Below are 72,089 nucleotides of genomic sequence, written 5' to 3'. Positions count from 1 at the left end.
TTTCAAAATCTTTATATGACTGAAATATTACTTTGCCTTCAACTATGGATTTAGCCATGATTGGTTGTGTCCCCCACCCTCAAATTTAAATGTTAAAGTACTAATACCCAGTACCTTAGAATATGACCTCATTTGCGAACAGGGTCATTACAGATGCAATAATTTAAGTTAAAATTAGGTCATACTGGAGTAGGTTTGGCCCCTAATTCTATCCAACTGATGTTCTTATTTAAAAAAAAAAAAAATGCCCTGTGAGGAAACGCATGTCCACCGGGAGGGCACCATGTAATCCAGGCAGGAGGCATGGAACAGACACTTTCCACAGCCCTCAGAAGGCAGTGACACTGCTGATGATCTCAGGCTTACAGCCTCCAGAACTGTGAGGAAATAAATCTCTGTTGCTTAGCCACCCAGTCTGTGATGCTTCGTTACTACAGCCCTAGCAAACTGATGCAGTTATCTTGGTTGCAGATGATTTTATAAGCATGATTACACCTATCATCCATCATCTATACGGTAATCAAGGAATCTGATACCATTGTAATTCCTGTTTCTTTTAGGTAACCTCTTGTGATATTTCTTTCCCCTTTGAAATATATTAGTATTATATCTTTACATTTCTAAACATTCATCTTCATTTACTAAAAGAATTGTGCCTTTATGAGGTATGGATCTATGACATTAAAAGACAATTTTCTTTGATTTAAAATCCCTTGATTATCCTTTTCTTCTTTCTCTTAATGTAACTTCTTTTTTTGGCAACCGGTTTTCTAGATGGATCTTTTATGTATACTTTTCTTTATTGCATATTTTAATCATTGTTTCCCTTCTTCCTAATATTATGAGATATTTCTTCGAATTTATTTCCCCATGCTTACACTGGTTTTTTAAAAATATGTGTGGCCACTTATGAAACACTCCAGAATTTAAAAACCTTTTCTCCTATCTGAGTTCCTGAGTTCTGAACCAAATGGAGGGATGTTTTAAAATGTCAAACAAATGAAGACAAAGGACTTTAACTTTATTATCGATAAGCTGATGACTGAGAATCTTGTTTAAGTGTTTTCTACAATGAAATTCCTAACAGATCCACTGAATTAGGTAGGCCTACTAGCCCCATCATAGTCTGAGAAGAGGCATCTAAACATATAGTATATTCCTATAAGATATAGCAGGAAGTATAATTTGTGCTCTTTCTAGGCTGTTGGTTTCCACACACACACAAAAGGCACAAATTAACTGCACTCATTTTTTTAATTTCTCTAAATATATATTTTACCTTATTCTTATGTATCATAAAATGACATGGAAATAGCTTTACCCCTGCCAAGACTTTTCTTTATGCTTTGTTAGAAAAGACCAAATATAGCTTTCAGCCTGGGAATAATTCACCCCATTACTAAAGTAACACTCTTCCACGTACACAGCCAGACGTTCTGTTTCTCTACCCTCTCTGTTAAGAGTAAGAACTCTTTTCAGGGTGCATGGGTGGTTCATTGGGCCAAGGGTCTGACTCTTGATCTCAGCTCAGGTCTTGATCTCAGGGTCATGAGTTCAAGCCCCGTGCTGGGCTCCACACTGAGCTTGGAGCCTACTTAAAAAATAAGAAGAAGAAGAACTCTTCTCAGTCACATATAAGACCTGAGAATTGTTCCATCTGCTCCCCTCTGGTGGCTATTTCCTTGGCCTCAGTAGTTTCTTCACATACATATACTGACCAGTACACAACTGAAAGCTTCTGAGGAATGTCCTGAGGTCATGTGTGTCAGTCTCCATGCACCTCTCTCCTCTCTGGTGTTCTATGTAATTTAGGGAGATGATCAGACTCTTTGGGTTCTCTGCCTTTATCCATGACTTGATAAATTTCCAGAGAGTTAAGCCAGGGAAATCTTTGGGCTCTTCTCATTAGCCCCCCACCACTATTTTTAGAGATCATTGTCATTGGTTTCTTTTACCCAGTTTCTTAGAACAATTGTTCTATAAACTTACCACTTTGTTTTTAGTTATCTAAGGTGAGAGACTAAATCTGATAGCTGTTATTTCATCATGGCAATAAACAGAAATAAAATGTTTGCTTTGTATTTAATATTTGAATGCTTAATTTTTTTTGTCCCAAGTTATAATCTGATTATGTGGGTGAACACACTCCAAAACCATCAATATTCTGGATTAATATCATCCTCTTGATCTCAGTGGTGTGAATGCACACCTGCTTCAGTTTTTCCACTTACTACATGTTGACTTCAAGTGAGCAATCATGACTTATGTGCTTATCTCAACACTGGCAGGTGATTATGATTCTAATAGCTCTATAAGGGGGGACACTAAGATAAATGGCAAAGGATGAGGTTAAGAAGTCGGTTATAGGGGCGCCTGGGTGGCGCAGTCGGTTAAGCGGCCGACTTCAGCCAGGTCACGATCTCGCGGTCCGTGAGTTCGAGCCCCGCGTCAGGCTCTGGGCTGATGGCTCGGAGCCTGGAGCCTGTTTCCGACTCTGTGTCTCCCTCTCTCTCTGCCCCTCCCCCGTTCATGCTCTGTCTCTCTCTGTCCCAAAAATAAATAAAAAACGTTGGAAAAAAAAAAAACTAAAAAAATAAAAAAAATAAAAATAAAAAAAAAGAAGTCGGTTATAGTGATGATATTCAGCAGGGCGAAGATTGGGTCTGGCAGGGTCTTTCAAATTTCAGGTACAATATAGGACAAGTCTACTTTGTTGAAACAAGTTTTTCCACAAAATTCTGGCCCTGGGCAGGTGAATAACCAATCACAGACTAGCAAAGATAACCTGGTTTAGGTCTTTGGATTATTAAGAGATATCAATTGTATTATTATTTTCAAATACAATAAAATGTGTCATTAGTAAGGTTACATTGCTATATTAAACACCTCATAAGGTATTATTCACAATGATCTTCATAAAATGCAGGGAGATGAAAGAGCAATGACAAATTTCAAATTTACAAAGAAGAAGCATAGAAATGAAAGAGATTTAAGGAATTTACCTAAGTTACATATGCAGGAAGTTGCACAGTTAAGAATCTGATGGAGAAAGTTTTCCTCCAAATCAATGCCTGGTGTTTCTAAAGCCTCCTACTTTGTCTAAACATGTGGAAAACTGCAGGATGAATCTCCTTGGTCCTGACTCTGTAGACGATGGGATTAAGTACTGGTGGGAGAAGCAGGTAAATGTCAGCCATGACGATATGCACGATGGGACGCAAGTGTTTCCCAAAGCGATGGACCATGCATACCCCTGTTAGAGGTACAAAGAAGATAAGAACCACACATACCTGGGACAAACAAGTGTTGAGCGCCTTTAGTCGCTCTTCAAAGATGCAATGCCCAGAACAGCATGGAGAATTAGGACGTAGGAAAGGAGTGTGAAAACTGAGTCTGCACCCAGTGTGATAATGACCACACACAATCCATAGATGTTGTTGACACTGGCATCAGAGCAGGATAATTTCAGAATATCCTGATGCAGACAAAAGGGGTGGCTGAGCACATTAGCCTGGCAATAATGATAGCGCCGTAGCAATATGGATGTAGGCATCATGACTCCTGCACTTCACAGCAAGCAGCCCAAGCCAGTCTTGCCAATGACATCACTGGTGAGGACGCTTGAGTAGTGCAATGGACGATATACAGCAATGAATCTGTCAAAGGCCATGGCCAACAGCACTGAAGACTTCAAGAACGTGAAGGTGTGGATGAAAAAGAGCTAAGCAAGGCGAGCTCCTACTTTGATTTCCTGGGCTTCCCACCATTACACAGCCAGTATTGCGGGGAGTGTAGAGATGGACATGCCCAGGTCAGTTACTGCCAAGATGGACAGCAGATAATACATGGGCTTGTGGAGTGAAGACTCATTCCAGACAACAGAGAGGATGGTCATGTTGCCTATAAATGCCATCAGGTATGCAAGACAAAATGGAATTGAGAGCGAAGCATGAACAGACTTCAGCCCATGGAAACCTCCTAAGAGAAGGATGGGTTCCATAGCATCACTGTTATTCCAGACCACCATGGTGGCCTTCAGAAACCTTTTGGGTGTGAGAGATGCTGACAAAGTCGCAGACTATTCAGATTGGTGAACAAATTCTACCATATTCATATAAAATCAATCTTTAGTGTTTTTCAAATGACTTACACAAATGTGAGTATGAAGAAAGACATCCCAGGCATCTGAATCATCAGTTCGGGAACAGTTTATAAAATATGAAATTTGGTCACAACTGTATACTGGGACATGTGAGCACTGCTAGGATGCTATCAGGTTTATACCACAGCCTTGAAAAAATTCAATGTACATGCAAACTAGAGAAATGTAAACCTTTAGATAAATTGTGTAATTAATACAACAGAATCTAAGTGAAAATAAAGAAGCTGTATTGCTCTCCTTCAAATTAGCCTGCAGATCATTTCTCAATCTTATTTTTATTTTTCAGGGTTACCCTTATACCTTTAATCTCATTGTTTTTCATATATTTTTTTCTAAAAATTAACATATATGTTCTATGAAAGTGAAACACAATGAAGAAGAGAGAGGTCATTAATTTTAACATTTGATAACCTTTAATTCATTGAAATTTTGTAAAACATGGAAGCTCCAGTTGCGAGAGAAGCCAGGACTGATTTATTAAATCATCATGAAGAAAGAAAATCTGAGAATAGGTCACAAATGACCCTCTGAAATCTAATTAAACACACATTTTCACTCATTAAAACCTAATAGTAAAGGACAAAATATTAGTGGCATATTTTACTAATAATAAGAATAATGATTTATTATACTTTTATTTCTTTAGCATTCCTTACTTCACAATGTTTTTCAGTTTTAAAAAAGGTGCTCATATTTATGAACACATTTCTCAGATAAAGCAAATGATTTATCTATTAGTTCTTTTATCTACATATCAAACAATTTCAAATTTCTAATCATTTATTCCTTTTTCCAGGAACCTGACTAGTCCTGCCTATGTGGTCCCAAAGCACACAATGGACCTTCTTATACATGTGTCTCTTTGATATTAACAATTGTAGAATTAAATGTAAGTCAGAATTTTTTGCCTTTCAATTTTATTTATCTTTCCCATTATTTGATGATGATAATTTTTAGGCTTTTCTATTTGTCATCCATCTGACTTAGACAAATATATAACAATCCCAAAATGAATTATTGAACTCCCAGATAAATTTGAATTGTGCATACTAGAATATAAATTCTTTGGTATTCCAAGACTTTACCCAATTGGAACAGATAATCAGAGAGGATATGATGCTTTATATTCATTATTTTTGACCTCTATATTATTTACCAGTGTATTTTTATTTTTTTATGTAGTTGTTGATCTAATTGTGTAAATGCTATTATATTCTTTTGTCATTTTATATAATGTACTATCTCTATATTCTTTAATAATCTTCTAGGCCACTATTTTTAGCACCTAACATTGCGTGCATATCTTCATATGATTTTTTATCATATTTTAAGGTTTTCCACAGCATGGATTTTCAGAAAGGGGTACACTGAATCAAAAAATATAACATTTAATATATACTGATGTATATTGCCCAATACAAATTTAAAAACAATATTTAAAATTAGACTATCATTTCTTGAATAATATTGCACTGGTCCCTCTGTTAAATATATACTTTATCTTATTTAGTTACTGTAGTAACCATATAAAAACAAAGTAAAACACAGAAGTGTCTACTTATTTGTTCAAGGTCACATAACTGATAAGTAGAATAGCCAGGAATTCACGTGTCTGTCTTTTTTTTTTTTAATATGAAACTTATTGTCACGTTGGTTTCCATACAACACCCAGTGCTCATCCCAGCAGGTGCCCTCCTCAATACCCATCACCCACTTTCCCCTCCCACGCACTCCCCATCAACCCTCAGTTTCTTCTCAGTTTTTAAGAGTCTCTAATGGTTTGCCTCCCTCCCTCTCTAACTTTTTTTTTCCTTCCCCTCCCCCATGGGTTTCTGTTAAGTTTCTCAGGATCCACATAAGAGTGAAACCATATGGTATCTGTCATTCTCTCCATGACTTAGTTCACTTAGCATAACACTCTCCAGTTCCATCCATGTTGCTACATAAGGCCATATTTCATTCTTTCTCATTGCCAAGTAGTATTCCATTGTGTATATAAACCACAACTTCTTTATCCATTCATCAGTTGATGGACATTTAGGCTCTTTCCATAATTTGGCTATTGTTGAAAGTGCTGCTATAAACATTGAGGTACAAGTGCCCCTATGCATCAGCACTCCTGTATCCCTTGGGTAAATTCCTAGCAGTGCTATTGCTGGATCATAGGGCAGATCTATTTTTAATCTTTTGAGGAACCTCCACACTGTTTTCCAGAGCAGCTGCACCAGTTTGCATTCCCACCAACAGTGTAAGAAGGTTCCCGTTTCTCCACATCCTTGCCAGCATCTATAATCTCTTGATTTGTTCATTTTAGCCACTCTGGCGTGAGGTGATATCTAGTGTGGTTTTGATTTATATTTCCCTGATGAGGGATGACATTGAGCGTCTTTTCATGTGCATGTTGGCCATCTGGATGTCTTCTTTAGAGAAGTGTCTATTCATCTGTTCTGCCCATTTCTTCACTGGATTATTTGTTTTTCAGGTGTGGAGTTTGGTGAGCTCTTTATAGATTTTGCATACTAGCCCTTTGTCCGATATGTCATTTGCAAATATCTTTTCCCATTCTGTTGGTTGCCTTTTAGTTTTGTTGATTGTTTCCTTTGCTGTGCAGAAGTTTTTATCTTGATGAGGTCCCAATAGTTCATTTTTCCTTAAATTCCCTTGTCTTTGGGGATGGGTCAAGTAAGAAATTGCTGTGGCTGAGGTCAGAGAGGTTTTTTCCTGCTTTCTCCTCTAGGGTTTTGATGGTTTCCTGTCTCACATTCAGGTACTTTATCCATTTTGAGTTTATTTTTGTGAATGGTGTAAGAAGGTCTAGTTTCATTCTTCTGCATGTTGCTGTCCAGTTCTCCCAGCACCATTTGTTAAAGAGACCGTCTTTTTTCCATTGGATATTCTTTCCTGCTTTGTCAAAGATTAGCTAGCCATACTTTTGTGCGTCCAATTCTGGAGTTTCTATTCTATTCCATTGGTCTATGCATCTGTTTTTGTGCCAATACCATGCTGTCTTGCTGATTACAGCTTTGTAGTAGAGGCTAAAGTCTGGGATTGTGATGCCTCCCACTTTGGTCTTCTTCTTCAATAGTGCTTTGGTTATTCGGGTTCTTTTGTGGTTCCATAAAAATTTTAGGATTGCTTCTTCTAGCTTCAAGAAGAATGCTGGTGCAATTTTGATTGGGATTGCATTAAATGTGTAGATTGCTTTGGGTAGTATTGACATTTTGACAATATTTTTTCTTCCAATCCATGAGCACGGATTTTTTTTTTCCATTTCTTTGTATCTTCCTCAGTTTTCTTCATAAGCTTTCTATAGTTTTCAGCATACAGATCTTTTACATCTTTGGTTAGGTTTATTCCTAGGTATTTTATGCTTCTTGGTGCAATTGTGAATGGGAACAGTTTCTTTATTTGTCTTTCTGTTGCTTCATTATTAGTGTATAAGAATGCAACTGATTTCTGTACATTAATTTTGTATCCTGCGACTTTGCTGAATTCATGTATCAGCTCTAGCAGACTTTTGGTGGAGTTTATTGGGCCTTCCATGTATAGTATCATGTCATCTGCAAAAAGTGAAAGCTTGACTTCATCTTTGCCAATTTTGATGCCTTTGATTTCCTTTTGTTGTCTGATTGCTGATGCTAGAACTTCCAAATATATAAAACAATCACAAACATAAGCAACCTTATTGATACGAATGTGGTAATCGCAGGGGACTTTAGTACCCCACTTACAACAATGGATAGATATTCTAGACACAGAATCAATAAAGAAACAAGGGCCCTGAATGATACATTGCATCAGATGGACTTGACAGATATATTTAGAACTCTGCATCCCAAAGCAACAGAATATACTTTTTTCTCGAGTGCACATGGAACATTCTCCAAGATAGATCACATACTGGGTCACAAAACAGACCTTCATAAGTATAAAAGAATTGAGATCATACCATGTACACTTTCAGACCACAATGCTATGAAGCTTGAAATCAACCACAGGAAAAAGTCTGGAAAACCTCCAGAAGCATGGAGGTTAAAGAACACCCTACTAAAGAATGAATGGGTCTCTATTTGCTGTCTACAAGAGACTCATTTTAGACCTGAGGACACCTTCAGATTAAGAGTGAGGGGATGGAGAACTATTTATCATGCCACTGGAAGTCAAAAGAAAGCTGGAGTAGCCATACTTATATCAGACAAACTAGACTTTAAATTAAAGACTGTAATAAGAGATGAAGAAGGGCATTATATAATAATCACAGAGTCTATCCATAAGGAAGAGCTAACAATTATAAATGTCTATGCACCGAATACAGGAGCCCCCAAATATATAAAACAATTACTCACAAACATAAGCAACCTTATTGATAAGAATGTGGTAATTGCAAGGGACTTTAACACCCACTTACAGAAATGGATAGATCATCTAGACACATGGTCAATAAAGTAACAAGGGCCCTGAATGATACATTGGATCAGATGGACTTGACAGATATATTCAGAACTCTGCATCCCAAAGCAACAAAATATACTTTCTTCTCAAGTGCACATGGAACATTCTCCAAGATAGATCACATACTAGGTCACAAAACAGCCCTTCATAAGTATACAAGAATTGAAATCATACCATGCATACTTTCAGACCACAATGCTATGAAGCTTGAAATCAACCACAGGAAAAAGTCTGGAAAACCTCCAAAAGCATGGAGGTTAAAGAACACCCTACTAAAGAATGAGTGGGTCAACCAGGCAATTAGAGAAGAAATTAAAAAATATATGGAAACAAATGAAAATGAAAATACAACAATCCAAACGCTTTGGGATGCAGCGAAGGCAGTCCTGAGAGGAAAATACATTGCAATCCAGGCCTATCTCAAGAAACAAGAAAAATCCCAAACACAAAATCTAACAGCACACCTAAAGGAAATAGAAGCAGAACAGCAAAGACACCCTAAACCCAGCAGAAGAAGAGAAATAATAAAGATCAAAGCAGAAATAAACAATATAGAATCTATAAAAACTGTAGAGCAGATCAACGAAACCAAGAGTTGGTTTTTTGAAAAAATAAACAAAATTGATAAACCTCTAGCCATACTTCTCAAAAAGAAAAGGGAGATGACCCAAATAGATAAAATCATGAATGAAAATGGAATTATTACAACCAATCCCTCAGAAACACAAGCAATTATCAGAGAATACTATGAAAAATTATATGCCAACAAACTGGACAACCTGGAAGAAATGGACAAATTCCTAAACACCCACACACTTCCAAAACTCAAACAGGAAGAAATAGAAAATTTGAACATACCCATAACCAACGAAGAAATTGCATCAGTTATCAAAATCTCTCAACAAATAAGAGTCCAAGACCAGATATTACTAAATATTTATAATAGTGATCACAGTATAATCCTGGCTAGAGAGGAATGTTAATTACCAGTATCCTACCTTTCCATGACTAACTCTCTTCTTTGTGTCCCTATCAACTTTTAATTTCCTGAATGCTATGCTGTTTCTAGTATTTTGCTTTTATCTGTAATAAAAATGCTCATCTTTTTCTCATTGGTCTTTGTCCAAATCCTAAATTTGGTATCATGTCCTTTAGAATCCTTTACTGGAACACTTCTCCACCTTCCACCCAAGATAGAATATGTTTTTCTTTGTGACCTTTGGCACATTAATTATATAAATATTTATTTGACATTTATTTCACATCTGTTCCTCCTACTTGACTGATCTCTTTGTGGCCAGGGTATATTTTATGTATATCTTGATGTTCCCTGATGCTTTCACCCATTTGATCCTCAATAAATATTTGCTGGATAAGTATAAATGATCTTTCTTAGCTAGAGGCTAAAGGAATGAAGGACTAAAATGAAATATATTAGGATAACTGCTACATGTGGGTGATTGCCTCAAGCTGGCAATGATACCTCAAACCTTCGCTTACTATCCAATCCATATGAGTGAGGGAATCCCAGAGAGTCCATGTTAGTTATAAGTGGAAACATTTAAGTAAGAGAGACACATTTTGATATAATTGGTGCCTGGCTATCACTCTGTGTGAGGATGAAAGCAATATTATTGAAGATAACTTGTTGATATTATTTAAAGAAACTTAATATTCGAAGGTGTTAAAAGGTACATTGCAAATAAACATAAATTTAACACACATGATTTGCTTTTATACCAATTCCTGATCACTAGGGAATTGATACTATCCCATAAAGTGATATACAGGCCAGTTGTTTATTATACTGCTTTGTTTGCCTTGTTCTCTTCTTGTCCTCTCTTGCTCTCACATATGTTGCAAAAGTCTCGTGGATATCTTTTGTATATGATCAGTATCAACTATTGTTGCCTCTCTTTTCTAAACATGCTTCACCTCTCATTCTTGCTTTCATGCTCTTCTCCATTCCTCTCTTTTTCTTGCACATATTGTGTGCGTGTGTGTGTGTGTGTGTGTGTGTGTGTGTCTCCACATCTGTCTCCGGTACGCTTTTCTTACCTCTAGCCTCACAATCCATAAACTGCTGCACATGCCTGATGCATTTCTGAGCTGCTACTTCTGTGACCACTTTTGTTGAGCTTTTGAATATATTCCCCTGGGTTTAATTCCATCTTTGTAGATTGAATTCCTTGCTTAGTTTAGCTTCCGTCTCTATGTCACCTATTAACAATTAAGTGATAAATATATCACAGAAAAATTTAGTTTTGAAGTAAATGGATGTAGAATAATAGTCTAACTAGTGGAGAATACAGAGCAAGTTCTAAATGCAGTTATCACACTAGAAGAAAATAAAAACCTTACAAGCAGTTGATTAAATGGTTATTACATTCATGTTTGGGAGACACTCACCACCAATATCAAGGAGGCCACATTTGTGTGCAGGTGTTAGAACATGTCTTTGTGCCAGCTGCCAGATTTGTCTTTCTGTAATGTTAGTCATTCTATTTCTCTTAAGAAAATCAGAATAACCCCCACTTCCCAAGTCAAATACCTTGGCTGAAATGCAAAGCTTTGCCTTCTCTCCTATTAGGTATATACACTTCCATTCTCTTGGACTGCCCCACCCCGACTCAGGTCCCCTATTGCTACAGCTTAGTTGATTAGCCCCTAAACACACATATACTCCTTGCTTCCATGTTATTGCTTCAGAAGATAATCTGAATTATTGCAAACAATAATTTCTTTAAAGGATGCATATTTTTATGTAATAGTATAACATTTTTATTTTACATAGAGGAACCTAGGATAGAATTTGACATTTACAAGGAATTTTTTTTTAACATTTATTTATTTTTGAGACAGAGACAGAGCATGAATGGGGGAGGGGCAGAGAGAGAGGGAGACACAGAATCGGAAGCAGGCTCCAGGCTCTGAGCCATCAGCCCAGAGACCGACGCGGGGCTCGAACTCACGGAGTGCGAGATCGTGACCTGAGCTGAAGTCGGACGCTCAACCGACTGAGCCACCCAGGCGCCCCGAATTTGACATTTTCAATATTACAAAACTTGAGCAACACTCGTTTTTTTCTCCTGCTTGGAATACCAGTTGTTGTTTGTTGTTGTTGTTTGTTTTAACCCTGCCTACCTAGTAAACACAAATTAATCCAAACTTTAGGTCCAGGCCTAACTCACTAATGAGGATAATAGTAACTCGGGGCATAGTATGCTTTTGATGATAATATTTCTGCTTTTCATCCTTTCTGTCGCTTATGGTATCCTATATAATCATATATCATTTTAATACACACTGAAACTCAGTGAATGAATGAAAGATCATATCATTAACTTGGAGGCCTCTATCTTAAAATTAAGTTATTAAATGGAATTTGTTAAAAAAAAATCATCCACACATGATTTATGAAAATCCGTGAACTCATAGATAAGACAGTTTTCCCTTCCTAATATAGGATGGTGTGATCCAATCAGGGCAGGGCCTGAATAGAACAGAAAGGGGGAGGAAAGAATGATTCAATCCTTCCTGCCTGATTTTTTGAGTTAGGATATCAATTGATTTTTTTTCCTGCCTTTAGCACCCTGGTGCTCAGGTCTTCAGACTCAGGCTGAATTACACCAACTTTCTAGGACCTCCAGCTTGTAAAAGGCAGATTGGGGGACTTACCAGCCTCCATATATAATCCTCAGTCCCCAGTACATATCCTATTGCTTCTGTTTCTCTGGACAACTCTGACCTATACAATGGTATTGCCAAGGTCTTAAGTGTATCTTGAGATTTAAGCAGGTATTATTCAATAGTAAAATATTAACAGTTTATCAAGGAAACATCTTATCCATCTTAATGTTCTTCACTGATGATATATAATAGGAACAATAGGGTTTTCAGGTACTTACCAAGGTGTGCCATTAGGGTATACCTCAGGCACTATATATATGACAAGAATGAAGTCAGTCCAATCCCCCAATCCCAGTCTCAGGTACACGGGATTATTATGACTTTCTGATACTAGTCTTTCCTCCCTGATGCTTTGTTAGTGGACTTTGGGAATGATTACACCGGAGGCTATACCCAGAAGGACTACAAAGCCCAGTCGAATACTTTAATGAATCCTTAAGTGTTAAGTGAGACATACTCAACTGAATTCCCATAATGCAAATGATTTAGTCATTTTGAGGGGCCTTAAAAAAAGAATAGGAGAGTGTCCCAGTCCCATTATGCTGAATTGCTTCCTTACCTACAGTTTCAGAGCATTCTGGTTTTGGCTCTTTCCCAGCTGTTGTCACATTGTATTATTCTATGTCATTATGTTAGTGATACTACGTTTGAGCTATTGGGTTTTTTAATTCTTAAAGGAACAGATTATTATTTTTTAAAGACAAGGGGCCCCTGTGTGGCTCAGTTGGTTGAGCGTCCAAATTTGGCTTAGGTCATGATCTCATGGTTTGTGGGTTCAAGCCCCACGTTGGGCTTCATGCTGATAGTGTGAAGCCTGCTTCAGATTCTGTGTCTCCCTCTGTCTGCCCCTCCCCTGCTTGCACTCTGTCTCTGTCTCTCTCTCCCTCAAAAATAAATATAAACATTAAAATAAACACTTTAAATAAATAAATAAATAAATAAATAAGTAAATAATAAGGGGATAGTATTTACTTTTAAAATACTATGTTGATATTGAAATAAATAATACTGACATGTTTAATACAAAAATGAATGTTGGCCTCTCTTTTCCCCTTCACCGATAACCAAGGATAATCTCCATTGACCATTTGAAATATTTGATTCCATGAATCTCTCTCTTAACATACACACAGACACATACACTACACACACACACACACGTTTTGTTTGAATTAGTTTTTTTAGAATTGAAATAATTCTATATGCACTGTTATTCAGCTGTCTTTTGCAACAAATCAAATATAAAATGTGTATCACTGCATATGCATCCACATTATTCCCTTTGGTTGCATGATGTACATTCCATAAACAGATTTTGCTTTTATTTTAATAAAATCCCTCCTCTACTGAGGTTTAGGTGGTGCAGGTAGTGATTCACATTGTGCAGAAATGGGAGTATCCTGAGGTTAGAACATGTACAGAATCATTGGCAGTGGTAAATTAGGGCTGGTTAGGAGACTGACAGGAAAAGATTGAAAGACCAGAGTCCAGGAGATCTGGGGTGGTAGAATTATACCGGTATGTATCTTGAAGATCTTTGCATCACATGTTAGTGCCCACCAGAGAGTATCCACCACGGAAATGCAGCCAACCTTATAGAAAAGCACGACCAGTTATCAGTCATCCTCTGTTTTCAGCCACCACAGTGCTTGAACAATGGGTACCAGAGAGTATCCACCACGGAAATGCAGCCAACCTTATAGAAAAGCACGACCAGTTATCAGTCATCCTCTGTTTTCAGCCACCACAGTGCTTGAACAATGGGTACATGAACTTGGAGGCCATAGAGGATGCATGGGTTTGACAAAGGTCGAACACTATGGAATCCCACATAGCTAAGACTGATCTAGCTACTGCCACCGCTAAATGTCAGACTTCCTAGCAATAGAGGCTAATGTTGAGGATTGGATATGGCATCATTTCTCATGGTTACCAACCAACCACTTCATGACAAGTTGACCACATTTGTCTTTTGAATCCTGCAATAGGGGCCAGTTTGATCTTTACAATTTTTGTCTTCTAGTTTCTGGCTTGTCTATTTTCTGACACTATGTCTGAGGCACAGAATATTTTAATGTCATTAAATCTAACTTACCAATTGCTTCTTCTTAGATAATGGTTTAGCATTATAGTCAAATGTAGGCTAAAAGTCCGTGCTTCAAGATTGTAATTTGAATTTACACACACACACACAAACACGAACACCAGTAAAGGTAATTTTGTAATTATAAAAGACAGTTTAAATGTATATTTTATCTCTTTTCTCCTCTTAACAGTCTTAAAAAGCAATTTTATAAAGTAACATGCATGCAATCCACTACTGGCCTTATAACATATAGAAATACAATGTGTGTATAATATATTTGAGAGTACAGCACAAAGGAGGTAGGCAGATGCAATGCTGTATTCTTAGAAATGTTGGGGCCCCTGCGTGACTCAGTTGGTTAAGCTTCCGACTTCGGCTCAGGTCATGATCTCACAGCTTGTGAGTTCGAGCCCCGTGTTGGGCTCTGTGCTGAAAGCTCAGAGCCTGAAACCTGCTTTGGATTCTGTGTCTCCTTGTCTCTGCCCTCCACTACTCTGCCTCTCTCTCAAAAATAAACAAACATTAAAAAAATTTTTTTAATAAAAAAGAAATGTGGACAGATGCAGGGTGCCTGCACTTTGGCTCAGGTCATGATCTCATGGTTCATGAGTTCCAGCCCCAAATGGGCTCACTGCTATCAGTGCAGAGCCCATTTCTGATCTTCTGTCCCCCCCTCTTTCAGCCCCTCCTCCGCTTGTGCTTTCTCTCTCTCTCTCTGAAAAATAAATAATTAAAAAAACATGAAAGAATTGTTGACAGATGGTAAATTAATAATTAAAACAATAAATTTTGGCATTGTGACATTAATGGATGTATTGTATATAACAATACCACAAATAAAGGGGAAATGGAAGACAGCTATATTGGAGTAATAGCTTAAATAGTCCTATATATCACTGAAATTAAGCTAGTGTACATGTGAAGCTGATTTTGGCAAGATGATTTTGGTAAGCCCTATTATAATCACTGAGGAAAACCATCATAAATATATAGTGAAAAAGTCATTAAAGAAATTAAAATGCTATGTAGGGCAATATTAATTTAAAGCAAAAGAAAGTAGCAAAAGAACCAACAGAGAAATTTAAAAATAAAACATGAGATCTGAAAACAAAAAATTAAATGGCAGATGTAAATCCACCTTACCATTCTCAATATTACCATTGAATGTAATGGAAAATGGATTGAGCATTCCAATCAAAAAGCAGTTTGTCAGACTAGATAATAAAACATGAGCCAACCATGTGCTTTCTGTAGGGGACATATACAAATGGATTGAAAGTAAAAGAATGGAAAACAAAATATGCAAATAGCAACTACAACAAAGCTGGCTATACTACATGAGAAAAAAATAGACTTTGAAACCAAAACAAAAAACAAAAAACCAAACCAAATAGTATATAGTACAGTAGACTATACTATATACTATAGTATAGTAAAAAAGATACTATATTATAAGTAAAGAGGTCCATTTTATAATGATAAAAGGGATCAATCCACCAGGAAAGTCTAACAATGATAGGCATATACATACATAATAACAGATCAGCAACATATATGAAGCAAAAATTGGCAGAAATGAAGGGAGGAATAAACAGAAGCTTAAGATTTTAATACCCCACTTTCTCACTATCAATGATGAACAGAACAACCAACTGGACAGAAGATCCAACAAGGAGATGGAAGAATATACGTATATATAAATATATATAAATATAATATAGTATATTAATATCAATTATTAATATATTAACTAAATAATTAATAGTTAATTTTAATAAATAAATTTATTAATTAATAAATGTTAATATATTAATAATATAAAGATGTATTAATATAATATAATTTATATATTATATATTATTATAATATATAATATATTATATATAATATATAAAATATATAATATATAATATATAATATAATTTTTATATATAAAATATTATATATATTTATATATATTCATACATTCAAAATGATAGAAATAACACAATGTTCTGTGACCACACAAAAATATGTAATATATATATATATATATATATATATATATATATGAATGTATTTTCATAATAACCAGAAGGTGGCAACAAACTAAATGTTCATCAACTGTCTGAATGGTAAACAAAAAATGTATGCTATACATTGTAGTGAGTTTGAGGATCTGGGGAGTGACTAAGGAAAAGCCTTGACTATGAGATGGCAGTGACACAGTGAGGTTTCTCAGGCAGAACTTGGACAGGTTGTTGGTAGAGGAAGTCCCACACAGCAGGAGATCTTCCAGGGGTGGTTGTCAGGGCCACCACCCCAAGGAGAAAAGGGCAAAGTAACTCCTGGGTTACAGGGCAATTGGAGAGAGGACACGTATTTCTTGATAATATTTTCAGCGACATGGAAGGTAGTGTCTGAACCAGAAGTAGTTCAAAGTCTTTTATAGCCCTAGACTGTCTTATCTACAGCTAGCAGAAATCAAATACAATTTTGTGAAATATGCAAATAAAGAAGTCTCTATATGGTTATAATTGTATTTATTTGGGATGTATTTAAAACATTTGGATGTGTAAATATTTCTTTTATCTGGTGCCAGTGGGCTTGAGCTCAAAGTCCTACATGCTGTGTGCAAGGGCTATCCTTTACCCATTTATATAACAACATAAAATGAAATATCATTCAACCATAAAAAGTACTGAAGTTCCGATATATGTTACATCATTATGCTAAGTGAAAGAAATCAACCACAAAATACCACATACTACATTATTACATTTATAGGCAAGTGCAGAATATGGAACTCTACTGAGCCAGAAAGTACATTAGTAGTAACTCCATGGAGGATATGGGATGGAAGTGATAGCTGCAGAGTATGAAATTTCTTTTTGAGATGAGAAAAATTGACTGCTTTGATGGTTACATATACCTTTAAGTATATTTTAAAATTTATAAAAGTACACATTGAACTGTGTACTTTAAATGGATGAATTGTATGGTATGTGACATATCTTAGAAAGTTGTTAATATTAAAAGATATACTTAGCAAATTATACATTTATGGAATAGAGAAAGATATACCATGCTAACACTAATCAAAAGAAAGCTAGAGAAGCTAAATTAATTTCATAAAAGACATACTTTAAAATGAGAAAAATTATCAAGGATAAATAAAACGCATTATATTTTGATAAAGTGATTTCCAAAAGACATAACAAATCTTAATGTCTATGCACCTAACAACAGAGAATCAAAATACTCAGGATAAAAATGATAGAATGACAAGGAGAAATAGACAAATCCACTATGATATTTTGAGACTTTAATAGCTCTCTTTCAGTAACTGACGGATCAAAAGCCATCTTGAAACCTAAATTTTCTTCAGAAATGGAGGACCTTCCCAAAATATAATAAACAACTTCATTAGATTGTTGATTTGATGACTCTTAGTTTCACATTTATTGCTAGTTATTAAAAGATAAGTTATGTACTTCTGCTAAGAATAGCTTAACCTGGGTTTAGTGACCATATTCCCTAGTATGTCAACATACATACAAAACAAAACCATGCCTTTATTCTCTATGCTGAAAATACAGGATTTGCACATATATTTTTCTAAACAACAAGCATTTATTTCTCAGTTCTGAAGGCTGTTAGTCCAAGATAAAGGTGCCTACAGATTTGGTGTCTGGTGAAAGCCCACATCCTGGTTCATACATGGCCCTCCTTTCACTGTGCCCTCACACGGCTGAAGGGGCAATGGAGCTCTGTAGCCCTTTTATAAGACCACTAATCCCACTTATGGGGGCTCCACCTTCATGACCTAATCACCTCCCAAAGGCCTTAACTTTTTTTTTTTTTTTTTGTAATTCCAGTGTAGTTAACATACAGTGTTATGTAGTTTCAGGTGTTCAACAGAGCTTACTATTATTGAGGTTTATATCTACTATCTTAAAAGCAAAATGTTACTAGTAATATTTAAATTCAAAATTCTACATTAATATGAAATGCATTCATAAATATAAGAGGACTGGGAAGGAAGTTATATTTTAGAGTCTCTTTCACCTAAAATTTCCGTTGCTTGAATTTCTTGAGGATTCTATCCCGAATCTGCTTGGTCTTGACACTGTAGACAATGGGGTTCATGAGGGGTGGGACCAGCAAGTAGACATTGGCCATGAGCACATGGACAATTGGGGACACATTCTGCCCATAGCGATGGATCATAGATAGCCCAATCATTGGTGTATAGAAAGTGAGCACAGCACAGATGTGGGAGATGCAGGTGTTGAGGGCTTTCACCCTCTCCGTCTTGGAGGCTATATTCAATACTGTGCCAAGGATGAGGATATAGGAGAGGAGAAGGAGCACTGAATCAAGTCCCATGGAGCAGATGACCACCATGAGGCCATAGATGCTGCTGACCCGACGGCTGGATACAGTTGTCTTTATAAGGTCCTGATGCAGGCAGAATGGGTAAGAGAGAATATTGACAGAACGATATTGAAGCCTCTTTAGGAGAAAGGAAGCTGGAAAGACCAGAGCCAAGGCCCTTCCAGCAATTGCCAACCCAATCCCAGTGATCACACCATTGGTTAGAATGGCCACATAGCGCAGGGGCTCTCGGATTGCTACAAAGCGGTCAAAGGCCATGGCCAACAGCACAGCTGACTCAATAATTGAGAAAACATGAATGAAGTACATCTGGACCAGACAGGCATTAAAAGAGATCTCCCGGGCATGGAACCAGAAAATGCTGAACATCGTAGGCAAGGTTGTAGTAGATAGGCCCAGGTCAGTAAGTGCCAGCATTGATAGAAAGTAGTACATTGGTTGGTGGAGGGAAGGCTCAGTTCTGATGATAAGTAAGATCGTGATGTTTCCTGCAATTGAGGTGGCATACACCAAGAAGATGGGGATGGAAATCAAGCTGTATCTGCTTTCAAGGCCTGAGAGGCCTGTCAGGAGAAAGCGAGGGTACAGGGCAGAGCTATTGAAGACAGACATTGTGGTGATGGAGGTGTCTTCAGTCTAAGTGGGAAGATGAGAACCTGGAACAATTCGGGTACAGTCAATATTGCAAGAAACAGCAATGCTCTGACGCATGCTGCACTCTATGGACTCTTTCCAATCATTCCTTTGGTCACTGTGTATAATTACTACCTGTATTTATTATTTTGCCAGTTAATTTATTCTTTCATCACTGTATATTTATTGAGAACATAGTTTATAAAAGGAAAATTGACAGTGCTATAATATAGAGAAATATATAAAAACTGTGTTCAAATACTTATAACCTAGAAAATAAAGCTAAAATTAAAGAAGTAATTTAATATAAGGCCTAAAAAAACACAGTAAAAGGAAAGAAACCTGACCCAAATATGTCAGGGAAGATTTATTGAAGGTGATTCTTGAATTAGGTCTCAAATGACAAATATGAGCTGGATGGGAACAAAGGGCTGTATTGGGCATTCTGTGCTGATTGACTCCCAGACAAGTGCAGGAAGATATTACAAGTCTGAGTGCAAATGAATATAATTCAGCAAAACTAGGATAGGGTGGCTCTTCAGATGGTATTGAGGTGCAGACTGAATAGAAATAGGCCAGAATTGTATTGAGGCGGGCACCTTTTGGGATGAGCACTGGGTGTTGTATGGAAACCAATTTGACAGTAAATTTCATATATTGAAAAAAAAAGAGCTTGAAAAAAAAAATAGACCAGAATTTCTGAATGAACTTATGTATAAATATAAAGAACTCCCTCTTCATCTTAGAAGATGCAAGATAGTCATTTTAATAAAAAGTAAACAATATATTGTAAACAGACCTATATTATATTGCTGTCAAACAAGAACCAATGTAAAGAATGGACTAAAGTTTGGCAAAAGAGAAGGCATGAAAATCATTTTGAAGGCTATTGTAGTATTTTTTTAAGTGGATGAAAGTAAAATGTGGGATAATAAAGGATAAATGGATATAAATGTTGTATATAGAGAAAAAAATACTGGTTCATGATCATATGGTAGGAATGAGTTATTTGGTAGATTTTGGTTTCATCTATTGAAACAAACAAAAAGCAAAAATTCAGAAGGACCTCAGGAATAGTTTGTGAAACTAGCAGGTAAGAATAATTCAGTTTTGTTAGGATAAATCTGAAGCATGTGTGTCCAGGGGCTAGTGGTATATTGGGTTCCACAGAGAGTTGTCAAAAGGGAAATTATTCCTAGAAAATTTGGAAGGATAGCTAATGGAGCAAGGAGACAGAGAAAACATTTATTAAAAAAAAATAAAACTAGCAATAACCAAAAAAGAACACATGGCATATTATAAGAAGAGTGAAAGAGCTTTAGTGCTCAGGGCTCAGGTACCCAGCAGATGGAATGTGCTGTAGGGAACATAAGAGGCAGAGTTTATCAGGAACTGGAGAAGATGAGGTATTCTACTAGGAACCCTAAAGACTGATTACTTAGCAACATGATGGCCACCCAATTCCAGTTACTTTAGGCACTAAACATCAAAAATACTTTTTTCACATAGCATATCTGATGTCAAACTTCCTCCAAAATTCACGTGGCCCCCAACATATCTTGTTCCACTAATACAATTACAGTTCATAGTTTTCTCTGACAGACTTAATAAAAGTAAGTAATTCCCTAACCACCCACAGTGATCACAGGAGCTTTTCCACTCTGAAACCATCTTCCTTCCATTTTCAGAAAGATAACAATGAAGAGCAGAACTGCTTTACATATCCTCATCTTGTGATTTATATATTATTCTATTTATAACATATTAGGTGACTAGTCTTAATATACTTCCCTCATTGTCCTAGCTCATCATGTTACAGTCTTCTCCTGGTCTCCTTTAACATCACTTAAACAATAATTGTCATCACCCTGGCATTTGTGCACACTTATTTTATTCTTCCTTTATACCTTCCGTTAAATCTTTCAATATCCTCAGAGACTTCATCCTGCCCAAGTATGCCAAGTCCTCCCTCTTAGATCACTTTCTCCTACTGCCTCATTTTAAAGACTCCTTTCACTTCAGATATTCATAATCCATCTTCCATAAATGGGTCTATTGGATGTAGGTACAGGCACCCTGCTCTCAAGTAGCTACTCCTCTAGAGTCAGAAGAAGACTGATGACAGCTATCATTCACTACCTCTATCACTTTGGACACATTACTAAACTTCTTTGAGCACGAAACAAAACAAAAAACTAGGAACTGTATTGCCTTACTTCAGAAAGTACTCAAGAAAATGTATCTAAAATGCTTGGCACAGAATCTGAGACCTTTGAGCTTAAGTGAAGAAAAAGTGTTAAGACCTTTGGGAGATACTTTGGGCTAAGTGAAGCAAAATGTTAAGGGAGGTGCTGAAGTAGTGACAATCTTAAGCATATCAGCCAAATATAACAGTGACCCAAAGGCAGGTGTGACCAAGGGTACCCAAGTTACCACTTATAAAGATATTACTCCTCAGGGTTTCTCTTGAGAATTATTTTGCCTAATTCATTTTTTTAGCTCATAATATTGTTAATTGTGTAAGATATATGTGAGAATAAGATAGAAGAGATACACAAACCACCATGAGCATTATCATCATCATTTTAACATAATTTTTAGTTAATATCAGTTTTTCAGAGAACAGAGATTTCAGTACATGGGTTCCCATTATGTGCATTCTCTACACCTACAGATGAGTTTACAGTCCCAGGGCTCTTCTGAGCAGCCTTGAGGATGATACTCTGGCTCATTTTGGGGAAATGATACTCTGTACCTCTGACCTATCCTAAAACTGTGAATTCACACATACAATGGCCAGTCTTACCTCTTGACTTGCTCTCCTACTTCCTGGATTCTTCAAATACATTAGGTACTAGTCTCCTGCCCATTTCTCTCACTTCAGAAGCCTTATCTTCAAGTGTAAACAGCCATTCACCCCGTTACAGATTTGCTGGGCTCCAGTCTGCCAGACCTGCGGACTTGTTGCAGGTAGACCAAGCCACTGAATATGGACATAAGAGAAGAATAAAAAACACAATGGATCTGAAGGGAGATAGTTCTTCAAGGAAGCATAGATGTCTGGGGTGAGGCATCCATTTCTCCTTCAGCAACTCCAGACCCAAGACAACAGGTTTGCTTTCAGCATCTTTGACTCTGTCCAACGAAGCGCTTTATTAGCACTACACTTCTGGGCTTTGACTACTCCAAGCTGCACTCCCTTTCTTCACTAGCCATCCTCTCAGGGCCAATTTCTTTTCTTAATGCAACCTTCAGGGAGGATAAATGTCACTGGAGCTTTTGTTCCTGCTCGGAGAAGGGAGATGATTGTGCCAAATTCCCAAACTGGGAGTCCAGATATGGCAGCAATTGAGCAGTGTCCCTGGGATAATCTGATGGGGAAAAACAATGGACTTGGTCAGAATAATGTACTTAAAAAAGCCTGTGCTTTGAATAACCAGAGACAGCAGTTACTAGTTGTTGAATGGTGGGAAAATCACAGTAGTGCTCCCACTTTGAAACCCACTTTGTTGAGCCGCTGTGAGGAGTGCGAAAACTTGTGTGTAGAGTGTAAATTTATTATAAACAATAAAGAGCTATGAGATTCATATATGGCAGTCCATAATACTTAACGCTTTTACCAGCAATCTGATAGAAGGGTAGACATCCTACTCTCTTCATCCAGCAAAATGTCCTATTTACTCTGGCCCACAAATCTGCCTCTGAACAATCCTGAGCTATTATACTAAATGGTAAAGACAAAAGTGTGGTAGAATACAAAAAGAGCTACACACCTATGTCCTCACTATCTAGCAAAGAAATGAAGGTCCTATTGTAAAAGGAGTTTTATCTGTTCATTCCAAAATTACACGAGCAGTAGACATGAGAGTAGAGGATGGGTTTGCCCAATTTCCACTGCTGTTCACCTTCACTACTAGGAAAGTCACCTCAGTTACGCAGGTGCCATCACCTGAGACCGATTTGGTTTTTCTTTTGATCATAACTCATAATGTATCTACCAACATTTCTCTATTCACAGAGTAAACTACCTCTCAGAATACATCATTTTGTTCCCACTATCTTCAATGTCAGATCAATTCAAGTAATTTCCAATAAAATCTCAATGGAGGGCAACATGACTTCATGCTGGTTTTTAGGGATGCCGTAGCTGCCTCCAAATATATTCTTTATACCGCCCCATGAAATTCCACTTTTCCAAAATCTGATTTTTTGGTATCTTCCTGCTCTAAAATGTTAGTGCCTATATAAGATTTTCCTAAAATGTACAATAAACCTCTATATGAATAGAATTAATGATCAAACAAATAAATAAAGTAAGCCTCAGTCAATTACGCTTGGGGCAAACGGCACATAGTAAAATGTTGGTTACCAGGGGCTGGGAGAGGAGGAGGGTGTGGATAGGATAGATAATATTTAAGGATACAAACCTGTTATTAGAGTAAATAGGATCTATAGGTCTTAATGCACAGTAGAGTGAATATAGACAACAATATTATATCACAATCATCAAACTTGCTGAAAAGACTAGATCTTAATTATTTAAACTACACAAAAGGGATCATAATTATGTGATGTGATAGGGATACTATCACTACAATGAAAGTCATATTACAATATATTAATCATTAATATATTGTAATATGTAATCAACGTGTTACAGAAAATGTCATGTCAAATATAATTATACCATGTTATATATCATATATATACCTATATACATATATAATTAAGTTTATTTATTTATTTTAAGAGAACGAGAATGGGAGGGGCAGAGAGAGGGGGAGAGATAGAGAATCCTCAGCAGGCTCTGCACTGTCTGCGCAGAACCCAACACGGGGTTCGAACTCACGAACTGTGAGATCATGACCTGAGCCTAAAGCAAGGTTTGGATGCTTAATAGACTGAGCCACCCAGGCACCCCCCTTTTTTTATGTTAAATATATTTTTTTAAAAAAAGCAAACAGCCTAAGGAACCCTGTACATTGTAATACCATTGCATGTAAACATTTATATTGTATGCCAATATTTCAGAGAAATCCAGCACTGACAAAACCTATTTAACATAGTTTAACCCAGCCTTCTCCAGACACATTTTATCCAGACAGCACTTATTAAGATCTGAAATTTGTATTCTGCAGAATTCAGTTTGAGAATGGAAGTTGAGAGAATCATTGATTTAAGGGAGTAATTCTCACCAAGAAGGAATTTTTTCCTAACAGGGAATATTTGACAATGTCTGGGGGATTTTTTAGGGGTCAAAACTGTGGAAATGTTAATGATATCTAGCTTGTAGATGCTAGGGGATGCTTCAAAACATCCTTCGATGAGCAGGACAGGCTTTAAAAACAAAGAATGTCCAATGTCAATAGTGCCAACATTGAAAACCCCTGTTTTAAGCAGGAGGCAGGTAGAAGAAAAGAGGGGCAACAAAACTAAACTAAAAATCAATTCTGTGTGTAAGTCTCAAGGTGATATAAAGGCAAAGAGCACAGGCTCCAGAACCATGACCGGAAAGGTCATGGATTGGAGATCCAGAGGTCCTTATCTTTGAATCCCAGTTCCAGCACTTACGGACTATGTAACCTAGGGGACATTACTTAGCCATTTTTGCCCCTGTTTCCTTATGTATACAAGGAGTTTGTAATATTTTTTTCTATCTCCTATGTTTTTTCTAAATGTTCAATGAGTTAACATATATAGCATTTAGAACATATTGAATACTCAATAACAGATAATCAAAAATTTACTGCCTGTTCCTTTGATATATAATTGCTATTAAATTAATTATTCTTAGTATTCTGCCAGGCTACCATTTCTGTGATCCTTTATTTTGTGCCCTGAGATGAAACTTCTTTCAAAGACTCTCCAAAGGGTACATCAAATTTTGTAGCTATCAAATAATTAAGTCATAAGGCTAATTTGTCTGGATGTGATCTAATGAGTATTAGAGTGCCTTTTAACCACAATTTGGATTTACATATATATTTATTATCAGAAGGAAAACTGTCTTCCCTTTGGGAGGTATGCATCCAGTTTAGAAAAGTTGCATTTCATATATTAACATGTTGGCATTCTAAAATATACATTGTATCAGATAAGTTTGGCTTTTGGGTTTCTGCTCTCTTGATATTTTATTAGTCATAAAATATTAATAAGATTGTTTTTTTCTGGAAAGGTGAAATATCTAAGGATAATATGAATTAAAAAACAGTTGATAATCTGCTTAATGATATTTTTCAATTTCTTTTCACCTGCATCTAACTCAATGATAATTTAGTTTAAATGATGAGTTGCACTATTCACTCTTTCCTCTTGAAGATTAATCACTAATTCCATAGTCCCAGTTTTCCAGGCTCCACCATTCTCCCAAATCTCAATCTCATTATTTATCACAAATCTTTACCATATAATCCAATAGTCACACTCATCTTTCTCTAAAATAAAATTTTATAGACTTTGTTGACTGAGCTGATGGGGGGAGTAAATGGCGCAATGCCTCATTTCACAGTGAGGTTCTTTACCAAAGAAAAATATTTAGTGTGTTTAAGTAGAAGGGTTGATAGATTTGTTGTCTAATTTAATATCATCCAGACTTAAAATTTCCTTGCTATTAATTAATATTATAAGTAGAATTAGGATAATAGTATGTGTATGTATGTGTGTGTGTGTGTGTGTGTGTGTGTGCGCGCACATCTGTATGTGCTTGTGTTGGGAAATCTGGGAAGCTTTCATTTTCCTAACACATGGTATATTCACAGAAACACAAGATCTTCATTGAACCTGATTCAAAGAGCCCGTGTAGAGGATGTGAGAAAACTGACAATGGAGAGTGGTGTGGCTTAAGATGTGCAAGTTAATGAAAACCAGTTATTAGATGGGAAAGTATTTGAATTTTATATCCTAATACTGAGCATTTCTTAACCCCATCTTATTGGCTCTTGGGTAGCATTTTCTTTTCTGAATCACTTTATTGAGACATAATATAAACACCAGGTTCAGAGCAGTGGGAAAGAGAAATCATAACTTCTTTCCTCAAGGCACTTTATTTGGTATCTTGATCAAGCATTCACTGAAATAACCTTCTGCAAATACCTAAAGTGTGGCACCAAAAGGAAAAAAAGATTACAATGAAAACAGACATACATAACAGAGAATAATTGACATGTGAGACAGTCAAAGATTCCAAGATATGGTGAAGATACATGAGAAAAGAGAATGTCACAGAACCAATATTTGAGAGACAATGGCTGAGAAATTTCCATCTGAAACTAATGTTCTGCAGATTATCAGGAATTTATGTCTTTCTTGAAACCCCTATTTGAAAGTTTTATAGAGAGAAAACCCCAGAGCCAGAAGGCATCTTTAATGAATAGCTCAAAACAGAAAAGAAAAATAACAGAAATGCTACACCTGTGTTTCTAGAGAATATAAAAAGGATCACTTCTTAATGATTTTTATGAGGCAAGTGTAACCTGTATTCCATAACCAGAAAATGACATCACAGAAAATAAATATTAAAGACCAAAATACCCTTTAAAATTGATTTAATCCAAAACAAAATATCATCAAATATAATCCAGTAATTGTGTGTGCACACATACACACACAGTCCATGATCCTATTGGATTTTTATGAAAATACATAATCAGTATTAAATTTAATCAAATATTTTTCTACATCAGTCTGGAATAACAAATGATTTCCTCCTTTTCGTGCATTTAATTCAAGCATCAAAGATGTTTTACATGCAAAAATCACACAGTGATTTATATACATGTAGTATATACAAGTGAATATAGTATACATGTAATATAGTGAATATGGTATATATGTAACATAGTGAATATAGTATATATGAAATATAGTGAATATAGTATACATGTAATATAGTGAATATAAGGAATAAATCATGTGATAATCTAGATTGATAAGGAAAATATATTCGACTAAATTTAATACTGACAATGCTTTTTTTTTTTAATTTTTTTTTTCAACGTTTTTTATTTATTTTTGGGACAGAGAGAGACAGAGCATGAACGGGGGAGGGGCAGAGAGAGAGGGAGACACAGAATCGGAAACAGGCTCCAGGCTCAGAGCCTGACGCGGGGCTCGAACTCACGGACCGCGAGATCGTGACCTGGCTGAAGTCGGACGCTTAACCGACTGCGCCACCCAGGCGCCCCCTGACAATGCTTATTAAAACATTAAGCTAAAAACATGAGAATTTCCTTGATCTGGTTTTAAAAACAATAAACCTGAGGTCCAGATTCCAGTTTTTCATGTGAGGAGCTCAGAGTCATCACTCTGTCGTAACAATGAGGATAAACTGAGCAGACTGAAAATCAACATCTCCTCTTCTTGGATCCATGAGAAAGGAAAGGACACGGGGCACATTACTACCCCCGAGAGTGGAGACTCAGGGAATACAGGGAGTTGGCTCCCTGTATAGTACAGAGTAGAGGCTCATAAGCAAGATGGCTGTGGGAACTACCATTAAGGTAGGAAAATTGAACTAAATTAACAGGTTGCTGGAGTCTCGGTGTAGACAAGTCTGAGGGTTAAAAAAACCCAGGGGGACCCAACAATGGCAGGGTGAGGGAGGGGTAAGATATTGTGATATTTGCCTCCAGGAGCTTTTCAAAGCTCCCACAGTAAACATCTGAGAAAAATCCCCTCATGCTCCTAGCAAGGAGAGGGGGAAAGGAACCATTTCGAAACATGTCATGGCACTCTGTTCCTTTTAACAAGGCCTCAGGAGAAACTAGTTAATCAGAGCCTAACCTGGTATGGTATTAGCACCTAAATGACCATAGGGAGAAAAAAAAGCCAACTCCAGGACCCTCTAGCCTTCCATGTGGGAGAAGGATATACCCACCCACAGTCCACTCTAGCCATCCTGTTTTGTCTAAGAGAGGAGAATTAAAACAAAACGACAAAACAAAAGTGAGAAACACTTATGAAGTTCAAATTCCAGAGGCATAGGCTCACCAAAAGATTGAAACTATAGGATGTTTCCCCTCCCCCATACCTTATCAGACATTAATAAAGCCCCATTTAAAGCCGTTCCTTTTACCTGATACATCATGTCCAGCTATTGGGGGCTGGTGTGTGTGTGTGTGTGTGTGTGTGTGTGTGAAGCATACTAAAATGCTAAAAATATCATTTGAAGAGACAGAGCAAGCATCAGAAGTAGGCATGACAGTGATGGTGGAATTAGCAGACCAGGAATTTAACATCCCTATGATTAACATGCTAAAGACTCTAATGAGTAAAGTAGACAGCATGCAAGAACAGATGGAATACCTAAGCAGAGAAAGGCAGATACTAAGAAAGAACCAAAAAGAAATGCTAGAGATCAGAAGCACTGTGATAGGAAAGGAGAATGCCTTGAAGGGCTTTTTAGTACATTAGACATGGCTGAGGCTAAGCTATAGAACTCCTAGAAGATAATATAAGAAAAGGTACATGACCTTGGCTGTGGCAATGATTTTTAGACATGACATCAAAATCCCAATCCATGAAAGAAATAATTGATAAATTGGATTTTATTGAAATGAAAATTTCTTCTCTATGAAAGATAGTGTCCAGAGAATGAGAAGACAAGCCATTGACCAAGAAATATTTGCAAAGACACATCTGGAAAAGGACAGTTGTCCAAAACACACAAAGAACTCGTAAAATACAACAATAAGAAAACAAACAACCCAATTAAAAAATGGGGCAAAGACCTTAACACTTTGTCAAGTAAGATATACAGATAGCAAATAAGTATATGTAACATGCTGTACATCACACGTCATCAGAAAAATTAAAATTAAAATAGTGATGAGACTACACATCTATTAGAAGGGCCAGAATCTGGAACGTCAACAATATAAAATGCTGACAAGGAAGTGAAGCAATAGGAACTCTCATTCACTGCCAGTGGGAATGCAAAATGGTACAGCCACTTTAGAAGACATTTTGGCAATCTCTCGCCATACAAGACAACAATCATGCTCTTTGGTATTTACCCAAAGTTCAATATTATGTCCACACAAAAACATGCACACAGATGTTTATAGCAATTTTATTAACTGCCAAAACTTTGAAGCCAATCAGGATGTCCTTCCTTAGGTGAATGGACAAATATTCTACGGTAAGTACAGACAACTGACAATCCAAGATTTAAAAGAAATAAATTATATAGAAAATGAATAATATAGAAAAGTTAAAATTAATAAAATATAGAAAGTTAATATCATGGAAATTTTAATAATGTAAAAAATTAATAATTAATAATTAAATAAATTTAATAATATATAGAAAGAAAATATGATCTCTCTGCTTTTGTGACTTCATTTCATGTCCCTGAGCCCAGAGATTTTCTGGTTCAGTATTTCCACAGAATAAATCTCACATCTTATGCCAGTGTAGATTAGTTACTCCAAAATCCACAGGCAAAAGCTAACATTATTTTTTAACCCAAAAAACAGAGGCTGGGGGCACCTGGGTGGCTCAGTCAGTTAAGCATCTGACTTCCGCTCAGGTCATGATCTCACAGCTCGTAAGTTCAAGCCCCACGTCAGGCTCTGTGCTGATAGTTCAGAGCCTGGAGCCTGCTTCCGATTCTATGTGTCTTTCTCTGTCCCTCCTCACTCCTGCTCTGTCTCTCTGTCTCTGTCTCTGTCTCTCTCTCAAAAATAAATAAATATTAAAAAAAAAAAAAAACAACAGAGGCTAGGGAAAAAAAATTAGGGGTTGACTTTTTAAGAAATTATCATTTGAATTAGACATTTGACCTAATGTCATTTAAAATTTTTGACACAAATAAGCTAAATATTCAGTTCCTATTATCAATTTATCCAAGTGAGAGCTTCCACAACCATTTTCTGTCTGTGCATATACTCAATGCTTAGGAGTATTGAGGAATAAGAATAAGGAATAAGAATTATTTCCCTTCTCCCAGGCTCACACACTGAGTTTGGCTTTCTACTTAAGACTTTAGAGTCAAAAATCATTGCTACATCCTCTTACTTTACTCCACCTGCTTGCAAAAGGATGTCTCTGAGAATTTTATCTCATCTTTGTCACAGGTTTTCTGGGAGAATCCCAGGATTCTCTACAAAAGCAGACTTTGAGGTAAAATTTAGTGTGCAATATGTATCATATGGAGAGTCCTCAGGATAAGCATCTTAATAATAGATGGGATGGAAGTTGGTTTGCCAGGAGAAATTGAGCTGTGAGTCGGGTCTGATGCCACCTTTGTTCAATACCACGGAGACTGCTGGAAGTAAAAGTTGTACGAGTGAATTGTTTTGCATTGGGCCGTAGGGTCAGGCATTTCTGCCTATCACTGTGGTTAGATAGGTCATATCTGCAATGGAGACAAGCCTTGAAGGGGCTGAAAGTCCAAGACTCTCTCCTGACAGCACTTCCAGCAGCTGCGGCTACAAATCCTTCACCGAAGTGGGATCTGGGCAGTTTGTGTTCATGTCCATTACAACCCATTTCAGAGTCCTTTCTCTTCTTTTTTTTTTAAAGTTTATTTATTTTGAGAGAGAGAGAGAGAGAGAGAAAATCCCAAACCCTGATGTGGGGCTCAAACACACGAACCATGAGATCATGACCTGAGCCGAGATCAAGAGTCAGACACTTAACCGACTGAGCCACCCAGGTGCCCCCAGAGCCATTTCTCTTTTGAGATAATGTGAAAGAGTTTGCGCAGGTCTCAACTTTCTCCTGGAGATGGGAGTATATTACTAACACATGCTCTCTCTACAGTCTTTGTTTTTCTTCATGCTACCTCCCCTTCCTGGAGTACCATACCCAGAGGTATGCTGGTAAATGCTTAACAACCAACTCTCTAGGAAACTTTTTAAAGCCCAGGTATGTACTGTTTGCCTATTTCTGTTGTGTAAATATTTCCATCATGACCAGTTTCAAACTCCCAGTGTTTTACAGAACATGGATTTGGAATAAGATATTGTACAATTGGCGTTCATAAACTAGAGAAGTCAACTTTAGCATACCACTTTCTTTCATACCTAGTCCAGCTAGCAAGGATTAATTTGAACCACAAGGCACAACTAAAGTGTCAAATACTTCAGTCCAATCTTTAATAACAAAATTACACTATTTATTTATTTCAGTGACAGCATCTGTTAACTACTAACATATCCTTTTATATATATGTCTCCACTATTAAATATTAATTATTTAACATTAAGATCATGCATATTTTATATATCCACAGTATTGAAAGAAATAACTGCCACAAGAGGTATTTCATGTTTCTCAGTATATTTTTCTTGGATGAGTGAATAGGCAATATAATTTTACACTTAGAACTATTTTATGAGTACTCATGCTGGTTGGAGAGACCAGCCCCAGAGAGATGTGTTAGTGTAGCAGTGACCCCATGCTCAAAAAGTTTTCAGAACAGCTGAGAAGAAAGTGAATATGTATTAAATACTAAAATATCACCAATGAAGGCATATGTATAAATCTTACCAGTGAAGGAGAAAAATAAGTAATGGGTTATTGGCAATAATGAAACTGAGAAAGACGATGCTATTGAAAATCTACACAGACATGGAGAACAAGAGGAGAAAACCTTATTAAAAGATAAGGATGGTTACTTTGCACAAGTCCCAACCCTCTCACTGATTCAGACATGAAACTCCATGCTATTGAACAGGGAATCTACACACTTGTCAGATGTTTAGATGGTCAGGCTTTCTAGAGCAATTCACATGTGTCTGCTTCAGTATTTGCTGATAAATAGAAAAAAGCTGATAGATCTATCTGGTGACAGATATGGCCAGGAGAGAAAAGAAACATTACTGCCCAATGATGAGGTGAAAACTGGTCTATAGCCAATGGCCACAGTAGCAGTTCAAAGTCTGGTCAAAAACTCAAGTTCCAAACTTGCCCCCAAGAAGTCAGAAATCTTTTTATAAATAAGTATGAAACTTTGGCATGAGAAACACAATATAGACAGGTCAGAGACAGATATTGATTTCTGGTTCATAAACATGAGAAACTATATAAACAGCTATATTTTATAAAGAAACTTATTGCTATTATTGTCATTCATACCAATAATTTAATAATATTAACAAAATTGTATATTTTTCAAAAGAATCTTTTTAGACACATTGTCTCTTATACATCTCATAATTATTTGGGGGATATAAAAGAACATTCTTATCTCAATTTGGCTATGAAAACAAGGGTTAATGATTAACTGAGATCACATATCTAGAAAGTGAAAGAATTAGAGATTTAATCAGATGATCACACTCCAAATATTTTACTTCTCTTCTACTCAGATAGCTGCCCCAAGATTTTTTAATGGGAAAACTTGAGGATAGAGGTTATTTAATGCCCCCTCCGCAGTCCAAACCTGCGGAGAATTCTTAGACGAATCTGCTTTGTCTTGATGCTATAGACAATAGGGTTAAGCACTGGGGGGGAAAGCAGGTAAATATTGGCCATGATGATGTGAATTCTTGGAGACAGATGTTTCCCAAAGCGATGGACCATTGACACCCCAATTACTGGCACAAAGAAAATGAGCACAACACAGATATGGGATATGCATGTGTTGAGTGCCTTCAGCCGCTCTTCATGAGATGCAATCCGCAGCACAGCATTCAGAATCAGGATATAAGAAAGAAGTATGCAGACTGAATCCACACCAAGTGTGGTAATAACTACACACAGGCCATAGATACTGCTGATCCTTGCATCTGAACAGGATAATTTCAGAATGTCTTGGTGCAAACAGAAGGTATGGGAAAGGGCATTGTCATGGCAGTAGTGATAATGTCTCAGTAGCAAAGGTGTAGGAAGTACAACTCCCATGCTTCTTAGCAAGCAGGCCAAACCAATCTTGCCTATTACACTGTTGTTAAGGATGGTAGTGTAGTGCAGTGGACGGCAGATAGCAACAAAACGGTCAAAGGCCATGGCCAGTAGCACCGAAGACTCCAGGAATGTGAATGTGTGGATGAAAAAGAGCTGAGCATAGCAAGCACTTGCCTGGATCTCCCGAGCATCCAGCCATAACACAGCAAGCATGGTGGGAAGTGTGGACATAGACATACCTAGGTCAGTCAGTGCCAAGATGGAAAGGAAGTAGTACATGGGCTGATGGAGTGATGACTCTATCCAAATGACAGAGAGGATGGTAACATTACCAATAAATGCTACCAAGTATGCAAGACAGAATGGGACTGAGATCCAAGAATAGACACACTCCAATCCATGAAATCCCCTCAGAATAAATATAGGCTCCATGGTGTTATTGTTATTCCAGACCACCATGGTGAACCTTGGCATACAGTGAAGAATCTTTTCTGTTATCCTTTTTTATCCCTCAAAGTTATCCCTTGTGAACATAAGCAGTGCAATCTGTATACAACATATCTTTCCTCTAACCTTACAGAGAAAGGAAGGAGGTACCTCTTATGGATCCTACATAAGAAACAGTTCCGAGTAGCAAAGAGCACTAAATTCCAGAACAAAAATGTGTACCACACACTGGTCATCTGGTCATCTCTGACAAGAACTCTGATGAATTTGCCCTGAGGACACTAAAAATAGAAACAGCAAAAGAGGAAAAGAAGACATCTTTACCAAACGTCATAAAAATGAAAATAGAGAAAAGTGAGAGTAAATGTCTATGGATTTGCATAAGCTTCCTGTCAGTGATGTTCTTGAGTTAATCATTTGTTGTTTCTAGGCTATCTCTTCATTCAGAGCAACTGAATTGTATCCAGGGACTCAACATAATTTCCTTTCATATTTATTTTTTATGAAATACTTTATAATATTTAAAAATTGAGCATATCTAATATTTTAATATTAAAAAAGTAAATACCACATTATATAAAAAGGGGAAATGATAAAGAGTCAAGTCCATAATCCTAGCACACTTGCATATCTTTTAGCTGTTTAATATAGCAATTCTTCCTTAATCTAAACTCCTCACAGTAGTGGGGAAGATATTTATTATGATAAATATATCATAATAGTAACAATTTGACTATTAAAGTTATGCCTGCCCACAAAATAAAATTAAAACCATATGTTTAAATCAGACATCTATCAGTAATAATGGGTAATATCCACTTCATTTATGTTTATCCTTTCTTGCTTTTTTTTTCTCAAAATGATGCTTATAATCACATTTTTAAAAATATTCAACCTAGGGGCACCTGGGTAGCCCAGCTGGTTAAGCATCTGACTCTTGATATCAGCTCAGGTCATGATCTCATGGTTCATGGATTCAAGCCTGGCATCAGGCTTCACACTGACAGCGTGGAGACTGCTTGGGATTCTCTCTCTCTCTCTCTCTCTCTCTCTCTCTCTCTGCTCCTCCCCCTCTTGTGCTCTCTCTTTCTCAACAAATAAACATTAAAAATAAAATAAAATAAATTATTTTAAAAATTTAAACCTAAATATTAATTTTTTCCAATTTTATGACCCATTTGCACCTACCTCCATGAATCCACAGCAACCCCAGAAGTGTAGCCCTTAGCATCTGCCATCAGTGCCCTTTAGAAACAACCAATGTCTTTTTCCTTTTTCAAAATAGAGTTCTAATGTCTGGTTTTCCTTTTCCTGAACAATCTTCACGTAATTGCCTCTGCTGATACTGGCCTTGGTATTCCCCGGGTTGATGGCATTGGGCACAGCTACACCCTATGAGATTCTCTGCCCCTTTAGTTCTCTGGGTCCTTATTTTAAGCCTGTCTAATGCCATTGACTGTCCTTGAGAAAATTCTTCATTTACCCCACGTTTTAAAGTCAGATCTCTCCTGCAATATCTCAGCATCTCCCTCATTCTTCCTTAGAGACACATAGTCTTGAACTCTTAAACGTCTAACACAGATTTTAGCTCTGGCCTGAAGTAAAGATCTTTCCAAAAGTAGCCCCAGATTGTTCATTGGCTCCATCTGTCCAGCATTGACCTTTTACTGTCTCTGTTTTATTTCATAAAAACTTTTTTTTTAAATTTTCCCCTCTTGACTGATTCTGATCCCCATTTTATAGTGTGAATGCTGAAAGTTCTCAGACTGAACAATCTGTCATTCCAGAGAAGATTTTAGGTTAGAATCTACAGCTGAGAAACAGAAGGAAATATGAAGCTATCTGTAAGAAGACAGATTTGTCATTTTCTCCTTTTTCCTCCAAGTCCAGGCATCCCATCCTCTGGGAGTGGGGCACCTCCCTAGTCCTCTTCTCCAGTCCCAAGCGTTCCAAACTGAGCTTTTACTGGGGCCCTTATCCTGAAGAAAGCAGTCAGCAACTCTCCCTGCTCTTCATGGACCAGGCAGAATATGAGTTCCAGGCATTTCTTTTTCTTTACCCCCAAGCAACATTGTTCTCTCTAGTCTTCAAAATCTACTAAAGTCCCTGGGTGGCTTTCTTTTTTCTTCTTCATCACTCAGAAACGTTTGTTCTAATTTCTGTTCTAAAGCTCAGCTCATGAAAATACTCCAGACATTAACATTGAAGTATATAATGCAAGAGGGTGTGCTCACACACAAAGAGGTTGTGCTGTGGCCAAAAAAGAAAAGTAGTTTGCTTTACCCCATGCCAGGAAATTAGCCTATGCTTTATTTTTCAACCTTGATATAAATCACATTTTCCTTAATTCTCAGAGAAGTTACAGAAAATAAAGTAGGTCTCTGGTTTTCAGACATGTCTTCCTCCCTGATCTGAGCCTTCTAAATTCAGATTGCAAGGTTTAGAAAATCAGCTGCAGGACTGTTCATGGATTTAAAGCTGGAGCAGACAGGAATATCCCTATTTGTGGTCTTTCTTGTCCTTCTCTCTCACTGAGCATCTGTCATATCTTTCACCTTTTCTCATCCCTTTATGGTTGTCCTTTGTTCATTTTCCTATGACTCCATGTCATTAGCAATGATTCTACAGGGCTCTTGATTTATTTTAACATAATTTAGTCATTGCTAATTGAAAAAGAAATGGTCAGAAGGGGCTAAGACGGATGTCAAGACGTTTCAAGGGCAGAGCATAAAAAGACTTCCATCACACACTCACATATTCCAAGGAATGAAGGAAGAGCCACTGAGGGTAAGGACACCATTCTATCTCTGTGGTCTTACCTGTAGTCCTCAAAAACTGCCTTCTGCCCACTGACTAGCCTATCTTAAAATTGTTGAAAAAAGACATTATGATATTACCACAATTCTATATGTCATACATTTCAAATTGTTTACTTCTAAAGAAAATGACACCTACTTTATCCTCCTGCATAAACCGTGCATTGTCCTAATGATTTTACTCTCTTTAGCTTTTGTGTAGTAACGTACACTGTGCCAAAATCTACTAGCTGTTTATTTGTAAGTTAAAAATGGACACTTACCTGAAATTTACACATAAGGCAGTTACATCAATATGAATGCTTAATCATGCAATCAGTGGCCAGTTTCCCAAAGTATCCAGTTTCATTGGGTCTTTCTCTGCCTAAACTTTCCTACATTGTAAGTAAAGTCATATCCTCTGTTTCTATCTCCATGGCTATCTCTCTCTCTTTGCCACTTAATTTACTTTCTAAACATTTTTATCCTGTCTAATCTGTTCCCTGCTGCCATTTTCTTCTATTTTGTTTCACCTAAATTTGTGCCCTTTCACCATGTAACTTTCTTTTTTCCCCCAGTCTTTTCATTGCCCCTGTCTTCTCATTTCTCTGCTTTTAGTTCTGGCTGTCTTTGATTCATCCCTCCCCTGAGAAGAGCTCCCATCTCTATCTGAAGGTCACACATATCCTGATTACAAATGGCCCAGTTTTGATACTCCATGAAACTCAGGTCCTGAAAACTTTTGATTCCATGAGTAGTGAGGCTTGAATACTTCCACCTTTCTATAAACACTCCTGATTTATCTTAGGATAGAAAACTGGGGATTGGTGTCAGAGTCTGATGGGTCCCTGGAGGTGAAATTAATATAATCAACCTTTAACCACAGCTGTGCCAAGAGTATATGATTATGACCCATATGATTATGAGTCCCTACCTCTACCCACCATTCCCAGTCCTTTCCTTAAACTGTTAACAGTTTTCTCTTTTGGAATGAGCATGAGAATGAATGCATGATAACTACTCTAACCCAGAAGAATACTGAAACTGCAGCTTCATTAGGGGCATCCATACAGAGCTGTGGTAATTAAATGCAGAGAGACCCCTCTGTTACAAGGTATTTGCAGCTTCTCACTGAACAGGATATTCATCAGTTATGTACTTGATAATCACTTATTAAGCAATAGCAGGGTTCACATCTCCATACTAAATTCTGAAAAGGCAAAAATCATTATCTGGTTCATCATTACTGCCACTGTGCTTAGCCTGGAGCATGGCTTCCCAATACATTCCTTTTCTTAGCTTATACCTTGGCTATCCACCTGTCTGCATTTACTTATAAATTTTATAGGCAGCTTATCAATTTCCACAAAGATATATGTTGTGACTTTCATTGTGAATGTATGAAATCTGCAGATCAATTTTGGGAGAATTTAAATTTTTAGGTTACCAGGTCTTTCAATCCAAGAACACAGACCTCAGTTAATCAAATCTTTATTTTTTCTCAATATGGTTATAAACTTTTAAAATAATAGCTATTATGTATCTTACATTATATTTATTCCTAAGTATTTGATATTAATTCACGCTAATATGAATAGCATTTATAAATTAAAATAGCACTTTTTCTAAATCTTCGGTACTGATACATAAAGATCGATTTATTTTTGGTCTTTTGTCTGAGAAACTGCTAAGCTTACTTTTATTTATAATACGTAATCTGTATAATCTTTAGGCCTTACTTGGTACCAATCACAACATCATAAATAATGCTAGCTTCTTTCTCTCTTATTTCCAATTTTTATATCTGTTATTATATTTATTGATGTTGTGCTGGTCTCAGCCTATTATTGGTAACTAATGCTGTGTTTGACCCTTTGTGATTCTTATGATGACTGCAAGACACCCTCAGCAAGAACCATTAGGAAACTTTGAAGAAAAAAATGGTTTATTATTTATTGGACCTGTAAATTACATGGCACACCTGGGACCACAGAGCAGGGTTGTTGGGTGGGCTTTAGGCCTACAGTAAAAACAAAAATCAAATAACAGGTGTTAAGGATGGAAATTGGGGATCATATAAAAACTTGTGAAACTCATGCAATTATTGAGGGCCTATTATAAAATAAATCTATATGTTATGCTTTTGGTAAGTATTATAGCAGAGAAAGAGGAAGACAGAGAATCCCAAGCAGGCTCCAGGCAGCACAGAGCCTGACTACGGTCTGGAATTCACCATAAGATTATGACCTGAGCCAAAATCAAGAGTTGGACACTTAACCAACCAATCTGAGCCACGCAGATGCTCCTACCATCCTTTATCTATTGCCAGGTTTAATTTGTTAATATTTTATTTAGGATTTTTACATCTATGTTCATCAGTGAGAATGCCCTGAAATTTTCCTTACTTATAATGTTTTCGTCATGTTTTGCTATAAAATTATAGCAGAGTTTGAAAATAATTTAGGAATTTTTTTTTCCAGCTGGATGATTTTTCATATGGTTGGCATGATTTTTTTATTAAATGGCTATCCAGGGGTAGTTTTAAAGTATAGTTTCAATAGAACAATTAAAAGACACTCATATTTTCTTCTTTGTCAGTTTTGAGAAAGACCAACCAGACCTATGGCTTCTATCACATCTTGCCACCAGGCTAAAGTTTAATTAAATTGTGAACCTGGTAGTAGGCCAAGATCATGGTTGGCACAGTCCTTACACCCTCTCTTTCACCACTCCTTAATGCCAAATATTGCCAAGGCAGAGAAGTATCAATTAAACATGGTGTCTTTCACAGCCATGAAGAAGATAAGGATGGGGACACAGCTACAATTCTCCACAGGAGCACCAGTGGAAATTTTATTGCCCTAGAAAGACCTGGTATGTTTTCAGAGTATAGGAGAAGGCAAGCCAATTCGACTTATTGAGCCTGTGTTTGCAAGGACAACGACTGGATGGTATCATGTTTAGGGAGTAGCAGTCCTTGGAAGAAGAAAGGGAGTAGCAGTCCTTGGAAGAAGAAAGAAATTTGATCAAGATCACTTGTCAGGAGGAATTGATGTAGAGGCAGGAATCTAGAGTTTTGGGGGTGAGTCAGAAGTAATGAATACCCCTTATTGCCCCATCTATTTTATATCCTATTTCCCCTCTCTTCACAGAGTCGCTTTATTCTCTTTGGTTTATCTGCAAGAACTGGTGGAAATAGGAGGAGAGAGGCAGTGCCTTGTAAACCCTGTCCTTGGGGGCCAGTGCAGCAGGTGTCTGTGTGGTTACCAGAGGATGGGATCCTGCAGGGCGAGTCATGCAATGACATCCATTCACTTTGTGTCTTCCTCATTGCATAGGTAATTCCAGGTCTGGGAACTTTATGTTCAATAAAGCCTGGTGTTTGAATCATCTTCTCTCAGTGTCTATGGGTCTTTGTTTCTGCTTCAATTTTTGTGTCTGTGTGAATGTAATGATAATTGTAAAACAGCTCTTATCAATCTTGATTTACTGTTACCAAACCCAGTCCTCAGTTTCCATCTCCATTACTATCAAATATATGAATATTATTAATTTCCTTAACTACAGAAAGAAACAGAGGCTTTTCAGTATTAAATGACTTGCTTAAAGCAGATCAGCTTTTAGGTAGCAGAGTTAATATTTGTACTCCTTTTTGTGTGGTTTCAAAGGCTATCATATCAGCTGAAATCTTGTGCTCTGTTTGTAAATCTCTGTGTCTCTATTATCAAGTGATTTATTTTCTCAAGTTTTCTTCAAGTTTGAAACTACTTGTGAAGAAATGTAATTATAGATTACCTTTTTAAACATTTGTAGGGCTACTTGGATTTTCTATTTCTCCCTTTGCCTATTTTTATAAGCTATGTTAATCTAAAAATGTATATTTTAGATATTTGTTGACTAAAAGTTACTCATTACACATCTTTATGATTTTTCAAGTTGGGGGAGGGGATAGAGCCCACTCCTACATGTGGGCCTCGGGTTCTTCTTTTATTGGGGTCAAGGGTAAGGGCCTAGCATTTCATGGGCTCACCCTTATCAGTGAACTTAAAACACAAGAGCTGAAATTTATAGAGAAGAAGAGAGTAGCAACCACAATAGTGAAGATGTAGATCAGAATATGAAAAATCTCTAAGAACCATATAGAAGAGTTACAGGAACACACAGAATGCTAAAAATGCTAAAAATATGTTTGTGAGCACAGGGCTCAACATAGGACTCAAACTTGCCAACCGTGAGAAAATTACTTGAGTTGAAGTTGGACACTTAACCAACTGAGCACCCAGATGCCCCTGGACTGCCAATTTCAGAGATGGCTCCATCACTTGTGGTGTGACACGTGTCAGTGATGCTGTTTCTGGTTCTCCCAGGGTGCACCTTGCAATCTGATAGGGCAGACTCGGATAAGTAGCCACCTGTAAGACTGACCCATTTCTCAAGTAAATTGAGTGCTGGGTGCTGATACGTAGTTTACCTAAGAAACTAAATAAGTGGCTTATTAATAAGATCACATGCCAAGTCACAAAAAAGTCTTAACAAATTTAAGAAGATTGAAATCATTCTCACTCCAAGTATCTTTTCCAAACACAACTAAACTAGAAATCAATAATAGAAAGAAAACAGCAAAATTCATAAATACATGGAAATTAAATGCACTCTTAAACAATAGGTTAAAAAAAGACATTTAAAAAGCTGTAAAATAACTCCAGACAAATGAAAATAAAAACATAACACACCACACTTATGAAATGCAAGAAAAGAAGTACTAAGTGGGAAGTTTGTAGAAATAAATACCTATTTTAAAGAAGAAGAAAGCTCTCAAATAAACAATCTAACTTTACATCTCAAGGATCCAGGAAAAACAAAACAAAACAAAATAAAACAAAACAAAACAAAAAAACCCTAAGCCCAAATTTAGCAGATGGTTTCTGAGAAGTCACATGTAATTCTTATCTTTGTTCCCATATAGGTAAGTTATTTTGTTCCTTTGAGTGCTTTAGGATTTTTTTCTTTATTTTTGATTTTTGTAGTTTGAAAATAATATGCCTATGTGTAGTTTTTTTGATATTTACCTTGCTTGATGACACTAATTTGATTTTAAACTTCTTTTGTTCTTTAGCTAAGGGTTTATCAATTCTGTTTATATTTTCAAAAAAGAAATTCCTTATTTTATCAATTTTTAAATTATTTTTCTATTCTTCATTTCACTAATTTATATTATAATCTTTATCATTTCAGGTTTTCCTAACACAGCACTGATTCCCAAGTTGATTTCTGCTAATGAGTCTCTGCTCCAGTAAACTGTGACTCCTGTGCACTTTTCTGTCTTTCCAATTTTGGTCACAGGGGTTTATCCTGCATTCTCAACTCTCTTAGTGCTTCTACAAGAGCTGTTGATTTTTCAGTCACTTCTGTTTTTATTTGTTAGGGTGGAGAAGCAGTTTCCAAGCCCCTTACATGTGGAACCAGAAAACAGAAATCCCTGTTCTTATGTTTGTATCATTACTTTGAATTCTTTATGGACTAGTTTAAACGGTTGAACAATATGTTTATAGTTGTATTTGTTATTCAAAGAAATAATTCCTGGCATAGTAAAATTAGTGTATTTGTGTCCACGAAATTTCCTTTGACTGACTCTATTTTTACTTACAAGTTGTTACCGCAGAGAAACTTCTCATACTTTTTCCTTAAAGTTGAGGATATACTGGGGCGCCTGGGTGGCTCAGTCCGTTAAGCATCCAACTTCAGCTCTGGCCATGATCTCGCGGTCTGATCCAGGAGTTTCAGCCCCGTGTAGGGCTCTGTGCTGACAGCTCAAAGCCTGGAGCCTGCTTCGGATTCTGTGTCTCCCTGTCTCTCTGCCCATGCCCCACTCATGTTCTCTCTCTCTGTCTCTCAAAAATGAATAAAAGTTTAAAAATTTTTTTAAATTGAAAATATACAAATAATAGTCTTAATTTTATGACTATGGACATATACATGGTACATAATTATCGCATACCCATTTTATTTGCATAACTACTTAAATGTTCTTCAGTTTTTAAATTAATTTTCTCTTCTCTTTGAATTATCTTCCCTTAATCACCTTATATTGTTTAAAATTTTTAAGTACAATACAAATCTTAGATATCCACTTATTCCTCTAGATATTGCCCTATTAGAGCTCTTCCTAGTCTTTCTCCAAACTAGACTTGAAGCTTTCTAGCTCGTGGCACAAATGACCTCCTGGGACTTACTTTAATTACCTTATGGTTTTGCATTGCTTATTAGGGTTCATGTATTCTTCTATCAATTCACTTAGTTTACTGGAAACCATCCTCGAGTAACTTCTTAGGTTAAATTAATTACACCTAAGTACTTAGAAAACATTAACCCCTTTGTCTTCTAAACTCTTGTCTAGCTATTGCAATATCTTACCCACATCTAATTATATTTGCTTTGTAGTCAAACATATTATTTTTAGATGTTTGTTTTTTTCTAATAACATTTATCATTCTATCTTTATCATCATTCCTTTAAAATTTCACAATATGTTTAACATGGATTTTTAAAAATCCATAATTAGGTAACCCTTATTCCAGGACCTCCCATTAAAATGATGACATACGAACTCGTAGATTAGATTTTTTGTTTTTTTTAATGTTTTCCACCCTCATATTTTGTTTTTGCTGGAGATTTTCTCATATATTCAATATATACATTGAATCAAAGGCCTTTATATGTACTGCGACATCCTCCCCCTCCCCACCCCAAAATAGATCACAGGGGATGTTGTGTTTCTGTCCTCACATATGTGGATTCAGCAGGATTAGAGGTAGTGATTGCCAAGTCAGTGTAGTCTTTGTTACCATTGCATAGAATTCAAAGTTCTCTCCACTACTTCATTCTTTCCCCATAAGTCTTTAACCTGAGAGCACTCAACCAATAAACTCTGCACACAAATATTCACCTCAGTATTTGATTCAAAGAGAACTCAGCCTATGATACCATCACTAACAAAGACAAATGCAAGTGACATAAGAGGAAAAATTATTTGCAAGCACATCAAAATACAAGGCTATATTCTTTAATATAGAAAGCACACTCACAAACTAATAACTAAATTTTTTTTAAAAGAGCATACTTGACTGGCTTCTAAAAATAAATTCAAATGCTCTTGAATGAGAAAAGAAGACTAATATTTATTTTATAGGGTACAAAGTGCATTTACCAGCAGTAGCAAAACTGAATCTGAACACTCAATTACAGGCACAAACATAATGACCTCGGAAAACAAAATGTGACACTCTTCCAGAAAAGCCACTTACAGAGTCTCTAAAATTGCAGGTGACATAGGAATCAATTCTGCTTGGAGCAACAGGAGAGGCCTCTTAGGGCCTTAAACATAAATGGCTAATTCATATGCATAATGGGAATTCAGTTGAATGTTCCTTGAACTAATTCATTTAAGGACTTGTCTGGGGGCTTTTTAACCCTTCTGGGTAATTTCCAGAGTTCTCATCCCCAGAGGCCTTTGTTATGCTAAAAGGGCATCCAGGTAGAAGGACTAGAATCAAACTGTCATGATCAACCCTTGTTGTGTCTATCAAATGGGATTTGGGTGACTTCATCCTGTGTTCATCTCTTTTTTGAACTTAAAGAATATAAATGCAGTGGCCAACACCTTGGTAAGTACCTGAAAACCCTCATGATCTTATCAGTCAGTAACCACAAGATGCATCTCTTATCCCTGGTAAGCTATCATGATTTCACTGTTCAGTGCCTGCTTCAATATCAGGATATAGTCAACACCTGAAGCAGTCCCAATGACTTCATTGAAAATCACTCTACCTTTAACTTAAAGAACATGATAAACAACCTTATTTAAAACTTCCATATAAACAGTAAACTTTATTCTAAATCCATCCTTTAAAGACATTCTGTATCTGTTATTGACACTGCATTTTTTATGTTTTTGCGAAGTACAGAATAGGGTTGGGTAGGCCCTTCTGAGATGAAAACAACATACTAGAAATTTTTCTGTGCAGTGTTTTACTTTCTTGTAGACTCTTTAAAAATGTCACACTTCAAAGCAAATAAAATGGCTCTTCCAGAGACATATAGCACTTTCTAAAGATATATATATATATTCATTTAGGAGAAGTAGAGGTTGATAGTGAAGAATAAATAATGTGCTTGTTGAAAATGTTATTACTCCATTTTTTTGATTTATCAGTAAACAAGTTTTTATTACATTAAGAGAACTTATAAACACGAAGTTATTGATAGGATTCGGTATGGAAAAATTAATAACTCAGATCTCAAAATGCTTAAATTGATTAAAAGATTCAAAATTATTACATGATTACTGTGCAAAACCAGTGCTAAGTTATTGACAACCTATGAAGTTTGGGAGAAAGTTTGCTAGATAATATCTAGGAGAAAATTGAAAGAGCAGAGTCCCCTCTACAGCCCAGGAAGAACTGTCTGCAGCGGGGATGGAGACATTGGCAGGAAGGGTGCTGAAGTAAAGAGGGAAGTAGGTGAGTTCAAAGACAAGCTAGGCAGAAGAGGGACCCTGGGCAGCAAAGCAACATTTCTCAAACGTCTCACTTAGCTCAACAAATCTGACGGTAAATATGCTTTGATGCTATCTGTCCTAAAGGGAATGATCCAATAACTCTGTGTGGTTACATAAACCAAACAAGCAAAACCCTTACACAATCCTTGTTAAAATAAAACTTCAGTTTTCATTAAACATTAATCTTACTCCTTCCAGATTAACGTCAGAAGCAAGTTTGGGGAATCTGAAGACACTAGGTCTAACGGATAGCCCTTCATTGGTTGTTGTGTGATTTGACACAACTGGATTAGTGTCTAGGCAGACAGCTATCACAAACCAGTCACTGAAAGTACAGTTTATTCATTACTTTACTATGAATTTGTATGAGAGTTTGCCAAACTCTAAAGTGAACAATATCCAAACACCTGACAGGTTTTTTACTTTATTAAAAAATGCAAATAATGTATTATATAATGCAAAACTTCCTAGGCATTTCTTTCTAATTGTCTGTCTCCTAGACATCTCATTCTTAAGGGGAATAAATGTCACTAAAATGTTTATAGACAACCCAGAAGTGGAAGTAATTTGGGCAGAGGAAAATAAATACAGGAAGTTGGAGGTGGGGTTCAGTCCAGAAAACTCATTCAGAAGGCAGTGAAAGATCAAGAAGCAACAATAGCCTAGAGAAAACTGAAGGTGGATTACAATGCTTGGCATTTGAAATTATAGGAGAGATGAATTCCAGGGGAAAAAATAGTTAAGAAAAAAGGGAACATGAGCTTCTAAGTATTTTCCATCATGACAACAGAATCATTGTGACAAAACGGTTGAAGATCTATGTAAAAATAAGAATGGAAGTACTAAGAAATGGCCTAAATAGTTCAGATCTGAGAGACATTATCAAATTCCTCATGACAAAAATTGATGATGAAGCCTGCAATTAGCTCTAGTGTATCATTGAATAAATTAATACATTAACTCATTATTTTACAAAAAGCATATGATCAAACAATTCTCAAAACTATTTTTCTTGAACATTAATAGGTTATATTTTTTAAATTGTATTGAAGTTTTGGTGGAGAATTTTATTCAATATGGTATAGTGAGCTAAATTTGGTATGTCAATTTCCATTCTACTCTACACACGTAGTAATAATAAATAAAAGATAAAAATTATAAAGAGATATTGCCATGCTCCTTAGATAGACAAATAGATAGAAAATACATGATAATTGATAGATGTTAAATGATAGATGGATGATGATAGATGATAGAGAGAGAGAGAAAGAGAAATGAGATGCCATGTAAAAATACATAATTTTGTGTTGAAGTTGAATCCAGAAACCAATGTGGCTCCTGGTCTAGAGGCATATTGGTGGTTGGCAGCTCAGCATGTGCATGGGACTCAGCACAACAGTGCTCTGTATTTGACAAGGGACCAGTCTAAGTTACCCTACTTGGGACATGAAGCTGTTAATCCACATGGAGAGTAGAAATAGGTGTTGTCACAGCTCAAATCTATTCCCCATAACAAGCCAGGTCTTGAGATAGTTGAGGGTGGGAGATGGGAAGGGCAAAACCGTCCTCAACTCTCATTTGAAACAGTATCCTTTAACCGTTACAAAAAGACTTAGTACAGTTGACAAACTTAAGGAAGTGAGGAAGAGTCAACTGCTACATCTAAACATGGGGCATGAACAAAATAAATCATCAAACAAACAAGGAAATTTTCACTCAAGGTGCGCTTACAAGTAAAATTCTGAAACATGTATGAAGACTAACACTGAAAAAGAAACTCTACAATTTCAATAATAGCATTCACTGATGAGAAAAGAAAAACTAAAGCAATTTAAAATGAATTTTGAAGCAGCCATTCTTAAGATCCTCAAAACTTGAAGGTGGCATAATAACAATAAAATGAATGAAAAATTATGGGGGTAGGTAGATATAAATTAAAAATATAAATATGAATTATAAAAGAAAATAGAGTAATTGAAATAAAACTCAATAGTTGGGATACTTTTGGGACCAGTAACAAATGAAAACAGAATTAGTAAATAAGAAGTGGTACTAAAGAATTCACCAAAATGCAACAAAAACAAATGAACAGTTTGAAGATATGAAGCAATCTAAATAGGAAGTTAGATTGGGAAGTTTCAACAAGTTCCAACTAGATATATTTTAGTAGGCAATGTTGAAAATTATAATGGCAGAAGATATTCAACGCTGAAAAAATACATGGCTTTTCAGGTTAAGAATACTAAATTACAAGCAAAATAAGTTAATTGCAAATCCCCATCTTGCACTGCAGATAACAGCCTAAAGACTAGAGGAGGTGAAGAAAATCTTAACTAAAAGGAATGAAAGACCATGTGCCAGCAAGACACAGAGACACATGAGGAAGTCAATTGAAGAGGGTTTACTGAAGGATCTCTTTACAGACGTGTATATATGGCCAAAGGTGCAAAAGAAGATGAGGAGACACTCAGGACTCTATGGTAGGAAGAGAGGAGACAAAAAGAGAATGGCCAGCATAGACAGGCTTATAACAGGCTTCTACAACAGAAATCTGCAGTGTTCCTCTATGTGACCAGTAATCATTATGAAAAATAGAAAAGTAATAGAGAATAAATGATCTTATAAATACTCTTATAAATAATTGCATAAGGATTCTAAAAAAATTTTTTTACAAAAGATGTAAGATCTTTGTGGAGAAAATTACCAAATGTTTCTGAAAGACATAAAAGGAAATTAGAAGAAAGGAAAAAAACCCATGTCTACGTTAGAAGACATTGTATAAAAATATATTACTTTATCTCTGAATTTTATGTACATTAATTGAAATTTTAACAGTATGTAAAGTATAATATTTACATTAAAAAGTGAAAGTTTCAAGTTCTCCAGTTGGAATATAATTATCTTAGTTGACCAATCAGCTCTTGTATAGAACTTATTATACCTATTATAACCTCTGTTGTAATGTTCAATTTTGATATAAATTTGTTTTCCTTCTCTCTCAGTTTTTGTTTTTAATGGACATTGATGAATACTTCTCTTCCTAGGTTTCTCCATTTAGGTTTATACCTAAGAATTATGTGCATATCCCTTGGATTCACAATACCTCAATGATTCCAAAATGGTAGAGTCAGGCATCTGAGCCAGTCTATTTGCAGCACTTCAGGAAGTCTCTCCCAAGCTTCTCATCTTGTTTCCCTCATTTACCTGTCATGTTCACCGTCAACAGCTCTGAAACTGAAATTTCTACCTTCTTCCTGATTGGGATCCCAGGGATGGAGCATGCCCACATTTGGGTCTCCATACCTATTTGCCTCATGTACCTCATTGCCATCCTGGGGAACTGTACCATTCTGTTTTTCATAAAAACAGAACCATCTCTGCACGAACCCATGTACTATTTTCTCTCCATGTTGGCTCTCTCTGACCTAGGACTGTCCCTCTCATCTCTCCCTACCATGCTAAGGATATTCTTGTTCAATGCTCCAGGAATTTCTCCTGATGCCTGCTTTGCCCAAGAATTTTTTATTCATGGATTCTCAGCTATGGAGTCATCAGTTCTTCTCATCATGTCCTTTGATCGATTTATTGCCATCTGCAACCCTCTGAGATACACTTCCATCCTGACTAGTGCCAGAGTCACCAAAATTGGACTTGCTTTTTCTTTCAAAAATGTTCTGTTGATCCTCCCTTTCCCTTTGACCCTAAAACATCTAAGATACTGTAAGAAGACCCTCCTTTCCCATTCCTACTGCCTCCATCAGGATGTCATGAAGCTGGCCTGCTCTGACAACAAGGTCAATGTCATCTATGGCTTATTTGTGGCTGTCACAGGCACCCTAGACTTAGGATTTATTTTCATGTCCTATATGATGATACTGAAAGCAGTATTGAGCATAGCATCACAGAAACAAAGGCTCAAGGTCCTCAACACCTGCGTGTCCCACATCTGTGCTGTGCTCATCTTCTATGTTCCCATTTTCTCTCTAACTGTTATCTACCGGTTTGCCAAACACAGCTCCCCAATAGTTAGGATCTTCATGGCTGATGTTTTCCTGTTGGTACCTCCACTGATGAATCCCATTGTATACTGTGTGAAGAGCCAACAGATAAGAAATATGGTTTTAGGGAAGCTGTGTCAGAAACACAGCTGACAGCCATGCTTAACCACAATGAAATCTCAATCAGTGAATGACACAAAACAAACAGAATGAATCAACAAGGAATCATGCCATATATTAATTGCATTACAATATCATCTTTCCAACATGTTTATTAAGATTGAAGAATCAGCCTTGCAATGTTTTTGGATTAAGATTTAAGAGTAGGGCTCATATATAAATATAAAATTGTATTCTAAGTGTCCACTTTCACCTAGCTTGCTTTAACCAGCCTCATGAACACAATATATGCTTGTCAATTTCATCATACTTAAAGTAATATCCTATATATTCATTTGAGAATTAACAGTATACATTTATATAACAATTGGATAGCAATCAGAAGTGACAGAGGATTGCCTCTTCATTTAAAATAGTGCTCTCCAGGGGTGCTGGGAGGCTCAGTCGTTTACATGTCCAACTCTTGATCTCAGCTCAGGTCATGATCTTATGGGGTCATGAGTTCAAATCTCACACTGAGCTATGCACTGTCAGTATAGAGCCTGCTTGGGATTCTCTCTCTCTCTCTCTCTCTCTCTCTCTCTCTCTCTCTCTCCCTCTCTCCCCTTTCCCTGGTATCCCCCCCCCACCAAGAATAAATCAATAATCTTAAAAAAATAAATAAAATAGTGCTCTCCAATTCATAGTTTTGACTTTTATTAAATATGCCTATGCTCTCAGGAACTAAAATTGAAATGGACAATGATATGAGCACACATAGAACCAATAAAAAAGACAATAAACACATGCAGTGTTACAAAAATATAAGAAGAATTTAATTCATTCACCCATTTCATTTATTTCAGTATTTGCTTCCTGAGCATTAAAAATATCACTGTCTATGTTATACATCATAGAAAGTTTCCTGTCTTCCCGGTTTCTGTGGGAGTTCTAAATGTCATAACTCTTTATAATGTATATGATTTGCCTCTCTCTCAGGCAAAGATATAAACCCTGACTAAGACCAATTTTCAGGGGTGCATGAGTGGCTCAGTCAGTTAAGCATGTGACTCTTGATTTCGGCTCTGACTCTTGATTTTGGCTCAGGTCATGATCCCAACAGTCATGAGATGGAGCCCTGATTGGGGTCCACACTGGACATGGAGCCTGCTTAGGATTCTCTCCCTCTCTCTCTCTGTCCCCCGCTCATGCCCATGCTCTCTCTCTCTCTCATAAATAAATAAATAAATAAATAAAGCAAGCAAGCCAAGGTGCCTGAGTGGCTCAGTTGGGTAAGCGTTGAACTCTTGATTTTGGCTCAGGTGATGATCTCACAGTCATGAGATTGAGCCCCTGCATCAGGTTCTGCTCTGGGCATAGAGCCTGCTTGAGATTCTTCCTCCTCCCTCTGCTCCTCTCTCCTTCTCATGCTCTCTCTCTAAAACTAAATAAATAAATAAATAAATAAATAAAATTTAAAAGGACTAATTTTCAAAAAAGGTAAAAATAATAGCTCTCACAATGGCATAAAATGAACATCCATTAGAGATCTAATTTAACTTATTTTTAATGAAAGAACCAGGCAAATAATACAAACTGTTCAAAGGAGATCCCATATAAAAGATATATTTATAGATAGGAATGTTGACATTATTTGGCAAATGACTACAAATAGTCTCTTTCACTTTGTGAGACATGCTTATTGACCCTCCACCAGTCAGAATTTATTTGCTGGTCTACCTACCTGAATTACTTTGTTGCTGTTAGTATCTACAACTTACAGAGACTTACAGAGTTGGAAAATAGCTCAAAAGTATTGAAAATACCAAGTCCCTGCATATCAAAATCAGATAACCCATAAGAACATGCTATAAAAATGTAGCTTCCCACGGAAGCACATGTTTTCCTGTATAGTCTCCCCCATTTTAAATAAAATATAATTTCAGGGGTGCCTGGGTGGCTCAGTCAGTTAAATCTCTGCCTTAGGCTCAGGTCATTATCTCACAGTTTGTGAGTTCAAGGTCTGCATTGGGCTCTGTGCTGACAGCTCAGAGCCTGGAGCCTGCTTCTGATACTGTGTGTTCCCTCTCTGTCTGCCCTTCCCTTGCTCACACTCTGTCCTCTCTGTCTCTCAAAAATGAATAAACATTAAAAAATTAAATTAAATTAAATATAATTTCAAAGAAAGATTATTCTTGATTGGGCTTTCATTAGATTTTATCTCATTACTTACACAGATGCAGAAAGAATGATGATATACCAGATGGGCCTTCTTAAGTTTGCAGTGCTAGAGATTTCCATACAGAATCAGATTAGATGTTTAAAAGCTGCTATCATATGCTTATATCCAGAATAGGGAGCTATAACCAAGAAGTTGTCTTCACCAAATTACTCCTTCAGGTATGTATACATTTGGGCAGTATTTTCTTTACTCATATCCCCAAAATGTCCCAGTATCCTGTTCTGTCATGGAAGTGATCTCCCTTACCAGTTTTACTGGCTATGCCTATAACCCAAGTAACAGGGTGATTTATTTGAGAGGGCTTTGTCAGCACAGATTTTATACAGTCAAACTTCGTTCACTAAAAGTCACTAGTCATACTTGATTAAATGAGCAACATTTTCAAATATGACATTCTAGGAAAGGACTTGGTTGCATAACCAATCCTCCAAATCATACCTTGGTGAAAAGAGGACAGGATCTTATTGCACCTATGCAAATACACGTAGTATGAAAAGCAAAGACACTCAGTAAGAGTTCCTGAACACTGAGGATTTAATGAGAATCTGTTATAACTTCAAAATGTTTCATTGCATTTTACAAAAGCAGAGTCTACTAGATTATGATTGGTTGGAAATAGCTTAAGAGAAAGAGAAAAATCCTCCTTATATATTCAGAAAATAGAACAAGATGATAACATCAACAATATTCCAAACAACATATTAGGATGCTACCCATCAGTTCAGCCAGTCTTATGCAATGAACTCTTCTGTTGGATCTTGGGTTAGCAGTCTCATGAAATATCGTCTATTGAATGAAAAGAGTTCTGGAAATCACAACTCAACCCGCTGAAAGTTTTAGACCTAAGAGTCTGTCCTTTGAAGTTTGAAGTATTGGGTGCAGGCCTTTTCCACAAGCTCTGACTGGGTCCTTTTATATTGAAGATAAAACTCTGGACTGTTGCTAACTGTAGAGCTTTCATGAATGCATCAGAGTCAAACAAAAACTATTGTTTTAAGATATTGATTTTAGGGGCGCCTGGGTGGCTCAGTCGATTAAGCGTCCGACTTCGGCTCAGGTCACGATCTCACGGCTCGTGAGTTTGAGCCCCGCGTCGGGCTCTGTGCTGACAGCTCAGAGCCTGGAGCCTGTTTCGGATTCTGTGTCTCCCTCTCTCTCTCTGACCCTCCCCCGTTCATGCTCTGTCTCTCTCTGTCTCAAAAGTAAATCGACGTTAAAAAAAATTTAAAAAGTTAAAAAAAGATATTGATTTTAAGCTAATGGAAGAGTGTTACGTTTATCTTAAAATGCTCATTGTTAATTTTACTTACACCATTCAAATATAAAAAGTCTAATGAGAGCTCATAGTACATATAATGCAACTGACAATTTCACTTTTACAGTGAAAACAATACTCATATATAACATAATAATCATAGGAACTAATACACATACTATACGAAGAAAATGCAAAGACTATACCATGAATATCAAGTAAAGAGATTCAGTGACTCTAGAGTAGGCCTAGAAATCTCTATGTTTATAAAATTCCACAGTGAAGTCTGAATGCAGTTGCAAACTACCATATTTGAAAATACTAGATGCAAATTTAATGTTCAAAATCTTGTCAGTTTGTACTGACATAAGTTTAAGGGGGTAAAGTGTAGTGAAGGAGGCAGACACATACAGGCATAGTTATCAGACACTGTGAAACTGTTCTAAGAGTATTCACATGATGCTCTTGATCTTTGAAGCCAGGAGCATATTCTGCCAGAGGGGGCAGAGGAGGCTTAAGGGGTGTTTTGCTAAAAGGATTAGTTCATCTCATTCACAGGGGGTTGGATGACTCTCCTGGGTTCTTGAGGTTTCACCTCCAGGGAGTTTTCTTTTTCTCTGGGTACATCCTGCTGAGCTGGAATCCCCAACGCTTTCTGGGCAAATAGGAAAGCAGCAGGGAGGCAGGACTAGACTCTGCAGGTCAGGATGGACTGTTGTGCCTACATAGCAGTGAAATTCTGGTGACTGCATGCCACCTCCATTTCCTCTTTACTCTGCCATGTGGGTACAACCACTTACCAACTTACTGGTAAGTTTCCAAATGTTCATAGCTGCCACTTGCCTTTGTACCAGCTCAAGCAAAAATTTCACACGGTATCTGGCTGGCTGTGGTTTCCAAGTGATTAGGATGGACGCCATTACCCTAACCCTCTAAAAAGTCCAACAATTCTGTAAATGCATGGTAGAAGTCCAGAGTCCTGCTGAATGATAGCAACCAGTCAAGTCTAGGCCAGAATCACTAACCTGGCACAGAGAGAAATTCAGAGACAGGTACTGGAACCTGGCTGGCTGTGGGGTGACATGTTTGCTGAATGGTAGAGTTATTGCCTCACAGGTTAGTATAGGTGTTTCTGGGTGCAGACATGCGAAACTACTGAGTTTGCAGGGGCATCAGTGAGAAGGCTATAGGGACCACTAAGAGTTACTTGCTCTATTGTCTGTCCTAACTCAGCATGCTTCTTTATAGGTTTAAATATCTCTTTACATTTTCTCTCTATATATGAACAGAAAGGAACTGTACAATTCTAACAAGAAACTATGAGTTCACAGATTTTTAAGCAATGGTGTGAAGGTGGGTTTTGTATAAAATTCATTTTATGATTTAATTTATACATATAATTACATTTATAAATTTAATTTATACATACCTCTGCATTGAGGGTATAACTTTTCATTCATTTAGTGCACATCAAAACGGTATCTGCTTATATGAGATTCTATGAAGCCAGAGGGAAGACAAAGAGCAGCAGTGACCTCACAGACAGCACAACCCCAGATGACAAAAACTTACCAACTAAGTTTCCTTCGAAGACATTTATTGTTGTAGCTTTTTTTTTTTTAATATATGAAATTTACTGTCAAATTGGTTTCCATACAACACCCAGTGCTCATCCCAAAAGGTGCCCTCCTCAATACCCATCACCCACCCTGCCCTCCCTCCCACCCCCCATCAACCCTCAGTTTGTTCTCAGTTTTTAACAGTGTTGTAGCTCTTTTTTGATTGAGCTCTATAATGTGTTTTGAGATAACTTTTGCATAAAATGTGACATACAGGTCTACCTTCATCCTTTTAGATATGGATGTTAACCCTTGCTAGCCCCATTTTTTGAAAGAAAACTGTTTTTAAAAATATTCATTTATAACTATAAATGCAATTGTACTAAGTGACATCCTTCTTTGATCCTATATTTCTCCAAACAGGTTTCAAACTTAAAGGCATGACAATCCTTAAAAAGATGGCTATAGAAGCTGTGAAATTTACTGCTTCCTTCTTGTATAATGAGATTAGGAAAAGCATTTAAAATATTTGAAATATCTATCTGCTAGCAATTACTGCATATTAATCTATATTCATGTTTCTTTTCATATCCTATCTATATGAGTCCTGCTATTACTCCTACAAGTATATTATAAAATATGTTGTTTTAGTCCAAGAATTCTTATACAAAGAAAAAAAAAGTGCAATCCTAAGATTTCACACCAACATTTTAAAGCATACGCTAACCTATTTAGGCCATTTCAGGAAGTTTCTTCTGAGATTCATATTATGAGCCCCTCACATTCCTGCAATGTCAGTCTTGAACACCTCTGAAATGGAAATCTCTACCTTCTTCCTCATTGGGATCCCAGGCATGGAGCATGCTCACATTTGGGTCTTGATCCCTATTTGCCTCATGTACCTCCTTGCCATCCTGGGGAACTGCACTATCCTCTTTTTCATAAAAACAGAGACCTCTCTGCATGCTCCAATGTATTATTTTCTCTCCATGCTGGCCTTTTCTGACCTGGGACTTTCCATCTCCTCCCTTCCAACCATGCTGAGAATCTTCTTGTTCAATGCCACTGGAATTTCCCCCAATGGCTGCTTTGCCCAAGAGTTTTTCATTCATGGATTCTCAGCTATAGAGTCATCAGTTCTTCTCATCATGTCCATAGATCACTTCATAGCCATCTACAGCTCTCTGAGATACACCTCCATCCTGACCAGTGCCAGAGTCTTTAAAATCGGCCTCATATTTGCTGCATTATGTATCATGTTTGCCCTCCCTTTCCCCTTTATTCTGAAGAGGCTGAAATTCTGTAGGAAAAGCCTTCTATCCCACTCCTACTGCCTCCACCTGGATGTCATGAAGCTGGCCTGTTCTGACAACAGGGTCAACGTTATCTACGGACTCTTTGTGGCTCTTACATCCTTATTGTACTTGGGGTGCATTTCTGTGTCTTACATGTTGATCTTGAAACTTATTCTAGGCATTGCCTCACACAAGGGCCACCTCAAGGTCCTCAACACCTGCATCTCCCACATCTGTGCTGTGTTCATCTTCTATGTGCCTATCGTCACCTTGGCTGCCCTTCATCGCTTTGCCAAAAAATGTTTCCCCAGTCATTAGGGCCATTATAGCTGATATTTTCCTTCTGGTACCCTCTAATGAATCCCACTGTGTACTCAGTGATGAGTCAGCAGATTAGAAATCGGATCCTGGCAAAACTATGTGATAACAAGGTTGATGAGCATTGTCAGCCACAATGAAAACTCAACTCAGCAATTTCTGAATGATTGTAGGAACCTGAAGATAGTAATGACAGAATAGAGACTGAACGCAAAGCTACACTGCCTATACTAAGTAGGTCCTCAAATGTCAAGTTATTGATTGAATTAAGCAGCAACAAAATCTAGATAAGATGTCTTAGGCGTTAGGCGTGGGGTTATAGTCTTCTTATATCTAATTGTCCCACCTCTTTTCTGATTGTTATTTCTCTATGCAACCACCTATCTATCAACCTTAATAGCAGTGCAGTCCTAATTAGGACTTAAAAGATTTTTAAAATATGATTCTAAACAAAAATAGAAAAAAAAATAAAATAACATGTCTGTGGCTTTAATTATCACAGGCATAATCAGCAGTGACTAAAATGTGCTGGAAGATTAAGCTCACACACTTACCCACAAAAGAATCAGCAAGTTCTGAATATCTAGTGTGTATGCGTTTGTGTGTGTGTGTGTGTGTGATCAGCAATTCATATAATCTATTAAAAATTCTCTGCCCTATAGGACTGTGAGATGTGTTTGGAGAGGTAAGGCTCACATACATAAAATAATTTAAATTAAATTCAAAACATAGATAAGCAGATATTTCACTTATTTATATTTTCAATAGTTTGCAATAGACTCCACAAATGACCTCCTTTAAGTGTATATTGGTTAACTATGCTTTACCTAAGTCTGCACAACATTCTTTGTTTACTACTGTTATGATACTAAACAATAGTACTTTTAAATTTTAAATTTAAATCTAAATTTTTAAACAGTATTTTAAATTTATTTTAAATTGTCTATATTTTTAACCAATGTATGAGTGACTTAAGAAGCAGAGTTTCATGAGGTGCCTGGGTGGTGCAGTTGGTTGGGCATCTGACTTCAGTTCAGGTCATGATCTCATGGTTCCTGAGTTCAAGCCCCGTGTCTCGTGAGTTCCAGCCCCGTGTCAGGCTCTGTGCTGACAGCTCAGAGCCTGGAGCCTGCTTCAGATTCTGTGTCTCCCTCTCTCTGTACCCCTCCCCCACTCACATTCTGTCTCTCTCTCTCAAAAATAAAGATTAAAAACAATTTTTTAAATAAATTAAAAAAAAAGAAGCAGAGTTTCACTTCTGTCTTTGTCAATACCCAGCAAAGGACCTGGAATATCCTAGTTGTTTGTGTGTTTATTAAACATTTTATGTTAAGAGCAAATTTTCTATTTGACAAAGCCCTGCTATGGGATCTAGATGATTTTTCTGTACCTGTAGAAGAGGGAGTGGATTTATAGCCTTAGAAATCACTTTAATAAGAGCTGTATGATAAATCACTAAAATACAAGTATAAATATTTTTATGTCTATCAGCGTTCTTATTTGGAAGTGTGCTTTCACCATTTCCCTTGATTAAGAGAATAAAATAGTTCTAAGTGTTTATGAAGGATGTGCATGCTTGCTCTAGAGGTTCTAGGAAAAGCAGGCTCCTCTCAGATAGCTTAGGAACACTGGTAGCCTTAAGGGGACTAAATCTACACATCCTTTAATGAAAAAGATACAGTTGAATTACTGTTCTGTTAATATACAGAAGAACAACAAATAAGTACATGCAAATACATGTAAATATTTACATACAGAGATACCTGTACATGTGGTTGTAAAGCCTAAACAGGTGGATTTGGCCATCCTTAGATGATTAGGTCAAATGTGAATATGTGCCTTTCATAACTGTATCACTGTGAAAAACCATCAAAACTGCTGTACTTTTCCATTTTTACTGTATTTCACTTGCAATCTACTTTTCATAAACTTTGTAATACTTAAAAAACATGGTTCTAATCAATTTTGCAAATATGAATAAAATGTATGATAGTAAATCCAAAGAATCAAATTAAACTATGTCTGGGGAACCCTGTTAATGTGGAACTCACTTATTCTACAAATTAACTAACTGGGACAGAAAGGAAAATAAAAGCTATGTAAATAGTACTTAGACATCATTTTTAAAATGGAGTAATCTGGGTATCATAATCCCAGATTTCAAAATATACTACAAAGTGGTAGTTATCAAAACAGTATGGTACTAGCACAAAAATAGACCCATAGATCAAAGTAACAAAACAAAGAGCCCAGAAATACAACCATACTTATGGGGTCAATTAATACCATAATGAAAGCTTTTTGCTTTCATTATGGTATTATGAAAAAAGGTACTATGAAAAAAGATAATCTCTTTAACAAATGGGTATTGGGAAAACTGGACAGCGATATGCAAAAGAATGTAACTGGCTGCTTTCTTACACCATACACAAAAATAAACTCAAAATGGATTAAGGGTCTAAATGTGAGACATGAAACCAAAAAAACTCCTAGAAGAAAACATAGGCAGTAATTTCTTTGACATCATCTATAGAAACATTTTTCTACATATGTATCCTCATGGCAAAGGAAACAAAAGCAAAATTAAACCGTTAGACCCTAATCCAAAATAAAAAGCTTTTGCACAGTAAAGAAAACTATCAATAAAAAAAAGGAAATGTACTGAATGGGAGAAGATATTTGCAAATGATATGTATTATAAGGGTTTAATAGACAAAACAGATAAAGAACTTATAGAACCCAACACATAAAAACAAATAATCTGATTAAAAATGACCAGGGGCGCCTGGGTGGCTCAGTCGGTTGAGCGCCGACTTCGGCTCAGGTCACGATCTCGCAGTTCGTGAGTTCGAGCCCCGCATCGGGCCCCTGTGCTGACAGCTCAGAGCCCGGAGCCTGTTTCAATTCTGTGTCTCCCTCTCTCTGACCCTCCCCCTTTCATGCTCTGTCTCTCCCTGTCTCAAAAATAAATAAACATTAAAAAAAAAAAAAAAATTTAAAAATGACCAGAGGAGGGGCGCCTGGGTGGCTCAGTGGGTTAAGGGCCCGACTTCAGCTCAGGTCACGATCTCCGTCCGTGAGTTAGAGCCCCGCGTCGGTCTCTGGGCTGATGGCTCAGAGCCTGGAGGCTGCTTCCGATTCTGTGTCTCCCTCTCTCTCTGCCCCTCCCCCGTTCATGCTCTGTCTCTCTCTGTCTCAAAAATAAATAAACGTTAAAAAAAAAAAATGACCAGAGGACCTGAAGAGACATTTTCCAAAAAAGGCATACAAATGGCCAACAGACATGTGAAAAGATGCTCAACATTACTAATCATCTGGGAAAGGCAAATCACAATTACCACGAGCCTTTACCTTATATCCACCAGAACAGCTAAAATCAAAAAGGCAAGTAATAACAAATGTTAGCAAGGATGCGGAGAAAAAAGAACCCCTGTGCACTGTTGGTGGGGATGTAAATTGGTTACAGCCACTGTGGAAAAAAAAGTATGAAGGTTCCTAAAAAAATTAAAAATAGAATTACCATATATAATCCAGTAATTTCGCTGCTGCATATTTACCCGAAATAAACAAAAACACGAATTTGAAAAGAGATATGCACCCCTATATTTATTGCAACATTATTTGTAATAGCAAATATAGGGAAGCAATCCAACTGTCCATTAATAGGTCAATGATAAAGAAAAAATATATATATGTATGTATGTATACAAAAGAATATTACTCAGCTATAAAAAGAATGAGATCTTGTTATTTGTAGCAAGGTATAATGCTAAGTGAAATAAAAAGTCAGTCAGATAAAGACAAACAGTCATATATGGAATTTAAGAAACAAAACAAACGACCAAACATTAAAAAGGAGATAAAAACAAACCCAGATTCTTTTTTTTTTTTTTTTTTTAATTTTTTTTTTTCAACGTTTTTTATTTTTATTTTTGGGACAGAGAGAGACAGAGCATGAATGGGGGAGGGGCAGAGAGAGAGGGAGACACAGAATCGGAAACAGGCTCCAGGCTCCGAGCCATCAGTCCAGAGCCTGACGCGGGGCTCGAACTCACGGACCGCGAGATCGTGACCTGGCTGAAGTCGGACGCTTAACCGACTGCGCCACCCAGGCACCCCCCAGATTCTTAAATACACAGAACAAACTGGTCACTACCAGAGGAAACAGGAATAAGTGAAATAGGTAAAGGGGATTAAAAGTACACTTATCTTGATGAGCACTTTCTTTAGAATTTAATTTTTAAGGGGCACCTGGGTGGGTCAGTCAGTTGAGCACCTGGCTTTTGATTTTGGCCCATGTCATAATCCCAGGGTTGTGGATGGAGCCCCCTGTGTCCGGGTCTGTGCTGAGTGTAGAGCCTGCTTAAGATTCTCACTCTCTCTCTCTCTCTCTCTCTCTCTCTCACCCTAAAATAATGTTTTTAAAGTGTTGAAAAAATAATTTAATTTTTAAAATGGAGTAATATCAAATATAGATAAGATCTCATCAGATCTATAGGATCTCACTAAAAGTTCCCTGCTGAATTTAAACCTAATTCTAATATAAACGAATATATTAATCCACACTCAACTCTGAAAACCAAAAAGCTTGCTTTAGTGAGGTACACACTCCAATACAAGTGACAACAAACCAGATAATATTATCTCAAAAACAAAACATTTAGATATTAAAATGGCTCATGGATATGGAGTAAAAGTTATAGGAACCTGCAAGGGGGGTGGCTACAGCATACTTCAGTGCAGGAAAGAGGTCATTAGCACCACTAACTGTCTTCACCTCTCTTTTCTACTTTGTCAGTATTCTGAATGAAGCTAACCCACATGGTATGGTAAGTGGTCACAAGCTGCATAAACAAGCAGTGGGGACACTTCTTACATCTTATCTAATAGAGGAGAGAGAACTCATATTATCATCTCCACTTAGAGATCTAGGGAAGGGGTTGAATACTGCTTTCTTAATATCCTAAAGAGAATGGACACTATATCCACGGAGACAAGTTTAATGCCAATGGCAAAATTAGTCATGTACAAAATTAGTCCTATGCCACTACCTCAAACATTGTGATTGCAAATATAAAGTAAGGATTTCTCTTTCTAGAAAAGCTGCTGAAATGGACTGGAATAAACCAAACAAAAACAAATAAATGAAAATGATAGCAAACAAACCCAGTAGATGTCTACTAGAACTGCCAAAGTTGGCAGAATGATATCAGTGAGAAATAATATGTCAAAACCATTACTTAAGGAAAACGATTATTAAAATATACATGAGAAATGAGCTCATATGATGGCCTATAGGGATTGTAGGGGTAGTTCCCAGAAAATACAAACATCATTACACGAGTAATTACAAACCAATGTATTTAGTAATAATCATGAATCTTAATGAAAAAATAGTCATCTCTGGAATCTTATGCTTAAGAATAGAGACAGGCATCCAGGTGCATGTTATCTTTTTTAATTTTTTTTAATGTTTATTTATCCTTGAGAGAGAGAGAGAGAGAGAGAGAGACAGAACGTGAGTGGGGGAGGGGCAGAGAGAGAGGAAGACACAGAATCCGGAGCAGGCGCCAGGCTCTGAGCTTGTCAGCACAGAGCCCGATGTGGGGCTCGAATCCATGAGCTGTGAGATCATGACCTAAGCCAAAGCCGGAGGCTCAACCCACTGAGTCACCCAGGTGCCCCTAGCTGTATGTTATCTTCACTGACAGCACCTATCCAAGAGTCATGAAACCCTCTTCCTGAATATAACTGAAGTTATATCTTTGTTTTTAACTGTTCTTTCCTAATAAATGAACTTTACCTATATGTTTCCATTGAGGGATTGCTTAAGCTGTCCCATCTGTTTGACATGCATATTTTTATTAACATTTGGTGCATAGAGCCAAGAAACTTCAATTAATCTGTAATGTCTTTTTATTATTAAAAAATGCTTCAAACTTATATGATCAAATGTTAATAATTATGATATATATGCATAATTAATCCTATTGCCTATTAATATTCTATCTTTGAATAATTATATGCGGATAAAACTTTCAAAATAAGATTATATAAATTATGTATGCAAAAATATAAATAATGCCAGCTTACACAGTAAAAGTCCATATGAACAGATGTTAGATTTACCACAATCTATCCTTTTACTTCATAGCAAGCATAGCCAAATGGGAAAGATACTAAAGACAACGAAGTTAAAAACAGTATATGATTTAAGATGCCATGTTTTACAATGCAATTCATTCATTAATTGATTCAACAAACATCTACTAAGCTACCACATGCCTTTCAACATGCTAGGGACTGGACATATCAAAATAACAATAACAGATGTGATAACTTCTCTGTTGTAGCTTATTAATATTACCATAGAACAAATGGAATCAGTCTCCAAAGTTGGGCAATAAGCCAATAAACATATAACACCATTATTGCAGTTGTGACACACACAATAATAATAAAAACCCAGATGCACTCTGCCATCTCCTTTATGAGAAGGAACTGGAAAGTTGAGATACAAAGCAAGAGTTGAAGATGGAGAATTCCTGACAATGTAGCCAAAGGAACTTTCATCCTCTGAGGAGGATGAAAACAATAGGACCTTTTTAAAATAAAGTGACTTTCAAAAAGTTAAAGAGAGGTTATTGTAGAGGGTTATGGTAATACTTTGTTATACTTCCTCTCTTTGATCTACTCAATATTAGCTCTCATCCAAGACTCTGTATTAATGGAGGTGAGTATATATATATATATATATATATGCATTTTTTGCTTCAAGAGAATTTTCTCTGGAATCCTTAAGTATTTTCTTTGTTGAAAGGTCAACAAATGTGAGGTTACATGTTCCATATAATCCCTAGAATTAACTAATAGGCAGTTTAGAGTGAAGAAAATACTATAGAATTCTACCATCCATTTGATCCATAACTCCATAAATATTGATTGGCCATCCCCATTGCATGAAATATGCTTAGTTATCTGGAATCCAGAAGACCTGAGTTCCTACCTTACCTCTACTGTACAATGATCTTGGAGAGACTACTTGACCTCCTTGAGAACATTTTCTTCATCAGTAAAATGAAGATAATAAGTGTACTTGTCATATTTAAAAGATCCAAGGACTCAAAATCATCAATAATGAATGAAAATAAGTGGAACAATTTAAATTCTCAACAAATGTTGGCTATTGCTATGAACAAAATGTGAGTGAGAAGAGGTTAAAGGGCTCAGATTTGGGGTTTGTTAAATATTAAGCATAAAGGCTTCTTATAGAGATAGCTCCCTAAGAAGAGATCAGAATTGGAAAAGGAGACAATGAAGTCTATTGGATAAGTTGATTTTAAGGGATATTTAGTTAGTGATGTCTAGGAGTAAGGATCTAGAAGGATGGATACAGGCTCTGGAGTTAACCAGAAGGCTAAAAATGTATATCATAAGGTGTTTGTCCTACATCACTTCCTTGAAAGCACTGATTGAACTCACAGCATTTCTGCTTTGACACTTTTCAGAACAAAGGAGTAATATCTGAGCCAAAAATCCAACGGAAGTGTCAGAGGCTTTTCACAGGATTTACCAGGTCTTTACCACTCCTGGTTATTAAAGGCCTCTCTCCAAACAAAATGGCCCTTAATTCAAAGTCTAGATACTTATTTCACTTCTTTGGTATTAACCATCTCTGTGGATTTATTGCATCTGCACAAGTTTATTCTTATTCTCAGAAAAGACTTGTCCTGGTTGGAATTCCCCAAGGGTTCAGTGCCCCTTGGGCAGGTACAAGACTGAGAAAGAGAAAAAGAGGCAAGCCTTTATATATAAGGAAGTGCCTTGGGTAACTTCTGGACTTTGTTGGAATCCTTCAGCTACTCTCAGAAGTGTTCTCCAAAATGTCCGCTTTTTGGTAAGTACTCAGATATCCTCATCTATTTTGTTTTCACTCTTTTTTTTTTTTTTTTTTTTGGCAATCAACCACATACAACTTCATATACAAAAGGAAGAAGACTCCAAAGGCCATATCTCTGGGAAAATTGTCCTTTGGAGACTATGTAAATAGGAAATCATTCTTCAACAGAATTCAGATTCTCTTAAATTGTGATATTATTATCATTCTTCTGTCAACACTACACAAGTGATCACAAATTCCCGGTCAGGAAAACATGAGACATAATACGTCAGTAATCTCTGCAGTAACTGCCCTTACAAATATTTACAGGATTTGGAAACAGTGGGAATTTTTAAAAGTATTTTTAAATAACCAACAATTTTCAGATGGCAGGGAATAGAACTAAGGGTAGTTTGTGAAAGAATATTTTTGTGGAATAGGTAGGAAGATACTGGGTTGTGAGATTCTTTTGCCTTCATAGTGTCATTTTAGAAATCATATATTTTACCCAACTTCTTACCTGTAATGTGAAAGCAAGAAATAGGGAATTCCACATTACTTGACTAGAGTTTACTAATATTTTAAAGGGAAAATTAAATTAAATTAATATCTGAATACAAAATGAATTTCTAGTTTTTCTATAGGAAAAATATGGCCAAAAGAAATTTTCTTCATGTATTCTACAGGCAGATTTTAGTCTAAATTGGCATCCACTTCTCACTATATGATAGTCACATAAATATTGTATTCTTCCAAAAGAGAGCTTAAAAAGAGCCAGAAATTTCAACAACTGCAATTTTTTCTAGCAAATTTCCAGATATTCATATTTTACCAACTAAAGAATCTCTGTTTCATTGCAGAGTCCTTTAAATGTATGATGTCCATTATTAATACATCGGATGTTGAAATCACCACCTTCTTCTTGGTTGGGATGCCAGGGCTGGAATATGCACACATCTGGATCTCTATCCCCATATGTAGCATGTATATTTTTGCTATTCTGGGAAACTGCACCATCCTTTTGGTCATCAAGACAGAGCCCTCTTTGCATGAGCCCATGTACTACTTCCTTTCCATGTTAGCCATGTCTGACATGGGCCTGTCCTTCTCTTCTCTACCCACCATGTGGAGGATCTTCTTATTCAATGCCCCTGAAATTTCTGCCAATGCCTGCTTTGCCCAAGAATTCTTCATCCATGGATTTGCAGCAGTGGAATCTTCAGTGCTCTTGATCATGTCGTTTGACCGCTTCCTAGCCATCCACAGCCCTCTGAGATACAGCTCCATTCTTACTCCTATCAGAGTTGTCAAAATAGGAATAGTGATATCCCTTAAGAGTGTCCTCCTAGTGCTACCCTTCCCCTTCACTTTGAGAAGTTTGAAATATTGTAATAAAAGCCAATTATCCCATTCCTACTGTCTCCACCAGGATGTCATGAAGTTGGCCTGCTCTGACAACCGAATTGATGTCATATATGGCTTTTTTGGAGTACTGTGGGTTATGGTAGACTTTATGCTTATTGCTGTGTCTTACTTCCTGATCCTCAAGACTGTACTGGGAATTGCATCCCGAAAGGAGTAGCTCAAGGCCCTCAATACTTGTGTTTCACACATCTGTGCAGTGATCATCTTCTATCTGCCCATCATTAACCTTTCCATTGTCCATCGGTTTGTCCGACATGTCTCACCTCTCTTCAATGTTCTCATGGCAAATGTTCTTTTACTTGTGCCTCCAATGATGAATCCCATTGTGTACTGTGTGAAAACGAGACAGATTAGAGTAAGAGTTGTAGCAAAATTATGTCAGAAGCAGATGTAACAATCAGACAATGTAGGATGCATACTGGGGAAATTTCTTATATAAGAGATCAAGGTCAGTTTGTGAAAAAGCTAATATTTGCCACAAATAATCATCAATACACTTTTTTTGTTTTATCAGCAGATTTATTTTATTCAAACTGGATACTGAACATGAACATAAAACAGGAAACAAGAAGTATATCCTGGGACTCTATCCCAGTTAACACAATAATAATAGATACCTTATGATGTCACCTCTGATAAAAACAACAAATTTCAACAATATAGTGAAATGGTAGTGTCTGTCTACCAGGAGTGTACTCCTCATCCCTGCGTTCAATCTATTTATATTAAGTTCTTAGTTCTTTCGATTCTAGCCTCAAATTATGTCTTAATTTTCTCACCTCATTGTTTTACTCATCCTAGCACCTCACTAGCATCTCTTTAGTAAAATACTGCAAGAAACTATTTAGTTTCTAAATGTTTACTTTTGCTGCTTTCTAACTGATCATCCGTGCGAGTTATTTTTTTAAAAAGAAGTATAGAATGAAGTAATGTGTATTTTAAATATGAACTTGAATTTCTTTGGGACTATAATTAATATTTTAAATAATTAAATCAATAAAGTACATAATATAAAACAATACATGCTCTAGACCGTCTCTGTCTCTCCAACATTGTCGGATAATCAAACTACAACCAAACTGGCCTTCTGAAAATTTGTTGCATTTACAAATTTTTCTATTTCTTGTAAGTTTTCATTATCTGTCCGCTTTTCTTAGACTGCTCTTGACAATTTCATATAACTCATTTCTATTTACTTTTTTTTATAATTTCCTCATAGATTACCTATACCCTCAATTCAAAGTATGACCCTCTCTTTATGAAATTGTTTTTTTATTCTTTATACATTATACTCATTATATGATTTGCAATGAGTTTTCTTTTTTCTTCTTCCAAAAAAAGAGTCTGTTATCAGTGAAGGAAGAACCATATCTATTTTCTTTATGTCTTTGTGTCTAATACGTAGGATATTTCTGGCACAGAATAGATCTCTGATAAATAACTATTAACAAATGAATGTGGAAATGAGGCCATGTTTTATAACGGGAAATTGTTTGTTAAAGAGTTCAAAAGTACTCCAAGATTGGACAAAACTTTCTTAAGTTGTTTATTGCAAAAGTACGCATGTTACAGATGCTCACAGATTTTGAAAGTAGGAATAAATTATATGGGATTAGGGAGGAATTTTTGCCTTAGGTTTGGTTGGTGATGAATGGTTCAAATTCTCTTCCTAATACAACCTAAAAACCTTGTGGATTATAGAAAAGTTTCTTACATTTTCTTATGCCCACTCATTGACCCAAGTCCTCACCACAAACCAGTTACAATCTCTTGCAAATTTATCCTCAGGTAAATCAAGAGACAGTTTCCAGCAGTGTCATATGCTTAAGAATAATACTCAGCCTGTAAGGAGATAGTATCTCGCAACTAATGAAAAGCTTTCACAGATACATGCATTGCATTTGAAATGCTAATATATGTAAAATTTACCTCTAGGCACACTTTCTACTTTGATTCTCATGTATCCAATTTTATTTATCATTCTTTCTATTTTTTCAGTTGTTGAAGAGATTGAAGCTCTGAGAAATTGTCTTACTGAATTCGCAAAGACAGAAAGTCAAAAGTTGGGAGTGACACCTCATCTTTTATACCCCAGGATAGTACCATTGGGCTACATTTTAGCCTTCACATTCAGCATTGCATCTGTCTCCATAATTCTATCATCAGATCAGGGTGCTACGTGCTTCTGTGCCTTGCATAATTTTCCCATAACCTTACAGATGTAGCCATGAGCACTGAGGGCTGTAGCACAACAAAGCACAAGTTAGACATACTTTATTAATTATAAGAAATGGAAGCTCATATTTTTCCAGTGTGAAGATAGGCATCACAAAGTGAAGGCTTCAACAGTGTCTATTAATAAGAGGAGGGATAATAACATGGATTTGAGAGGTATTAAATTCTCATGGGTTACTGTACAGCGATGTCACACTCTGCACTCTCGAAATAATCTCAGGTTGTGTCTGTCCTCCTCAATAAACTAAAACAAAAGGAAGATGAAGCTACAAAATGCCAGTAGGGATGGGGGACTTTACAGTCACCATGATTATTTCCACATGTTCCTGGAGGAATGAAAGCCGAACTCTGGGCCTCCTAAAACAATGGTACCCAACTGGGAACAATTTAGCTACCAGGAGACATTTGGCAATATCTGGAAACAATTTTGGTTTTTGTAACCTGGGAGGGAGGTATGTTATCAACATCAACTGGGTAAAGGCTAGGGATGCTGCCAGAGCATCTTACATGACACACCCTGCATGCACAGTACACTCTACAAAAAATAACCATCCAGCCCAAATATCATAATTAGAACCCTAGTCTAAATGTAATTGTCAAACTAAATAGTTAATCCCATGGTTATCCAGATTGCCTTGAGTTAGGCTATACCTGGGGATAATCTGATGTCGGGGAAGTCCCTCAGAAAGGCATTCAGTGGAAGACTGATAGAAACCTTCTGGGAAAGTAAAAAAATTCACTAATAAGGTATTAACAATACTTAATCACAAGTGAAAAACAGCAAAGACATATGGAATGCATATAAATCTGATCACAATAGTTTAAACAGGATTTAGAAAATATGTATTATAGATTACCAACAAATGGCTTAGCCTACATTTATTAAAAATAAAAAAGAAAGAGAGAAAAGAAAAAGTTTACAAATCATTAGAAAAGACAAATAATCCAATAGAAAATGGACAAACAGAGTAGAAGACCTTGGAGGCCATATTCAAATTTAACAGCTACACACATCAACTCTTGTTCTTGATTCAGTTGCTAGCATATCCTGGAACAAGTCAGCTAGGTGTTCTAGAATCCCAAATCTTGAAAAAGATCGGCCATCAATATCATATGTTAATTTTCTGCTAACTTAAAATCATACTCCTGTATTCATATATGTTTATTGGGCATTTCTATTTTCTCATTTTGAAGCATCTGTTCAATCTTTTGTCCATTTTGTTTCTGCCCTTATACAAATATCTGATAAGTGATTAATATCCAAAATATGTAAAGAACTCATACAATTCAATAACAAAAAAAAAAAACCTGATTCAAAAAATGGGCAAAGGAACTGAATAAACATTTTTCCAAGAAGACATACAAATGGCCAACTAGTACATGAAAAGATGTTCAATATCATTAATCATCAGGGGATTGCAAGTCAAAACTGCAAGTCAAAATTGCAAGTCATACTTGTTAGAATGACTGTCATCAAAAAGCCAAGAGATAACAAGTGCTGGTGAGGATACAGAGAAAAAGGATCACCTGTGCACTATTGGTGGCTTTGTAAATTGGTGCAACCACTATGAATAATAGTATAGAGGTCCCTCAAAATATTAAAAATATAACTAACATCCTACTTCTGGGTACATAGCCAAAGGAAATAAAAGCAAGATATAAAAGAGACATCTATTCTTCTGTTTGTTGCATTATGCACAATAGCCAAGATATAGAAAAAGCCTAAGCATCCATCAATGGATGAATGGATACAGATGTGCTACATACACATACATGAATTATTTATTCGGCTAGGGGAAATAAGGACAGTGTGTCACTTGTAACAACATGAATGGTTTGGGGGGACATTATGCCAAGTGAAATAAGTCAAAGGGAAAAAGACAAATACTGTGTGATATAACTTATATATAGAATCCAAACTGAACTTATAGAAACAGAGTAGAATGGTGGTTACCAGGGAATAAGGAGTCAGGGAAATGGGGAGATGTTGGTTAAAGGGTACAAACTTACAGTTTGAAGAGGAATAATTTCTAGGATCTAATACACACAGTATTGTGATGATAGTTGACAATAATGTATTATAACCTGACTGTTCTTAAGACACTAGATCCTAAATGTTCTCACCACAAAATGGCAACAGTAATTGTATGACATGATAAAAGTATTAGCTAATGCCTCAGTAGTGACCCTTTTGCAACATGTAAGTGTATCAAATCAGTGTATCATATACCTTAAACTTACCCAATGTTGTATGTCAATTATATCTCTGTAAAGCTTAAGAATATAAATACAAAACACAAAGTTGAAAAAAAATTATTTTCTGTTTAAAGCATCTGAATAGTCGTTTAAAATGAACATAATTTAGCTTATGCTAATGAAATCAACACTGTAACAGCTATCCTGTCCCTTTTCACAATGACTGAAAAATGTGTAATAAAAATGGAATACACTTATTTTGAATAGACAATTATTTAATCTTTTTGAAAAATCATGAGAATGTAGCATGAAATCTGCCTTCAGTATCTATGTATGGTAAATTATCACCATCACATACGATGTTCTTAAGAGAATTCACCTACTTTAGAAGTAGATATTAATTTTTTTTTCTTCTGGTTGTTATGGGATCAATTCTATCAAGTTAGCCACTATAGTGATGTCACACATTTGCAAAGATTTTGCTCAAGTTATGAATTCATTATCAAATTTCCTAAGAAGCTCTAACAGAGAACTTAAAAAGTATGAACTTTAATTTTTGTAGGATCTTTGCTGCCAGTGGGCTTATTAAAAATTAGTTTATCAAACAATGAAATAAGTTATACGATTACAAGAAGTGATAAACACTAAACATTCATCAGTCTTTATTCCTTGAACATTTTCTTTTCTGGATCACTTAACCAAAGTATTTCCTATTGATCCCAGGCTGCTGGCAGCCTCATGACTTCATTTATTCCACAGGCTTTCGCACAAGGAGTGACACAAGTGGTTGGCTCCAATAAAAAGCATCTGGAAGTGAGGCACCTAGGTAGCTCAATTGGTTGAACATTTGACTTTGGTGCAAGTCATGATCTCGTGCTTTGTGAGTTCAAGCCCTGCATTGTGCTCTGTGTTGACAGCTCAGAACCTGGAGCCTGCTTTGGATTCTGTGTCTCCCTCTCTCTCTGCCCCTCCACTGTTCACACTCTATGTCTCTCTTTCTCTCAAAAATAAATAAACATTAAAATTTTTTTAAATAAAAAAATAATTTTAAAAAAAGCCTCTGTTAGGGGGATCATTGTCAAGTACCATTGTCTAAACCTGCAAGGAGCCAACTGTGTCTATGTGCTTGCATGCAAGTAACGACCCTGCCTACTGTCTTTGCAGCTTTACTAACATTACTTTGGGAATGGTCAAGAAAAGAGAGATGGGTCATCTTTCAGATTTAGAAATGAGTTAAAGTAGGGTCACTGTGGTCACTGCCCATGCATTGCACAGGCTATTAGATGAATGTGCAGCAGAAACTTGGAGTTTGAAGTGGAGGTCTACCAACCCATCCCAGCTTGTTTTCCCAAACTGGTTGGGAAACCAAATCAATAAGTGTAAATTAGGCCCATTCTTGGCAAACTAGAATCACAGTTACCCTACTAATTATTTTAATAATTGTGTTTACTGAGTATCCATTAAGTATCAGCTGTTCTGTTCAGGTATTTGTTCCCTCTAATTGTTTAAATCTATGCTGGAAAATCTCCTGATATATATATTTGTAGTTAAAATGGGCTAATGAACTATTTTAAGGTATTAAGCTGGTATTTGAAGTACAAGTTTCTGAATTATGACCCAAACCACACGTGTACAGTGGAGAATACACAGGAAATGGCCAGTAGTAATTAAGAAACACACAGTTTATGACTAAAGGCCAAGGTGGACATTTTCTTCTCCCTAAACTCAAACCAAATTATACTGGCAGATGATTCTAAAACATGCCTGATAGTACTAGAGTCTGAGTAAAAAAAAAAAAAAAAAAAAAAAAAAAGAGGGAAATTTTCCATTTTTAGAACATAAGGAAATGATTTTTCTGGGACATTAATTTTTCCTAGGTTACATGGTCACATGGTCAGAAATTATCAGAGATTGGAATCAGTTTTATCTTTTTATCCAAATCAAAACACTCTTTTTTGTAATACTGTACTCCAAGCCTAACTATATCTTGCTTATCTCGTTTCAGAAAAAGAAATCTAGAACTAGAAGCACCCTAACATCTTGATGCTATCCCTTGCCCACATAAAGGATTGGGATTTCTCAGCCTCTCATGGCTTCCGTTCTCAACTAAACATCTTGAGAACTCTTTGGGGAATTCTCAGTCTCAGCAGAAGTCCCTGAGCTTCTCCCCTAGGGAGAAGCTTCTGGACTCTTAAAAAAAGCCCCTGTGTTTTAAGCAGAGAGTATTCTCGTAGCTGTTAGCACTCACCCTGAGTTCTGCCTGGTGTCTCCAGCTGTTGGTACACTCCAGTGTATATTGCCAGAAGATCTGCAGATGGTCACCAACACAAATGCTAAACATCCTGAACAGCTTGTGTACAATTATATGAGGAATTAGAGGGAGTGAGAATATCATTGAAATTGCCGTTCAGCCCATCTCTGCTGTTCTCTGCCATAGACCCTAGGATGACATCTCTGTAATGCTAATAAATTAGAGTTGAAGGGAGGGTCAAGGATGTATGCATAGTCTAGTGGAGGAACCAGCTGACAGTTCTTCCA

At 36.6% G+C, this 72,089-nt stretch overlaps 5 protein-coding genes and 1 pseudogene across 5 annotated transcripts; 3 read left to right on the top strand and 3 right to left on the bottom strand.

The window, feature by feature from the left end:
- Nucleotides 1–3,080: 3,080 nt before the first annotated feature.
- Nucleotides 3,081–4,027, bottom strand: LOC102966094 (annotated as a pseudogene).
- Nucleotides 4,028–18,437: 14,410 nt separating this feature from the next.
- On the bottom strand, nucleotides 18,438–19,382 carry LOC102966384 (olfactory receptor 51G2-like). Its single transcript, XM_007089402.2, has one exon. It carries the CDS (start codon nucleotides 19,377–19,379, stop codon nucleotides 18,438–18,440), a length of 942 nt encoding a protein of 313 aa, XP_007089464.2. The 5' UTR covers nucleotides 19,380–19,382.
- A 13,380-nt stretch (nucleotides 19,383–32,762) lies between these two features.
- Nucleotides 32,763–33,725, bottom strand: LOC102966670 (olfactory receptor 51L1-like). The gene has a single exon (XM_007089403.2). The coding sequence runs from the start codon at nucleotides 33,723–33,725 to the stop codon at nucleotides 32,763–32,765; it is 963 nt and encodes a 320-aa protein (XP_007089465.2).
- A 14,534-nt stretch (nucleotides 33,726–48,259) lies between these two features.
- LOC102966959 (olfactory receptor 51A4-like) lies at nucleotides 48,260–49,201 on the top strand. Its single transcript, XM_007089404.1, has one exon. It carries the CDS (start codon nucleotides 48,260–48,262, stop codon nucleotides 49,199–49,201), a length of 942 nt encoding a protein of 313 aa, XP_007089466.1.
- A 5,793-nt stretch (nucleotides 49,202–54,994) lies between these two features.
- Nucleotides 54,995–55,816, top strand: LOC102967242 (olfactory receptor 51A7-like). The gene has a single exon (XM_015540745.2). It carries the CDS (start codon nucleotides 54,995–54,997, stop codon nucleotides 55,814–55,816), a length of 822 nt encoding a protein of 273 aa, XP_015396231.2.
- Nucleotides 55,817–64,569: 8,753 nt separating this feature from the next.
- LOC102972498 (olfactory receptor 51A4) lies at nucleotides 64,570–65,514 on the top strand. The gene is given in 1 exon segment (XM_007089346.3): nucleotides 64,570–65,514. A coding segment is annotated over 1 exon segment (945 nt).
- The last annotated feature ends 6,575 nt before the right edge of the window (nucleotides 65,515–72,089 follow it).

The sequence above is a fragment of the Panthera tigris genome, chromosome D1, assembly GCF_018350195.1.
Source record: "Panthera tigris isolate Pti1 chromosome D1, P.tigris_Pti1_mat1.1, whole genome shotgun sequence".
NCBI lineage: Eukaryota > Metazoa > Chordata > Mammalia > Carnivora > Felidae > Panthera > Panthera tigris.
Note: the sequence above shows the minus strand (reverse complement) of the source record. Positions and strands in the feature narration are given on the sequence as shown.

Coding starts and splice junctions, on each gene's coding strand:
- LOC102967242 (XM_015540745.2), top strand. CDS start 54,995: ATGTCAGTCTTGAACACCTCTGAAATGGAAATCTCTACCTTCTTCCTC.
- LOC102966384 (XM_007089402.2), bottom strand. CDS start 19,379: ATGTCTGTCTTCAATAGCTCTGCCCTGTACCCTCGCTTTCTCCTGACA.
- LOC102966959 (XM_007089404.1), top strand. CDS start 48,260: ATGTTCACCGTCAACAGCTCTGAAACTGAAATTTCTACCTTCTTCCTG.
- LOC102966670 (XM_007089403.2), bottom strand. CDS start 33,725: ATGCCAAGGTTCACCATGGTGGTCTGGAATAACAATAACACCATGGAG.